The 71307-nt window shown below is 40.1% G+C and overlaps 5 protein-coding genes across 8 annotated transcripts; 3 read left to right on the top strand and 2 right to left on the bottom strand.

Moving 5' to 3' along the window:
- Positions 1 to 20804: 20804 nt before the first annotated feature.
- On the top strand, positions 20805 to 23682 carry LOC127779473 (uncharacterized). 2 transcript variants are annotated; one of them, XM_052306257.1, is made up of 6 exons: positions 20805 to 21092; positions 22243 to 22358; positions 22569 to 22804; positions 22905 to 22992; positions 23321 to 23387; positions 23468 to 23682. In XM_052306257.1, exons 2-6 carry the CDS (start codon positions 22354 to 22356, stop codon positions 23519 to 23521), a joined length of 450 nt encoding a protein of 149 aa, XP_052162217.1. In that variant the 5' UTR covers positions 20805 to 21092; positions 22243 to 22353; the 3' UTR covers positions 23522 to 23682. The 2 variants fall into 2 exon arrangements, with proteins under 2 accessions (XP_052162217.1, XP_052162216.1); XM_052306256.1 differs by having other exon boundaries at positions 20806 to 21092; positions 22564 to 22804.
- Positions 23683 to 24774: 1092 nt separating this feature from the next.
- LOC127779471 (vacuolar protein sorting-associated protein 24 homolog 1-like) lies at positions 24775 to 28954 on the top strand. Of its 2 annotated transcripts, none has more exons than XM_052306254.1 (6): positions 24775 to 25088; positions 25399 to 25475; positions 27181 to 27283; positions 27896 to 28017; positions 28199 to 28390; positions 28676 to 28954. In XM_052306254.1, the coding sequence occupies exons 1-6, from the start codon at positions 24908 to 24910 to the stop codon at positions 28757 to 28759; spliced, it is 759 nt and encodes a 252-aa protein (XP_052162214.1). In that variant the 5' UTR covers positions 24775 to 24907; the 3' UTR covers positions 28760 to 28954. The 2 variants fall into 2 exon arrangements, with proteins under 2 accessions (XP_052162214.1, XP_052162215.1); XM_052306255.1 differs by having other exon boundaries at positions 24777 to 25019.
- A 7510-nt stretch (positions 28955 to 36464) lies between these two features.
- LOC127779173 (serine carboxypeptidase-like) lies at positions 36465 to 40309 on the top strand. The gene is made up of 9 exons (XM_052305891.1): positions 36465 to 36888; positions 36961 to 37135; positions 37292 to 37411; positions 37737 to 37880; positions 37975 to 38125; positions 38359 to 38447; positions 38522 to 38780; positions 39491 to 39624; positions 39835 to 40309. Exons 1-9 carry the CDS (start codon positions 36515 to 36517, stop codon positions 39961 to 39963), a joined length of 1575 nt encoding a protein of 524 aa, XP_052161851.1. The 5' UTR covers positions 36465 to 36514; the 3' UTR covers positions 39964 to 40309.
- A 257-nt stretch (positions 40310 to 40566) lies between these two features.
- LOC127779174 (mannose-P-dolichol utilization defect 1 protein homolog 2) lies at positions 40567 to 45730 on the bottom strand. The gene is made up of 8 exons (XM_052305892.1): positions 45430 to 45730; positions 42851 to 43004; positions 42678 to 42750; positions 42459 to 42525; positions 42312 to 42371; positions 41973 to 42033; positions 41658 to 41699; positions 40567 to 41021 (listed from the first exon to the last, which is right to left on the bottom strand). The coding sequence occupies exons 1-8, from the start codon at positions 45601 to 45603 to the stop codon at positions 40918 to 40920; spliced, it is 735 nt and encodes a 244-aa protein (XP_052161852.1). The 5' UTR covers positions 45604 to 45730; the 3' UTR covers positions 40567 to 40917.
- A 1587-nt stretch (positions 45731 to 47317) lies between these two features.
- On the bottom strand, positions 47318 to 50572 carry LOC127778438 (NEP1-interacting protein 2-like). Of its 2 annotated transcripts, none has more exons than XM_052305039.1 (5): positions 50103 to 50572; positions 49274 to 49452; positions 48855 to 48938; positions 47779 to 47943; positions 47318 to 47688 (listed from the first exon to the last, which is right to left on the bottom strand). In XM_052305039.1, the coding sequence occupies exons 1-5, from the start codon at positions 50278 to 50280 to the stop codon at positions 47545 to 47547; spliced, it is 750 nt and encodes a 249-aa protein (XP_052160999.1). In that variant the 5' UTR covers positions 50281 to 50572; the 3' UTR covers positions 47318 to 47544. The 2 variants fall into 2 exon arrangements, with proteins under 2 accessions (XP_052160999.1, XP_052161000.1); XM_052305040.1 differs by lacking the exon at positions 50103 to 50572 and adding an exon at positions 49601 to 49640.
- Between the last annotated feature and the right edge of the window lie 20735 nt (positions 50573 to 71307).

Here is a 71307-nt window from a genome sequence, read left to right as displayed (position 1 = left end):
CTTTTTTTCACTGTGCGTGCTGACGTGTGCGATGTTGTGTTTTTTTGCACAACGATATTAGCCTTTGTATGTGTTAAAAATACATCTAATTTGTCGAAAGAAATTTGAAAATATACTTTATTTTTTCATATTTTGTGTTTATATACCTGGCTGTGATTAATTTGTAAAAATATACCCAATCCGCGAAACGGTTGCGCGGGAGCGAGGATAAACCAGCCGGTCCCGCTGGCCGGGGACGCGGTACCGCGACGGTCCTGCGGGCTGGGTGAGCGCGGCAACTCTCCCGCATGCCGGACGTGTGGGACCGGCGCTCCTACATGCCGCCCACCATCTCGGTACCCGAATTGGATCCGATCTCATATGCACGGAAAACGGAGCAGGCCATTAGCACATAATTAATTAAGTATTAGGTAAATTTTTTTTAAAAAATGGATTAATATGATTTTTTTAAACAACTTTCGTATAGAACTTTTTACAAAAAAATACACCGTTTAGAAGTTTGAAAAGCGTGCGCGCGGATGAGTTGGGAAAATTAAGGGAAGAACCCAACTCCAACAACACGCGGCCTGCTTGGTTCCGCGCGTTGGAACCTCGGGACAGCCTTGGTCCCGCGCCGTTGTTCTGCGGCACCGACTCGCTATCCCGGCTCCATCGCTCCCGCGCAATGGCGCCGCGTACCGACTCGGTCCCGCAGTCCAGTCGTGCGGGACCGGCTTGGTCGCGCATCCCGGTTCTGCGTGACCGGCTCGGGTTCCGCTCATGCATCCCCAGTCTACGATTCGTCCTCGCACCCGTGCATCCGTTCCGTGGATTGGGTATATTTTTGTAAATTAATCACAGCCAGGTATATAAACGCAAAATATGAAAAAATAAAGTATATTTTCAATTTTCTTCCTTAATTTGTCCATGCGATTTTTTGTTTCATAAACAGTGAAAGTGATATTATGGAGGTAACCTCACCCTACACCATCAAGAGAAGGTAACTATATTCAAAGTCCATACAACCAACCAAACAAAATCCCTTCCAAACCGTATATCTCATCCAACCAACCAAACAAAATCTCATACTAGCCAGGATGAACTAATGCAACCAACCAAACACTTACATGTGTATCATCCTAGCCAGGCTAAACTCAGCCTGGATATGAGAGATGGACTAGGCTAAGGCAATGCGAGCAACCAAACACACCCTTAAGGAATCGTACGTGAAAATACCATCCCTCATTTTCCCTCTCAATACTTCAAAAATTTCATCCTTATCCGCTCTCCAACTATCTCACCTCCTCATCCTTATCCTCACCCTCATATGTCTCTCACTTTCTCTCCTCTCCTCTCACGCACTCATGCGTCACGGCAGCAGGCAGGTCGGTAGTAGGCAACGGTGGGCGGCTCGGCAGCAGGCGACGGCGGGAGGAGTAGGGCCCTGAGCGGACTCAGCCGGAACTACGTCACCCCTACCGCTGACGATGACAACGAGATGGCCGGGAGTGGCACCGTTGGCCCCGCAAATCCACGCCGCCCCCGTTGACGAGGAGGAGGAGGAGGTGGTAGCTAGGAGCGGAGGCGGACACTAACTTAATCCGCTCCCCTGGCGGCCGTCCCCATGCTCCCTCCATGGTGGCGCCCCTCCGCCGCCCGGATCCGGCGGCGTCGCCTCTCTCCCGCCCTCCCCCGTGCGGATCTGGTGGCGATGACGAGCTGTGGCAACTGCGATGACGACGACGAGCTGCGGTGACGGGAACGGCGACAATGAGCTGCGGCGGCAACTAGGGTTTTGATTCTTTCCGTGATTTTAATTTTATTCTTTTTGGATTTTTGTTTTGGTGTGCGGTTGACATAAACACCCGCACGTGAAAATCCGATTTTCACGTACGGGTGCGCCACCCGCATAGAGAAACGAGATTTTTCACAGATCCTTCCGAACATATGGGCTAGAGCTCCGCACGGGAAAACCTGTTTTGGCCCGCACATATTTGTTTTTAAGTAGTGACATAGGCATGATATAAATACGTTTTGAATGTTTCCTTTTGGAGTAGTTGAACTAATGGAAAACATTTGATCAACGATAGCTAAGTTGCGTTCAACGGAAGTATTCTGTAGTCAAAGTTAGTGTGCACGGTGTGTCCGCCGTGCGGGCCATTATAGTACTCCATCCATCCCATAGTATAAGGAATTTTAGAGGGATGTGACACATCCGCTCTAGATTTGTAGTAATAGAATATATTACATCCTTATAAAATCTCTTATATTATAGGACGGAGGGAGTAATTATGAAAAATACAATGTCTCAAACATCATAGAGGGAAAAAAGGGGGAAGGTGCAGACTCACTACGCACATTCATTTTTCTGCCTCTTAATATGCATGTGAAGGACCTTCGAACAAAAGCCCAAAAATATATCCCCAATATTCTCTTTTCAGATTCCTAACCAGATTTTTTTTTTGCTGTAAATAGACAACGAGATACTACCACTGTCCCAAAATAATTATAATTATAAATTATTTAGCATATATTAAGATTTAAGACGAAAGAATATGGTGTTTCTCATTAAGTGATGCATAGGTAAGAGTGGAAGAATGGTTGAGGGTTGAATAGGGAGAAATTTGAACAGGAATTCATTAATAAGATAATTAGTACTCTATTGCGACAACTATTTTGGAACAAACTTGAATTCTAGAAACACAATTATTATGGGATAGAGGTAGTAATAAAAAAAACCAAATAGCCCTAGTAGGATTGGTGTGGATAACAGGTAGCCCAAAGAGCAAATCTAGAATCGGATGTGAAATATCCTAATACAGTGAATCTGGATAAAAGGTTATTCAGATTCACTCAGGGGCAGAGCTAGTATATATTAGGGGGGTGCCCAGGAATCCGGTTAAGAAAATTTTTTAGCTATACCTCATCTATTTTCACTATGTATGCACCCCCTCAATGTAAACTTAGGCACCCGCATGAGCTTAAACTTGATCTAAAGTAGAGTAAATTAAGCAAGTGGCACCACCCTTTATTTCGCTCTAGCTCCGCCCCTGGATTCACTGTATTAGGATATGTCATATTTTATTCTAAGTTTGTTTTTTTTTTCATGGAGGGAGTACACCATTGTCAGATTGAGCCAAGTTTGGGTAAAAGGAAAAAGAACTTCATGCCTTACTTTGACCCAGCCAGTCCTAAAGCTTACTACAGAAAATTGCAGGAAAAGTCTAACTGCTTTCTAAACTTAACCTGAGAGTTCTTGCAGCACCTAAACATAGGCTTGATGATTTTTTGGAAGTGGTCTCTGGTCCAAAACTGAAGGGTAGTCTTTGGCACACCTGGACTACCCTCTCGCTACACAGGGGTATGTGCCGATCAGAATTAATTGAAGGGCATACGATCTCTGAATTAGTAAATTTCCAACTCCAAGTGCTCTTCAAATTTTCAATTGTTGCTTCGTATCTAACTGTTAGCAACCAACCACTCACTGAATTCGACTGCAACAATATCTAGTAGTACAAACTGAAATAACACTACTAGAGAAAAATATTTTATGCGCGGACCCCCTGTCCGCCCACGAAAATCATTTTCAAGGTGGACACCTAAAGCAGACCACCTACGAAGATATTTTTGGGCAAAAAAATACATTTGAAAAATATCCCCATTCAGCTGCCATTTGCACAGATTAAGCACGATGCAAATCAAATCAAATCTCACCATGCAAATGAGAAGAACAAGATTCACATATTCCACAGAAATAAAGAGAAAAAAATTATGGATCTAGATCTAGAGGAAGAAGAACAACTGAGGAGGTCTAGAGACTGTCGACATCACTCTTCCCACGCGGTCGCCGTCGCTGTACGTTGCCCTTGCTGGCGCAGTGGTCGTCACTATCTCCACCAAGCCGCCGCCCTTCCTCCTCATCGTAGAGCCACTGCCGCCGGCGGGATTGGAGGGGAGGGGAGGAGCCGATCTGCCGCTAGCCTCCAACTCGTTGGCGTTCCTCCTCGGTGAGCTGTCGCCGCCGCCGCCGGCCCTCCTTCTCTTTACCGCTCCTCCTCACCGAGACGAGCCACCCCGCCACCGGACCTTTTCCTCCTCGTCGCTGCTCCTCCTTGCATCGTGAGTCGCTCCCGTCCCATACCCTCCTCCTCCTCCTCCTCCTCCTCCTCCTCGCCGCTCCTCCTTGCCTCGCCAAGCCATCCCCGTTGTCGGCCCTCCTCCTCGCTGAGCCGCCACCGGCCCTTCTCCTTGCACGCTCTGAGAAGAGGGAGAGGTAGAAGGTCCACTGGGGATTGAGATCCTTTGACGTTACTGTTCACCATGGCGTTACTGTTCACAGTGACTGACATGTGGGCCCACCACTCTCGGGCCCACATGTCAGGCAACCAAGTCAGAGGGAAGTTACGTCAAAGGATTTTAATCCGTCAGTTGGTTTGTGTGTGAGAGAGAGAGGGGGGGGGGCTCTGGGGGAGATGATATGGAGTGGTTGTGGATTCTGTAACCTATTATGAATTAGATGTATATGAATGAATACTTCATTTTTTTTGATTAATTATGGGCATTTCGCTTTTTCCTGTATCAAAAAGTATTTGATTATTTCAAATACTCATCCCAAATATTCCTGCCCTTTGAAATGGTAGCAACAGAGTCTAAGGCAAGGTCATGCACTTTGTTTCTAACGCATGCTGTTGTAAATAAATGCATGAATCTTAAAAAAGAAGAGTCTAATACAAGATGTCTTATTTCTTTTCCTTTTGCGACATAACATAAGAACATATATCTAACAACCCACAGGAAAAGGGAGCATAAAGCAACTGTGTAAATAATTTATTTCCCATCATTTCTTACGAAATTATTGCCTCAAAAGGTCAAAGTCTATAAAATTCGACAATGAAACAAAGCTAACCAACCATTTTACAAGACAATTTAAAAACATAAACGGAAAATTGCAAATGTGAATGACTGCAACATCCCAAGCAATGGTTCATAAGGAAACATCTATTGGTTTAGGGCTCATCAATCTCTTCTGGTGTTTCATTGAGGTCATACCCACAAACCCCAGTGCCAAAGCTCCTAGGAGGGCTAACTGGAGGAGTAGGATACTCCTTGTCGGCTTTGATCAGCATCTTCTCTTCTCCTGATATCTTCACAGCTTCAGCAGCTAGCTTCTCTTCCACTGGTGGCTGGTCATTGAGATCAATGTGACAGCCACTGTTGCCAAACCTCATAGGTGGGCTCACTGGAGCAGGAGTCCCCCATGCTTAAGTTGAGCTTGGGGAGTATTTCCAATGGTCCTGATGGCTTATCATTCTTATTACCCAGCATATCTGAACTGGCCATCTCGATGTTTTCAAAATGATCTTGTGACGAAACATGATCTTTCACTCCCATGTTGAAATTCCTTGGAGGATCGTAAAGGGCATTTCTCACCCCAAAAGCTAGCCATTAAGGTGAGGGGCTCCCCCACTTATATCTTAGGTCTTTTGTCCTTCCACAACAAATGTGGGACTATTCAACAATCTCTCCCTTCACACATTGGTGTCCCTCAGCCCTTCACCGCCCCTTCACCGTATACGGGCCCCACCGGCCCACAGTCCATCAGGTATATGGGCCCCGCAGGCACCCACGGTCCATTAGGCCTTCATACACTGTGTCCATCGGGCCAGAGATGTTAACCTAGCCAGGCTCTGATACCAATTGTAGGATCGTAAATGGCCATTCCCACCCCAAAAGCTAGCCATTGAGGTGAGGGGCTCCCCCACTTATATCTTAGGTCCTTTACCCTTCCACAACCAATGTTGGACTATTCAACAGTCCTAAGTTGTTTTTGTTTACCTGGATAAAAAAATAAAGGAAAAGCAAAGTGAAATTAATCAAGATCTAAAGAGGCTAGACATAAATCATTTTTCAAAAGTACATAAATTAGCAAATCATATTTAGGTTGAACTAAAAGTAAAGTAATATATTAACACTTTGGTGGTATAAACGTAAAAACATAACATGCCTTGTTGTTCCTGCCTCATACAGAAACTATACAGTGGGCAAAAGTATGTAAGATGCATAATATAGAGGTCTCATATATGCAGATCACTTCATGTTAGAACACAATCCAAACAAACAAAAATAATCAAATCAAGTTTATGTAAAAAGAACATATATGCAGTCAAATCAAGAGATACAAAATCATCCTCTTGATATCAATTGCAAGAACAGTAAACAAAATCAATAATATGCATTGATAAAAGGATAAAAAAAGCATGAGAGATATCATTGCATACCAACTGTTTGTGAAATGTTTACTCTGTCTGCAAGGGATAGATGTTCGAAGTGTCTATCAAAGGAGAACGACCACCAATATATAATTGGGTAAATGTGTTTATAAGTATGAAATAATAATGAGTACTAATGAACACATTAATTATAACAATATCTTTTCTATTTTGTCTTTGGAAAAACTTTAATTTCCCAGATAAAAACTGTCTTGTTCATTATAAACAAATTAATTACTACCATTCAAAAGAAAAGAGACATAATTGGCAGCTATATCCATACTATATCACCTATGGAAATGGTAAATGGCATGATTCATCATCATCCTAATAAGTTCTTGTACATTCAAAACTAAATGAAAGTCAACTAAATAATAGACCTGAAAAAATATGTTCCTGCAGGAGTCAATTTAATAATTCCTGCACATTTGTACGTGTGTGCATACTAACCGTTTTATACCATAAAGTTCGGTATAAAACAAAAATTGAATGAGGTTTATTGTTCTCGGTTTTATTTTCTAATGAGGATATTCAGGTAGAAATTTTGAGAAACTGAACTTATAGAACACCAAATAAACCGAGTGCCCACCTCTAATTGGGTGCGACAATGAAACGGAGTCACCGAGCATAGCAGAAGCTGAGTCGTGTATCCACTTGGCATGCGGCAATGGTAAGGGAACAAGATGATAACACGATTAGAGTTTCTCCAAATGTATGTGAACTCCTCTAATAGGGTTATCGGGCCAACATAGATGCATGGTATGATTCCAAATCATGTCGCCATCCCCACCCCATATTACCTCGGGGCCCTGTCCCAATCCACCCATGGGACCAAATTTCCCGTCCTCGACTCTGGTGGAAATTGCCACTCCTACCTGTGTCAGGGTGCTAGGCCTCATGTCAAGGCATCATGAGATCCCATGGCCTGCAAGGCTGCTACCTGCGGCGTGCGTTGGCGGCGCTGCTATCTCCAACTACGTACGCCTCCACCACCAGTCAAGGCGCTTTGCCTTTGCGAGGTCCAGTCCGACTCCTCCGCTGTGGTCCGCAACGACAAATAATTCCCTAGCCTCCCTGTGCTAAAAGGCATAATGCTACTGTCCTCCCCGTGATGACAGGTGTCTCCCCAGCCACTCTGGCATCCCTACAACAAAACACAGAACATCATAGATCTTTTTTTTCGCTCTAATTCATTTATATGTGGTAGTCGATTTGTGGTTTTTTTTCGTTCAATTTGTTTGTCTGATTTTGTTGAAGTTTCTTCACTTCGGTCTACTCGGTCAAGACCAAAGACCAAACTGAGAAAACCAAAGACCGGACTCGAGTTCCATCAAATGTTCATGCTAACTTTTGTCATTACTTTGCAAAGACTGAACTTTTTATAGACCGACCAAGAAAACCGGATCGAGAACAGCCACCCTAGTTCCAGCTGCTGACAATGTTGTTTTCAGTTTTATCTAGGAGTTCGGTTCAAGAGGATGCAAACCAACAATTGAAGAAAGTCCATATGAAAACCGAAGCTTCTCGCTAAAACCGAAGAAACCTGTTCAACTCGGTATAGAATTAACTTCTAGCCACCCTTTGGTAGTTGACACAAATGCCCTACGCTGCTACAAGAGAGCGACCAAGGAGATCAGATGGGCCTTTTAATGCTTCGTCCTCTATTCGGCCTAGCAGATCAGATGGTTATCCTTTGGCACATTCTCACTCGATCGACAAGACCTCTAGCTGCCTCCGTTTGGCAACCATTGGACCTACCCTGCTCAGGGGGCAGCTGCGCCACGTGGTGTGCTCTGCCTATTCTTGGACTGTCTTTTGTGCCTTTGAGTTCAGGGGCTAACCCCCTGCCCACATGGAATTAGTCTAGGTGTGATGGGAACCCCTTGCTTATAACGCAGACAAGAGTTCCGGTCAAAATAAATCTCTCCTTTTCAATCCCCTTTATCTTATCATGTCAAATTTTGGCACTCCATCGTAATAAAAAACCTAGTTCTCTATCCAAAACTCTACCTATTCCCATCACTTACAAAACAAGAAATTAAAACTTAAAAAATCAAGCTTCCATGACATGTCATGGTGGCCCACGACCACCAAATAAAGAGGCGTGGAAGTCATCTAGCTTTGACCGGTCTTGACGTGGTCAGAGGTATTACTCACCGTGCACACGCAATAGGGAGTGTGCACACTACATCCTGTCATTCCTTATTTATGATGCATGTCGCATTGCCAAGCTTCATTAGGCATATTTCCGCCCCCTCTCACAACTTCCATGTACCATCAGGAGCAGGAAAAGTAGGCATCCCATCTCAGACATCTTAAGAGGTCACTGTAGAGCATGTCCAAAGGTGTCAGGCTAGCAAGATGGTAGAGCACGTTGCGAGAAATAATAGAGCCATGATTTATGTAATAGTAGATTTGTCGGTGCCCCCAAGGGAGCATCTCAATGTATATAAGCCATATATAGCCTCTAAGAAAGGCATGCACATTGACGAGAAACAACAGGACTTGAACCAATCTAGCAGAGAGAAGAGCTTGGGTTCCCCCGAGCACTCCTAGGGACTACCCTCTAGCTGCACAAGGAACGTGTTGTTGGAATTGATTGATAGGCATACAATCATAGAGAAGAATTAGTAAATTCCCATTTCCTAGTGTTCTTCAAATAATTTTCAATTGCTGGTTTGTATCTAAATGTCAGCAACCAACCACTCATTGAATTCAAATAACAACAGCAGTATCTAGTACAAATTGAAAAAACAAGGTTTGGTTTATGGATTTATGGAATTGAAATCTTTTTGGTTGAAGAGCTAATGGTTATTATTTCTTCTTCTAGTAGGAGCCGCTAGTGTCCATAGGATTTTTTCAATCAATCATTTGATCTATCAAACATAGAATAAATATGTAAAGAATAAGCAAAGGAATATCATGTGGAACAATATTTGAATGATCACAAAGTTAAATAGGCTTTTTGTAACCTATAAAGTAAAATGATTGAATTGGATGTATCTGAAAGAATACTTCAATTTTTTAAAGAGTGCAGCTATTCCAATTGCAGCCTGATGTGGGGGACTGCCTTCTTTGACGATGGACAAGCGATGCCGAGTTCTTTGTTTCTTCTACTGCAAGCATCCTTCGTGGGCAGCAGTTCTTCACATGTGCCAATCTTCTATGGCATGCACAAGGACCGCGGAAGTGCAGGTTCTTCCTTTGGCTGGCGCTACAAAGATGGTGTTTGACCACTTATCTCTGATGCTGTGTGGGGTATGGACAGCCACTGCGCAAGTCCATTCTGTGCCTAGGATCAGTAAACAGTCAACCACACCTCTTGTAGTTTGTCTTTGCTCACTGGTTGTAGTTTAGGGTGTTTTCCTTACTTGGCTAGGCCGCCATTGCTCTCGGTCGCTCGTCAAGGGCTCAAGACAGCATGATGCGTGGTAGCAGCTGCCACCCAACCTCCGACGTGCCTTCAACTCATTTGTGCTCCTTGTTTCTTGGCAACTGTGGAGGGAGTGTAATGCTCGCGTCTTAATGGGACCCTATTCTCAATGCTTGCCGTCATCGATTTAATCCTGCAAGAGGGGCGGGAATGGTCATGTCCGACGCATCTAAGTTAGGAGCCTAGTTGGGAGCATATGAACCTTTCTTCCTTACCCCATGGACTGTATTTTTTTCCTTTGTAGCGCTCCTTGCTGTAATACTCGTAGCTCCTTTTAGCTAAGATAAGATTTCTCTCCCTGCTACGTGCATGATGAATATCCTACGCTGGGAGCATTCCGGGGTATATATAATTCTAACAACTCCGGCCTATGGATTGTGTGTAACCTAAATGTTTTCTCCTAATCAAATAACATGCAATCCTTTTGCGCATTCAAAAAAAACTTCAGTTTTTAATTTGATTTAAGAGCATCTTGCTTTTTTCTGGACTAAAAGCATTTGTTTACTTCAAATACTCATCCCGAAATCCTTGCCCTTTCAAATGGTAGCAACAGAGTCTAATGCAAGATGTGTCTTTTTTTTTCTTTGCACATAAGAACATATATCAAGCAAAAACAACCCATAGGAAAAGCCGAAAAGGGAACATAAAAGCAACTGTAAATAATTTATTTGCAATCAATTCTTACTAAATTCCAGCCTCGAAAGATCAAAGGCTATGAAATTCGACAATGAAGAAAAGGTAACCAACCAGTTCACCAGACAATTTCGAAACCTAAGAGAAAAACCACACATATGAATGATTGGAGCACCCCAAGCAATGGTTCCTAAGGAAATAATACCACCTTTTAGGACTCATCATTATCTTCTGGCATCTCATTGAGATCACATCCACAACCCCCAGTGCCAAAGCTCCTTGGAGGGCTAACTGGAGCAGGCAGCTCCATGTTGGCTTTGATCTCTTCTCCTGATATCTTCAGAGTTTCATCAACTAACTTCTCTACCTCTGGTGGTTGATCATTCAGATCAATGTGACAACCTCCATTACCAAACCTCATAGGTGGACTCATTGGAGCAGGAGGAGTCTCCACGCTTAATTTGACCTTGGGTAGCATCTCCAATGGCGCTAACGGTTTATCAGTCATATTACCCAGCATCTCCAGGCTGGCCACCATCTCAGTGTTTTCTAACTTATCATGCGATGATATGGGATCTTCCACTGTGGCAATTGGCGCCTCTGGCTCGTACTTTCCCATGTGAAAGACCCTCAGTTGGTTTTGTTTGCCTGGATAGAAAATGGAAGGAAAAACAAAGTCAGTGATACATCAGTCAAGATCTATTGAGGTTAGATGTACAACATTTTCTCTAATACATAAATTGACAAATCATACTTAGGATGAACTAGAAGTGAAGTAAATATGGCACATACCATATTTACACTTCAGCGGTATATACCTAAAAATCTTACCGGCTCTTTGTTCCTCCCTCATACAGAAACTATACTACGTATAATAACATGTTATGCAAAGTACGTGGCAAAGTATTACAAAAGATGGATAACATGCAGGTCTAGCTTATATATGCAGATCACTTTATATTAGAACACGATCCAAAAAACCAACAAATACAAATCATGCTTATAGCAGAAGAACATATATGCGGTCAAATCAAGAGGATACAAGATAGTCTAGATACCAGTTGCAAGCACAGTAAAGAAAACCAATAACAAAAATTAACAAAAGCTTGGAAGATCTCAGCACACACAAACCTTTCTTCAAATGTTCACTCTGTTTTACAAGGGAGAGATCTGTTAGATCTGACATACTATCAAAGGAGAATAGTGACCAATATATAGGGGGAATTTTTTTTATACTTAGGAAACAATAATGAGTATTAATGGGCACTTTACAGAAATATCTTTCTTATTTTATCTTTGGCAAAACTTTAACTTTCCCAGTCATTTTGTAGATAAAAACCAGCTCATTATTATGAATAGATAATTTCCTGCCATTCAAAGCAAAATAGAAATAAGTGACATCTATACTCATTTCTATATCCCGATGGAAATGGTAAATGATGTCATTATTCACACTCCCTTATAAGTTCTTATACATTAAAACTAAATGAAGGTACTTAAAGTGTAGAGTTGAAAAATAAAATCTCACAAGAGTTCATTTAATAATTCATGCGCGTTTGTTGTGTGCGTACAAGGTTTTATCATAAAAATGCCTTTAAAAACTTTGCGACAACACTAAAATTCGTATATGCTTTATAACTTTTCCAACCATGACACCTCATTTGCTTTAAGTTAGCAACTAGCTTAGCTTTCTCTTCAGACAATATTTTGTATTCGTTCACATTTGACGATAAATTGGTACTATTCATGTTTGTATTTTGAAATTGTGAAGCATGGTCTCTTCTTGTCATTTGCTCAATTGTGAATGGTGAGGTAGAGTAAGAGAGTGCTGGATATCTTAACTCGATTCTATCTCAGGTTTAATGTGTTCATTCTTATAAAAAGGAATAATCCGGCTTGTACGCCTAGACCAGATGTACACAACCAAGTTTGAATAGGTTTGACTATTGTAGGTTTGATGATGAGAATTTCTGAACAAAAATTGGTTACTAGTTGGGTATGTCGATGTGCATGTGAGTTAACCTTACTTAGTGGTGAAAAGAACCAGAATGTGCTCATGGGGTGGTATGATTTAGCGTGATACCAATGGCAAGATAAACCATGCAGGAAGAATTGATACAACATGAATGTCACATTAAGTGATCCAAATCCAAAGTGAGGTTGTCTAAAATGAACCCGAAGTGAGAGAAACTTGTTAACCTGGAGAATGATTGATGGACCTCACAACTGAAAAGAATATACACATTTTGTTGTATAGGTTATATTTCATTGGAACAAACAACACCATGTAGAGGGGGCAAAGGGGAAGCAGATGGCCTGGACATAGGTAGCTGTTACTGCAAAACACGGCGGCCTGGAAAATTTGCTTAACTCGAGTACAGGTCCAAGTATCACCTCAAGTGTCAAGAGCGTGCTAGCTAGTTTAATCCTGCAACTAGCAAAGGAACAATAAATATAGTTAGATGAACGATAGCCGATCGGCCGATAAGCCGATGTTGTATTGTTAGAGCCTAGCCGATGCAATTAAACCAAATCAGCTCTGTCTTTATGATGAACTGAACAAAGCAAAACCCTATATATGTCACATCGGCTATAATACTAACTATCTAGGTTTTATCAATCATGTTTTAAACAGTATTATAAAATAGCCGATGATCCAATACTTAGAGTATAATAGATAATGCACTAGCTATTTCTCCAGTACAATCATATATAGACAAATCAATGTGAATAAATATACCAAATAATCATCAATCTCACATACAACGGTTTGATCAAGATTGATTAAGGCTTGATATATTTAGATAGAGTAATCTGTCTAAATAAGTGGCAAATGTATATAAAACAAACTAGAAAGCATGCATGTACTATATACTAGGTAAGATCGGCTGAAACTCCGATACTATCCTTAGTTATGATTAATTCTAGGTTAGTTTTTAGGGTTCTAGACAAGACTAGGGTTGATGCAACTCAAAATATGTAAAGAAACCTAAAGTCTAAACAATCAAGTAACTAATAAATTTTCAGGATGGTAAATACCTTAGCTAATTTAATCTAGCAAGGCGATCTAGCCGATACTAGCATAAACCCTAAGGCGAATCTTAGCCGATACGACTAAATCAAGATACTAAACTAGATTAACTAAGATATATGATAAATGATAGTTACAAGAATGAGATTAATACATCTAAAGCGACGTAATAGCCCCGATAATACAAACTATCAAGACAAGTTACCTCTTGTCGAGAGACCATAACTGATGCCCCGACTTGAAGCAAGAACTCGTCAAAAACTTAAAAGAAAAAGGTGGCGATGCGCCAAAAGTGGTACTAATTGGATGTTCGTCTCTTTTTTACATGGTCTTGGGTTTATATTTATACCCAAAATACAAAACATGTCCTTTATGGACATGACTCAAACTTTCCTATTATGGACATGACTCAAAGATAAAAGGAAAAACAAACAAGTCCACATGGCGGACTCTTACCAATTCTCTAATTCAAACTGTCGACGTTTGATGTCGCGATTCCGGTATTTGCATAGTATGGGGATCGTTGGTACCAGGGTATATGCGAGATTGAGGTAAAAGAGATGGAGACGAGGATTTTTATACAGGTTCGGGCCCCTGAATTGTCAGGTAATAACCCTACATCCTGTTGGCCAAAGCCGGTATTGCTCTTATTCACCATAATCACACCAGTACAATGTTTGGGGTAGCCTATCTAACTGTTGTCGACATGGCGGTCTGAAGGTCTGACTCGTAGTCGACAACAGGGTAGTCTTCCTCCTCGAATCCGTGCCCGACGAGATCAGAGATAGCGCTTTCGTCTCTCCTGACAGTATCCGGAGACACTGTTGGGGACTAGCCGTGCTTATCCCTGAAGTCGATATCCGGCGTCTTGTCTTGGTGTATGTTGGCTTGTACGTTGATCTTCTGTCTTGATCTATTGTCCTGTGTATGTTGATTGTGGGTGTTTGGATTGTCCCCTCTCTTCCTAAGGGGTCTTGTATTTATACCCATAGATGTCCCCTTGTCCAAGTAGAATTAGGGAAGCCAATATGGATACAATCCGAGTAATCCTTGTCGTTTCCATGTAGAACTCTGGTTGTCCTTCCTTATCCGGAACTCCTCCTATATCCGCAGGTTGTTTCCGTATAGGACATGGCATATGGTGGGTCCTGCCGAGATTTAGTCAACTACTATTAGGTATGTGGTATCTATAACCCTGACACAAACCGACATCAATATCTTAATTAATAGATATAGTTGCCTTAAATGGGCTCTATCCCTATACGACAATACTCAGCCATCTCAATCTAGGCCTAAATCGAGCCCAAGTCAAACCATATCGGCTCAACTGAATCCTATTCTGTTTCCAGCTGATGCGACATCCATCCGATGCGCAGTCCATCTTCAACCCGACTCGATCTCGCACAAAATCCGCTTCGATTTGTTTCTCCTTCTCCGAGTCTGATGCCAGATTCTGTTGTTAACAGTAGCTAAAATCCTCTCGAGCCACCCACGTGCTAGGCGCTCCGTCCTCGTCCACCGTGTGCTTCACTCCATAGATTTGGTGTAGAGTGTGGGAGACAAAGATGGGGACTGCAGCGACCTCTAGGATCTATGAAGCACTGAAGATGTTGCAACCACCACCTTGGGTCCATGCTCGTCCTCATCTCTGCCTCTACCACGTAACCCTCGTGGTACTCACCACCAACTTATCAAGTCCCCTTTTCTGCCCACCCTTTCCACTCGCTTTGCATTTCGCCGGTTCCAATAGCGTCACCATTGCCAGGGCATTCATCCCTGACACCATCAACAAGGCCATTGGCACCGACAAGAAGGCCACCGAGTATGCCGATTTGTGTGATTTTCTGATCTCCTAAAATTGGCAGCTATTTTAGTCATGAATAAAAGACGAACCAAACTAACCAAAAATGATTTGCTCCGTTTTACTATTGTACAATGCATTTCAGCCTTCTGTTTTAGTTGACTGAAATTTCCTAAACAACAACATACCAACTCGAATTTTTTGGTGGGACCAAATACCTACCCTTAATTAGGGGTGGTTTATTCGGTTAAAGTGGTTCGGTTTCTTCGGTTATATAGAATATCGGTTTCTTAAAAATACCAGCTGAAGTATTCGCTAAAAAAAATGGAAACCACAGAAAAATAAATCGATGTATTTTGGTTCCATTTCATGTTTAACAGGGAAAACTGACCTGCTCATGCGACACATATTCCAAGAGGCGTTGGGGTGGCAAGAGATGAGTGCCCATGTGTCATTCATGGAGTAAACAACCTCCACATGATACTTTAATATTATCACTAGAAAATAGATGCGGCCTTGCCGCACAATGCACCAGCCAGTATGAAATATTCCATCCGTTATATATTGATCATCAATCGACTAAAATCAAAAATTTCAAATTGATTATTATGTAATGTTGGTGTAGTATTACTACATCTAAGCATGAAAATTGGGTTTGCATGCATGCATATAGGCATTTGAGGTAGTAAAGCTCTCTTTTCTTGTTGGGGGGGGGGGGGCGAGTTAAAAGTGTGCATGCTTCCTTATTCTTCACCACCACTTACTTAAGTTTTTTTTTTGTGAAAAAACTAATCAATATGAAATGGGAGGAATAAATAATATGGTCTTATAAGTACGTCTATTTTCTCTATCTATTTAATGCTTGAAATTATGGAAATTTACCCTTTTATTCATATATTAATTGAAAGCAGCAAGACATTGAGATGATGGACATAAGTTGGAAGACGAATACGTGCGTACAAATTCTGAATTCCAACCAACCAAAGTAATGAAACTACTTATTTTCCCTCCACATGTGTATAAGAATCGAGGAAATCCTTTTTTTAAAAAAAATAATTTTATCTTCTTATTCCTTAAATATAACGTTCTAAGTGCATAACATTAAAAAGTTCAAGTTACACAGTAAAGGAAACTAATGAATTGATTATTTGTTTGAAAATTTGGTACTCAAGGAGCATAACGTTTGCATCAAGCGGGAGCAAAAGATGTCGGTAGCATTCTTTTTCCAAAATTTTACCTCAATTTTCGTTAGCACACTTTTCAAGCATCGGTGTGTTTCATGTAATAAAAAATCTATGTGAAAGTTGCTTTAAAATATCAAATATATCAATTTTTTAAGTTTGTAATAATTAAAACTTAATTAATTATGCGCTAATAGTTATCTCGTTTTGCATGTACGCATTTAATCTAAATCTTCCTCAGATTCGAGGACAGTATTCTCATTTACTACTTCATTCTATCCTGGATAAAAGATTGCAAAGAGGCCTGGCTTTTTTTTATTATTGTCCTTCCCAGTCCGCAGTCCCCACTCTCGAGTCTCGACTCCTCCGCTGCTCTCCACTCATCAATCTGCTCCTCGCTCGACCTCGGTGTCTCCGTCTTCACCGCGGTGCCGCCGTGTCGCTGTTACAACGGCCTTCAGCCTATGGCCTTCTTCGCATGAAGCTCGAAGGCGCCTGCGTCTGCAAGATTGAAGTTGCGCCGGCAACACCAGCAAAGAGAAATCTGTGATGCGCTCCCTGTCCCCCACCTCCTGCAATCCCTCCTGCTTCTCGGGCCAGCGGCCGGATCTGCAGCCCACGATACCTTCGGCCGCCGCATCCGGAAGACAACTCCCATATTCCCAAGCCGATGTGATTATCGGCGCAAAAATCTGGTAGTGAGCTTTGGTACTGGACAAAGCACCAGTGAGTGTGAGTTGTGCGATACAGCTAGCGTTGCTTGCGTCCATTCACTTGCTCTCTGCCTCTTTTGCTCATTTGCATCACCATCCAGTATCCCTTAGTATAGGCTCGGTGATTTTGGTACTCGCCTGCAGGCAGGCATGCATGCATCCTACTTGGGTATTTTCCTCTCTAGAAGTTCAACGAAAGATCTAAAGAGAACCAATGATCCTAGGGAAGACTGCTTGATTTTCTTTGCTGAAAACATCTCAACACGTGCCTTAATTTAGCACCAATTGCAGGTAATTTTAACCAGTTCTTTGGTGTTCTAAATGGAAGGAGTATAAATAAAGGACACGAGCAGGTGGTTCGCCGCGGCGTCATCGGCCGTGACGCGCAGGTGGCGGAGGATCCGGCACGGCGCCACCGCTCACTCGCACACGCCGCCTCCTCTCCTCCTCCACTAGCTAGCGCCCCTCCCTTCTCCTGATCCGGGCCGATGGCCAGTGCCGTCCCTCTTCTTTCTCCCCGGGTTCAATGGATTTGGCAAGTCTGTATTGGGATGGGCGTTCTCGAGGGTGACTCCTGCGGGTGAGATAGAAGCGTTTAGGAAGGGCAGCAGCATGGCGGCGGGAGGCACAGGGGAGGGCGAGGTGTCCGGGCGAATGTGAAGAAGACGAGCCCAACACCGTTGAGGGAGAACATGAAGCGGGTGGTCGGCCACAACGCGCGAGTGGCGGAGGAGCCGGTGGATTAGGGTCGAGCAATTCTGCAAATAAAAAATACAGTAACTCCGTAGCTTTACGATGAGATCCACCGCAACGAACTTTAGCCGTCGATACTTAATCAAACGGTGCAAGAGGAGTGCCAAGGAGACACGTGGCAGATTTCTAGAGAGGTGAAGCTTGATTTCCAGAGTGCCACGTGGCCCAATCAAGCGCCAGGTTTCGGGCCCTGCAATCGGTATATAAGATTGGGTTAATGGGCTTTGGGCTACTCAAATTAAGTGGGCCTTGAGAGTTTCACGTTGAAAAAGATCACGGAAGGGCTTGGAATAAGTTCACCGAAGGTCCCTCAACTTAACAACGAGATTTTTGAGGTCCCCTAACCATAGAACCAGAAATGTGTACCCCTAAACTTACACAAACTATGCACACAAGATCCTATGGCAGTATATATGGGTGGTTTCGCTAACGTGGCATCCTAGTCAGCAAAAAAAATATTACGTAGGGCCCACATGTCAGCTGCACATCTTTTTTCTTCTCTTTTCTTCTCCTTCTCTTCTCTTTTCTCTCTTCTCTCTTCTCTTCTTTAGGCCGGCGGCGAGCAGAGCAGCGATGGGAAAGCGCGGATGCGGGCGGCAGGCGAGCGCGGCAGCGGAGGGAAACACTAGTGTGTACTCTCGTTCTGGCTCGGCCAGTCGCCCCACCGCCGCTCGCTTCCTGGCTCAGGTAGGGTAGCAATTTCGTGCTCCATATAACGCCGCTATGGACGTACAGCAGAGGCCACGCGCAAACCCTGCCTGCGCCGTGTGTTGTCATACGGGCGTGTGGCGGTGGGCTGGCGGCCATGTCCCCGTATGAGGCTATGGGCGTAGCGGCGGCTGGGACGCAGCTAAAGGCGGAGGAGGTGGCATCTTGGATTCAGTGTCCATCTTGGAGGCGGTACGTGGTGCCCCCCGAGTAGGGGTGTAAGTGGCTAACCCGCGAAACCCACTTATAGGCTAAAATAAGCCGCGAGCCCGCTTATTTTGACCTATAAGTGGGTTCGCGGCTGACCCACTTACACCCCTACCCCCGAGTGTGGCGTGCCACGCGCTTCAGCGTTGATAGCGAGTGACATCGCATTCCCTCCGGCGCTGCATCGACCCTCTACCTCCAACGCTGTCGGCAAGCACATCCACTGCAACGTGCGACCACAACTCCTTCTCTGCATCCTCGTCGTCATGGACGAAGATCACCAGCGAGTACAAGTAGCTCAAGGGACAAAAAAGGACAACCACAACCAACAAATCAAATCAAATCACCATACCAGCGCCGCACTCGAGGAGCGTCACACCGGTCGAGCTTTTCACCACGGGTTGTGAATTACTTGTGGAGCAAGAGCGGAGAGGTGCATGGCGATGGCCGGCCAGGTTGTCACCGTCATCGTGTGGTGCGATTGCAATGTGGATAGCAGCGCCCTGGCTAGGGACGACGTCTATGGCATGAACGATAAGCATCCTGCCGGGTCGATGAGTTCCTAGACTCAAGCTTGCCTGACGGAGCGAACGACGGGACACGCTCCTAATCCTAGTCTATGCCGCTACGCTCCGCCGCCACGCTCGCCTGCCATCCGCTCCGCCCACAGCCTGCCACCGCTCAGCTACCTCCGCTCCGCCGCTGCGCTCGCCCGCCATCCGCTTCGCCCACTGCCTGCTGCCGCTCCACTACCTCCGCTCTGCCACCGCGCTCACCCGCCGTCCGCTCCGTCCGCAGCCTGCCCCCGTTCTGCTACCGTGCTCGCCCACCGCTGCACTTGCCCCGCCGCTGGCCCAAAGAAGGGAAGAGAGAAGAGAAGAAAAAAGACGTGCGGCTGACATGTGTGCCCCACATACTTTTTTTATTTTTTTTCTGACTAGGATGCCACGTCAACAAAACCACCCATATATATTGCCATAGAACCTTGTGTGCACGGTTTGTGCAATTCTAGAGGTACACATTTTTTGTTTTGTGGTTAAGGGATTAAAGAAACTCGCTATTAAGTTGAGGGACCTCCGGTGAACTTATTCCGAAGGGCTTTGAATTAGCAACGCTCCTACATAGTTTGGTTGTTTGGCTGCGTTGGTTTTAAGAATAGCAAACCAAACAAAAACCAACCATGGAACAAACGGAGAAATTAAAACCGAAGAAAAAACCAAACATAGAAAAAACTGCTACTTCGGCTCGGTTCGGTTTGGTGTCCGGTTTTCTGTATTTTTTTTCCCACTCCTACCCCCACCCTTAATCCAAGTTACTACCTATTCTCAGTCAACCCAACACAAACACTAAAATAAAGATAAATTCAATTTCCATTTGGATTTAAATTGAAGGTCCAACTCAATTCAATCTAAACACAATATAGATATATTCAAACGTTGGTCTAGAAGCGATCGATCTCATATAGTTGTGATGAGTTTGGTGCTAAAACTTCCCCCTCAGTGGCTTGTGTTTGTATGGTCGGTGCATCATTCTCAACTATGCGCTCCGATGCACGGCCAAGCTTGATGGTCTTTTGTGTCTCCCCCCCTCCTCTTAATACTATTAGAATGTTATTCTGGAAAAGAAAAAAAATAGTACTGCTACACGTAAATACTCATGTAGAACTAAATATATGTAACCGTAGATCAATTAAAGAACAACATCTTTATATGCGTACGTGAGTTGTTCAGTTAGATCGTATGCATAGCCATTTCAAAAAAAAAAAAATTCGTTGAAGGCCAAGTCCATTGTGCAACGTGTGTCAAAAGGTCAAAACGTTTGTCTGCGCCTGCTAGTGCACTTGCACTTGCACTTGCATTGCAGCAGGTAGGCAAAACGAAGACCACCCAAATCTTCCGTTCCCATTTTTCGTGTCCCTTCCATCATCCTTTCCCCCTCTATATTTTCGAGGCGGGGGCTCCACCGACCAAACGCTGCGCTCGGTCCACCACACACCTCCGCCCGCACGGATCACGACCGCGCGGTGCACGGCGTCCACGCCCCGTGGACCATGTCCACGGAGGGGAAGAAGAAGCCGACCTAACCTAACCCAACCCAACACATTCTTCCTCCTCCTCCTCCGCGTTTGCTCCAATCTCTTTCTCTCTCCTCCTCCTCCACCTGAATCTCCCTCTCTCTCCTCCAAGAACAGGGGCGGCGAAGCAGCTAAGCCGGATTTCGTGGTTGGTGGCCTCTCCCCTTCCACCACCAGGCTCGCCCCGCCGCTGCCGCGAGGTGCCCGGCCGCCTGTTTCTTCTCTCCGGTGCATTTCGATCTGATTCCCCCGTCCGATTTCGTGTCCGTCCTGCTTCACACCCGGATGGTTCGAATCGATTCTTGAGGAGGTGAGGCGTTTAATTTGTTGTTGAGCTACGTGTAAATCCCCCCCTTTACATATGCGTGGAGAGATTGGAGCGGGCGTATGGAGCTTCGCTGAGCTCACGGCTTCTTCGGGATAGGCGGGGGAGGAGGGGGTGATGGTGCCATGGTTGGCATGAAGCTTCGTTTCTCATTTTCCATGGTGTTGGAATGCAGCTTCTCAGCTTGAGCAATTTGAGGAAAATATTGTCAAACCCAGGGAGCGTTTTGTCAGAGCAGTGATTATAATTTTTCGGTTTATTAGCATTCTTTTTTTAAGTATACAACTTCCGATTTTCATGTAACTATATATTTTCAAGGATTGTTACTGTTTAATTTGACATCACGGCTGCATGGATCCATTTCCTCCTAGATAGTTGCAGCTTCAACTCAATCTGCTTACACGCCTTTCTTGTTAGTGCTATAGGTTTATCGAGAACCTCATAAATCAGCTGTATTTTGTTCAGGTAATGACCTTCCCCCTTATCAAATGTCTCACCTGGAATACCTACCAGAACGTTATGGAGCTGGATAACTATGATTTCTCAACAATTGGATTATTCTAAAGCGTTAGTGGCGCCTGTTTTCTTGTAACGGTGTGACCTGTTGCAGATTGGTTGCTTTAGATTAACTTTGTCTGTGGTGATGCACCATGCATCTGATTAGTCAAAACTAGCATCCAGTAAGCGATGCCAAAGTGATTGAATTGGACATAGCATGGAAGCTTTAGAGTGAATGTGTTAATTGATAAGTGTAGTCCCTCCTTTCGTTTGTTAAAAGTCTCATCTGTTTATTTGGACAAAAAAAAAATCTTTGGTTGTTATAAAATGGAATACTTATGTGTTGAAAGATGAAAGCCATTAAGCATATGTCATGTCAAGTTGATCTATATGTCAACAAACAATTTTTAATGTCAAGTTGAGAGGCTCTGTTTTTAACTTCATCTTAAGGTGAGTTGTTTAGCTACTTGCTGAAAATATATTTAGTCGTGCATTGTCTGCCCATACCATATATAGCTGCAACAAGGTTATCTTACTGTGCAACTGCACAAATTACAATGACTAGTAGTTGTTCATTCCTCAGTATTAGTAACTTTATTTAAGTGAAAGTTTTATAATATTCTATCTTTTATTTCAGAAACAAATGAATCGTGGCGAATGAAGAGTTTAGCGATGTGCCTTAGTTGAATGGTTCCATTGCCACCCTGTTTGGCTGATTTTGTTCAGACGAACTCATCTTCAAGCTTATATGGGGTAGGTTCTCCTCGTGTTTACCTGGAATAAACTTAGTATCATGTTTTTTTAAGGGAAACTTTAGTATCATGTTCATATCTCCTTCCATTTTCAATTCAAATTAGGCCACATTATATCCTTTGCTTATTCATGAAGGACTACTATTTTCAATGCTATCATTGGGGCAATTCACACCTCAAGCATTTCTGATGTTTACTTCATGCAGTACAGTTGCTGCATAGGTAATTTGAGCAAGTCCCAGCCACTTCCAGATTATAAACCAAAAACATCTGTAAGAAAGAAGCCTCGCCATTCATCTATTGGAAAAAGAAGGCAATGCTCATCAGGCCTAGAAGCAATGGAGAACAATGTTAGTGTATCCGTGTCCCTTGAGGGGAATATATCATCACTTCCCAACTCTATCATCAATGATTCTAATGGGAAAGATACCTCATTCATCAACCATGGTATGCATGATTTTAACTTCTTAGTTTCTTGAGTTGCTCAGTCCAATAGCTTCTATTTGTAGTTATGTGTATGTGTTCTATAAAAATCTTCTTTCTGCAGCGGCTATAGCATGGGCCGAGATGAGAAGGCAATGGACTGGAGACCAGGAGAAAGTTCCTAAAGAGGCATCACAAGAGCCAATAATAAGGTTCGGTTTCATCTTCCATCTGTTTGCAGTTTGCTCACACGTGACTTGCATTAGTGGATATGGAAAGTTTTTTCATAAACTGGGTTGTTCATTCCCAGTTGTGAGTTCTAGTTATTCAGGGATGGTTTGTAACTACTCCTGCAAACAAGCGCGTGATTTCATCACAATATTCTTTGCCAAGGCTGTAAATAAAGATTGTAGCTGCCTTACCAAATATTCATTGCCAAGGCTGTAATAAGTTCTTGATTTCTTATTCCATGCCACCAACTTCTTTTCTCACACCAGCCATTAGTACAATGATTAACACCTTTATTTATGTTTATCACAGCTGGTGCACAACATATGATGATCTGTTGTCGACAAGTGAGCGTTTTCCGCAGCCAATCCCGTTATCTGTAAGATCCATAACCAAAATGTTTCTTATATTCCATAGATTATTTACACGGTGATCTCCTGACCTACAAAATTCTTGCAGGAGATGGTTGATTTTTTGGTTGACATATGGCATGAAGAAGGGCTCTATGATTAGTTGGGTTTGACTGTTTCTAATAGTTATCCTGAAAAAAAAAAAGAAAAGAAACTACAAATTAGTAAGCAGGATTAATCTCAAATTGGGTATTGGAAAAGAAAACTGTAATTGTAAAAGCTACAAAATGGTGTTGATATGATTTTGTGCTAGTTGGACCTCAAGCTCTCAGATGTGTTGCTATCTGCTGAATGACCCTATGACATGTAACTGTCATAGGTAAAAACTGAAAGGCACATTAACATTGTTTGTAAACACGGCAACTTCACAACAAACATCCATTTTCTTGAGGTTGAGGTCTTGAGGAGCATTGGAAATTTCCCAAATGCCAGAAAAAGTTTTTCTATGACCGATGTTGGCCTCTCACATGTCCGTAAACAGCAACAGGGGTAAAAACGCCACTACCTGCACCTGGCGTGGTTTGACCTTGTTCTATTAATCCCTCCTCTCCCACAAGGGGAATGAGCCTATTCTTGTTCGATTAATTCCTCCCACAAGGATATTGAGCACCTATTCAAGATAATCGGTAGGATCGTTTTTTGATTTGTAGTATCATAGTATCCCGATTTAGAAAATACACATTTTTATATTAATATATAATATGTTGTATAAATTAAAACATATAATATCGATTTTGATAAATTTAATTGGTTTTTAATGTAAACTTGAGCATGTTTATTCACATTATTTTCAATCCATCTTTTTTTAAATAATGTTCTTTAGGATCGTAGATAATAGGTAACGTAGTGTCGGGATACCATCTAAGATTGCGTAAGATCATGTGGAAATGAATAGTAAAATCAGGTTACTATGATTATTAAGATACAAGGTGAGATCGGTATTGTTATGATTTCGTAGGATTGGGATAGCAACAACCTTGCACCTATTATAGTGTGGAACTATTCCCTCGAAACCCTATTTTTGAGATCTTGTTTTTGTTTGGTTAATCCCTCTCACAATCCCCTCCAATCCTCGTTTTAAATTTCCCAAAATTACATATAATTTGATAAAATTATCAAAAAACTACAGATTTAGAACCAATTTTATCAAACAACTACAAATTTAAGATGGACAGCCACCAAACCACAATTTAGTTTTTAAATTATCACAAAACTACATGTTTTATACCATGTTAAGTGCAATATTATAACATTTATAACTCTTAACATAATATTAGTGGTGAGGATTTAAACTGTAAAATCTATAATTTTACTTAAGTTTTTTTTTTCGGGTCAAAAACAAATGGAAGTCTCTCACGCACACAGACGGTTTTTGCCTTTCCCTTTTCCCTTTCCTCGCTCCTCGTCCTGTCTGGCTGTCTCTCCTCCTCCCCGCGTGGCGGCGTCGGTAGATACCGCGTGATTCATCCGGCGGCGGCGAGCTCCGCCGATGGAGAAGGTGAAGGGTCTGCTGAAGCCGCGGCCGACGCCGCAGCAGCAGCTGCGGGAGTGGCAGCGCAAGCTCCGCAACGAGTGCCGCGTCCTCGACCGCCAGATCCGAGGTTCGCTCCCCCATCTCCTCCTCCTCCCCCCGACGCGCGACCCGACCTTCACGCGAGGTCTTTGTCTAGGTGTGTTCTCTTCCATATGATCGCGGGGGAGGGGGGGGGGGGGCTTATACTTCTGAATCGGGCAAGATTGTTTTCCTTGTTGGTGCCTCTGATTAAGCCGGCCGCGGTAAACATTTGCGTTGCCTCAGCGAGCAAATCGCGGGCTTGATTAGCGTTAGCAGCGCCCGTTTCTGCGATCGCTGGGACAAATTCCTAACCATCCCTCTCATTCGTGCCACATATGTTGTTTATTAATACTAGTCTTGTGTTCGTAGATGTTCTCGTGCCACATATGTTGGTAATTAGTAGTGTTTGTCTCTTGTGTTCGCAGATGTGCAGAGGGAGGAGAAGAACGTGGAGAAGTCTATCAGGGAGGCTGCAAAGCGCAATGACATTGGATCCGCAAAGGTGTGCTGTACTAATCATGCTGCTTTTGCTTAAGCACTCCGGTTTGTAAATTGTGATGCAGTACACACGAACATCATTTTTTTTACCCCCTTCTGTATATGCCTATATGGCTGGTTGGATCCCATTCGTCAGTTAATGTAAGTTTAAAGTTGATTTAATTTTATTACGTTGAGCAAAATGCTGCTCATTTGGCTTTGCAAACATCGAACCTGGTAGGGGAATGTGGACACTGCTTAGATTGTAATTGTTCGCTAAAACTTTTGGACCTACCATGTGCTATACCTCAGGTGCTCAGAACCATGTCGCTTTGATCTCATTGACATGTGGAATACACATACTATTTTTTTCTTTCTGCTGTTTAGTTGCTATCCAACTATGAACAACGTACCCTTTTGGTCTTGTATCCCACAATGGTAAGTTAGAGAGTAACTGTGAGCGTTATCCTGACTCCTCCGACCTTTGTTCCATGTCATTTGATGTTAGCTGCAGGATGCATTATTGACATACTCATGTGAAGCTTGCTAAGAAAACCAAAGTCTGGATTGATAAAATAAAACTCCATTTAGAAGTTCAACAATTCAGTAAAATGATTTTAGAATGAACAGCACATGAGTATATGACTTGATGAGTAAAATCATAAATATTCTTATTCCCAGTAAAACATGCCTTGTCATGCCTTGTGCCAGAGCACAAACTGTAGCAGTGGTTGACTGGAGGCTTTGGTCTGTAGCCGCCAACCAAGGCCACGGTGAATAGTAGCTGTTGTCATGGGATAAGCATGCACATGGTACACGAGAAGAACAGAAACAGAGGAAGGGGGAGATTAGCTATTTGCTTGTTTGAGTAACTTAAATTCTTCAGGCCACTTGTAAAGAGGTGTGCTGATCCTAACAAAGCGAAACTAAATCTGATAGCTTACCATTGGACTAGTAAACTGAATCAAATGGATAATGGTTGGAGCCAAGATGGAGCTGACATCATTGGGCCTTGGCGCTATGCCTGGTGCAGGAACAGTCCCACATGGCATACCATAAATGCATACTATGACTGTATGATATCATTCTTTTAACTTCCATGTTTTTTTACAGTAGGAATTGACATAGTAATTTAGTTGCACTAGAGTGGGTCCATGTGTATGTTGGTTGATTGAGACAAAACATCAGTGTACATGCATCCAAAACCATAATGGTATAATCACAAATTTACTAAATCCTAGATAAATGGTTGGTTCCACTTCTCTATTGTTTTGGTTTCTATTTTTCATGCACTTCACAATATAAAAGGCTAATTTCTTAAAATTTTTATTCTATTTATGTTGTCACTTTCTCTTTATGTTGTCTTGTGGTATATGTGTCTCCATTTATCTTGCAATTACTACTCTGATGTTAATACACATGTAGAGTTCTCTTGGGTTATGATGTTTCTTGAACACTCAAGTACTCAACTCATTCTGTATACACAGATCTGTCCATACACTTTTCAATTGTTACAATGTTACATAGGATAAATTATTAGTTCCTGAAAGCTCTCCCATTAATTTTCATGATGAGCATGCACTAGTTCTTATACATCAATATATGTTTTTGTCCCACATATGATGTTGAGAGTTTCAGCACACATTATCCAGTGCCAAGTTTTTACAGTTGGCAGAGTAAGGTGAAGACCTTTGTACTGTTGATGTGAATATTTCATTTTTATATGTCAGGCTCTTGCTAAGGAACTAGTGAGGTCAAGACGTGCTGTTAATCGTCTCTATGAAAACAAGGCTCAACTAAATTCAGTATCAATGCATCTTGGAGAAATTGTTGGTATGTTCTTTTTCTTTTTATGAGCTGATAGAGAGGATTTATTAGCAATTCAGCCTAACCTTCATCGTATCAGCCCACAAGTTCCTTGCAGGCAATTACATTACAATCTGTTAGAGCTAACTGAATTTCTTCACTACTTATCTGTTCGCGCTGATACTGGACTGGAATACTGAAAGGATTCAGTCACAGTTTAAATTGAAATTTGCATATGCCACTGAAAAGTTTTATCCCTTTGTAATTAAAATTTGGTGCCTCACTGGTATGTAGGATCTCACCCACCTCATAAGCACCTGATTGTAACATTTTCTACAGAATTGGAACATAAAATTGTTAATTTTGGACTTGTTTTAGTAACTGTGTAGCAGCTGACAAAATCAGTTTCTGTGCTCATGTCATTTGATATGTAATGCAGTATATTTTATAAAGGTTTGCTTGTTAGTTGTTAGCATGTGAGTGAACTTAGGTCGAAGCCAGGAATGAGAGAACCATTCTTGTTACCTTAATACATTTCACTTCCGTTCTGTTGAGATCTCCAAACATGACTAAGGAGTAGTACTTCATTTATTTGTTTTGTTTATTACAAACTATTAACTTCTGTTCATGCAATTTCAGCAACGGCAAGAACTGTCGGTCATCTGTCAAAAAGTGCTGAAGTTATGAAAATCGTTAACAATCTAATGAAAGCTCCAGAATTGGCTGCCACCATGCAAGAATTTAGTAAAGAAATGACAAAGGTAATCCGCTATTTCTGTTTTCTTAGTTCAATATGTACCATATCAACCATCTCTTCCATTTCTTGTGCATAGTTTAAAGACGTCAGGTCTGTTACTCTGCACTGATATTGATCTTTGTGTTAAACTGGCAAACTGATCATTGAGCCATGTGCTTGAACTCACTGACCTTTTTGCACTCTAGGCTGGTGTGATGGAAGAGATGGTCAACGATGCAGTTGATTCAGCTTTGGACTCTGAGGACATGGAGGAGGAAATTGAAGAGGAGGTTGACAAGGTTCTTGCTTCAGTAGCTGGGGAGACTGCCTCACAGCTACCCGATGCTGTGAGGAAACAGAGGATAAACCAAGCTTCAACAAGCAGGGTCCCAGAAGAGGTAGATGCTTCACACTTTTGTTTGTGCGTTTTATTGTTAGGATGGCATGAAAAATCAACTGTGCAAAATAGTAGTCCTCCAGAAGCTATTTACTGGAAGGTTGCTTTTGAGTAGTTTAGCTGTCCTATATAGACAGCAACATCCTTATTGTAGTCACTTAATAATACTAAAATGAATAGATTCGTAAACTCCAGCAATTTTATCTGACAAAAATACCCTTTTGTTATGGACCATTTTATTATTTAAATTATTAAGAGCAATTATGTTTCTTTTTCTATTTTGTAGCGACAAGCTGTTGCTGAGGGCGCTGATGATGATGAGGAAGATCTGGAAGAGATCAGAGCACGGCTTGCTAAAGTGAGGTCATAACATTCTAACTTTGAGAGTTCACTAGATAACATCCAGACCAATCTATGATAGATTGGCCTCGGTTGACCAAGTTTGAACTAGCAATGTACTGTTGTATACTTGTATAGTAAACATCCTGTATCTTGATCTGTCTAGAGACAAAAAAAAATGAATAATGTAATCTCCTGGTGGCTCTATCGAGTATCGACTTTTGTAGGACTCCCTTGTTTCAAATTACTTGTCACTTTTAGCTTCGTTTTTAAGTCAAATAATTTTTTTAATTATAACCATCCATTTTTAGAAATTCATATAATTTAACAAGTGAAATAAATATTAGCTCGTAGTTTTATTTTCTAAAATCGAGTTATGTATTTAATTCCTTCCTTTTAAAAAATACTTTCCTAAAAAAAGAAAGAAAAAGCACATTTCTCTAAAAACTTCAAGTGTTGTTGTAGCTCTATCTTGAAGGCACTCCTTTGGTTTTCGATTTGAAGGTATGAACATAAAAGGACTATGCTAAACGACCTTTAGACAACGCGAAATCTATTTCGAGAGCGCTCTCGGTTTAACTCTACAGCGCGACGCATCTCAGAGCTGTCTAACTGTGCACGTCGTCATGATGTCCATCCACATGAGTGTCTTTTTCCTTTCAAATAAAGTTCACGTGGGTGTCTTTTTCCTATTCAAATAAAGTTTCCTCTCAAATTACTTATCCGATCTACAATCCGATTACACCATTGTATTCATTACAATTAAATCTTCACAACAAGATCTTACATGATTATGTTACGATGAAAAAATATTTATATTTGTAAATTACTTTTATTATATACATAAGTTATTTTTATCATAAATATAAGTTACTTTTAGATTTGAATAAATTACTTCTTAGACATATAAAAGTAAATTCAATAAAATATAAAAGTAATTTACATATATTCTAAAAGTAACTTAAAACAAAACGGAAGTGACTTTGTCACGACATTAGAAGTAAATTCGTTTTAGGGATAAAATATGACTTTTTAGTTAATTCCATAATTTGTGCTTATTAATTTAATTTCTAGATAGAGTCATGTTTTTATCTCTACAACGGATTTACTTCAAATGACATGCCAAAGTTACCTTCGTTTTGTTCTAAGTTACTTCTATAACATATATAAATTACTTGTAGACTTACTGAATTTACTTTTATAGTTTAAGAAGTAACTTAGTGAAATCTAAAAGTAATTTAAACATATCATAAAAGTAATTTGTGATTTTTCATCAAAATATAATCATGTGAGATCTTGATGTAAATATTTAATTGCAACGAACACAACGGCGTAATCGGATTATAAATCGGATAAGTAATTTAAGAGAAACTTCTCTAAGAAGGAAAAAAATACATAGATAATGAGTGTACAAGTAGCTTTTTTTTTAAAGAAGGGTGTCTCTCTTTAGCACTATCCAGCTAGCACTCTCGGTGTAGTCGCGTTCTTTAGATAACCCTAACTTTTCTTAAAACAAAATGGATGTTTACTAACTGGATAAAAAACATACGAAGGATCTGGATTCTACTTTTTTTTTGCCAAAATTTGGATATTAACAATCTTATATTTATAATATGATATTTTTGGAATTTTTATCCAAATTTTAGAAGTTTTTGTCCCAAAGGTATTTTGGTCATTTGGACAATATTGTACGGTGCTAATGGAGGCTAACCGGACGGTGATGGTAAATCGTAAAAGTTAAGCAAAAGTCGATGGCATGTTGTAGAACGTAACAAAGTTAGTGGCAAATCGTACACCTGTGACAAAGTCAGTGGCATATAATGGATTCTCTCCAGATAGATATCAAGCGATAGACTCGAAAATTCGAAATGATAGCTTTTCGCATGGTTTAGGAGGGTGAAACCCTCTGTTTTAATGACATACTAATTGACTTGTGAACCCAACCAACAACATAACCTTACTCGACTGATTGACTAGCTTAAAGCCACAAGAAACTACTACTTTTGTCCCATAATATAACAACTTTTAGCGATGTAACTGATTATACCCTTGTCCAGATATAGAGCTAGAAATTGTTATATTTTGGGATGGATAAGGTATTCGAAATTGTCCCCGGAGGATAATGGCTTTATCCATCCTCGATACTTATGATATTAAATTATATAAATCTATAGTAGTTGATCCAAGTTAGAAATTTTTAACTTATCACCAAGCTAAAACAACGAGTAATTTAAAACAGAGTGAGTATGTTAGACCTCAAGGCCTCAATTAGTTATGAGGACCTTGTGTACCATTCTTGAATGAAGAAGTTTGGCGAGTAATCGGGGACTTGCCTTTTGTCAAGGCGCTGGCGTTGGATGGCTTCATGGGCCGATTCCATAAGAGCTGCTGGCCGACTATCAAGAATGAAGTTATGGCTGCCCTCCGAGAGCTCTATCTGGCCAACGGTAGAGGTTTTCATCTTCTAAATGATGCTCTCATCTTCCCCCCGTCAAAGAACGGCGAGGCCATGGATGTTCGGGATTTTTGGCAGATCAATCTCGTTCAAAGCTTTAGTAAACTCTTCTCAAACCAATGGTGGGAGGGGGATTAACCCAATTCCCCCATAGACTATTTTCCATGTGTGAAACGTTCCCCACTTGCCGAACAAGGACTTAGGGTATTGCATGAGAGACCTACGAACCGTGGTGATCTAACTGTAGCGACCACCTTATCTCGATGGCTTTTTTAATCGATGTTATATGGTTTGATGTTATGTGAATAAAACAACAAACTGGTTTTGTGATGCATAAGGCTCTATATCTAATAATAGGTGAATGCTTTGCATCGTGCGTCCAATGGAATCGGACGCTACATTGGAAACCCACCCACATGTGAGCAAATTTCTAGCGCAGGGAGAAAAAAAAAGAAAGAAAAACAAAGGGAGGGAGTAATATTTAGATTAGAGATTTAAAATAAATTATTTAAACTACTTATCCAATCATATTTTGATGAAAATAATATAACTTTTTTAACTGTGCGAATTCAATGTTTCATGTGTAACATGCGAATGCTTCAACTAGACTTCATCGTTTTTGCACATTTTAAGTTGTTTTGTTGCAATGGATCTTTTTAATGGTGCACACCATGCTATCATTGTTTCAATTAGTATTGTTTTTATGTTTTAGTAGTTCATTTACAAATGTTGCATATGATGTTATTAAGACGTTTCAATAAGCATTTTGTGACGTTTCACTAATTATTTCACAAGTGTTGCATGTAGTGTTTTTTAATATTTCAGACAGTATTTTGTGGTGTTTCAACTGTTATAACTCAATGTTTTATATATAATATAAAATGTTTTAATTTAAAAAATGATCATATATTGTTTTAAATTACAAGTGAGATATTGTTATAAAGTTTTAATTGAGGTGAATATAATGGTGCAATCAGAATGCAAATAGAATAAATAATTTAAACTTTTACTAAATGAAGTTGCTATAAAAATGAGAGTTGAAGAGAAGAGCGACATTCAGATTCTGTGCATGCGGTGAAACAAGGATATAGATCGATGCATGCATGCAGCACAGAGAGACGACGTGCATGCATGAAGACAAGGGAGGTGAAGTACGTGCATACTGATGCATGAAGATAATGAAGTATGTTTTGTGTAGAAGCTTGAAAAAATGGAGGGGAGGGGGAAAGGGAGGGGATGCCCCATTTTTTTTAAAAAAAAGTTCAGACGCACAATTTGTAGTAGCATCCCTAATAGTAATGAGTAAATTTAATAAAACCCTACCTATTATTGTGCAAGTTGTACAAAACCACATGGAATTTGGTACGTGTCGACGGGGGATACCCGTAAACCGGATGAATAGGGTATTGGGGGTACGTTGGTACGAGGATCTATACGATACGACATCAAGCGAATAAGTAGACAAGGATTATACTGGTTCAGGCCCCTCGCAAGGTAATATCCCTAATCCAGTTTATATGAGATTGATATGGAAAAACCACATATTACAATAGAAGACCGACGATCACGTGATTACCGGTGAGATCCTTGTCGAGATGGTTTCAACGAGATCTCCCGGTGAGTAGGCTTCGCATCCTCTGGTTCGTAGACTATGGTATGTGGTGTTGGTGTTAAGATTCGATGATCTCGACTCCTCAGGGGGTGCGCCTTTTATACCGTGAATCACCTTAGTCTCTAAGTAGAACTCGGAGACTATGGACCCTGCACGATATAGCATAAACCCAATCCTCTCTGAGTAGGACTCAGCTATTTACTTGCCCGTGAGGATAATTACCATAATTTCTTGTTAATTTCCTTATTGTATACGGAAGTATATCATACATATGAAGGTATGCCGTATCCGTATATCCCATAAGTCGTCGGATAGGAGGTATGCCTTACCCGTAACTATGGCAGTACATGACACATAACTCTTGGTACTATGATCCTAAAGTTTCACGAAACAACGCCATTAGCCAAATTGATACTCTTGTGTCGAAATTTTGAAAAGGTATACTTACATGGATGTAACATTTATATGATAGATAAAGAACTCATAAATTTACATAATTTAAGATATGATTGTAGAACTCAAAGGTGTAGTAAATCAAAATCAAAATGACAAATAGTGTGATTTTTTGAAACTTTATGGTTGATACATAGGGTTATTTGCCACATGCCAAAACCACTGTGTTTTTTTGTAACTTATACGCCATAATACTTGTGGTTAGGTAAAATTTACTCAGTAATAATAAGCAGCGCTGCCTATGTGGCTAGCTAAATTATTATTATTTTTTTGAATTTATTGGTAACATTTTATGAAGAATGTATTTGCAATCACCACGACATCAATCTTCCTATACAACTTCTTTTTCCTAAGAAACCTAAGAAAAAAATATACTCCCTTCGTCCCAAAATATAAGCATTTTTGGACTTCGATACAATCTTCAAGACGCTACTTTGACCAATAATATCTATAAAAATAAAATGTTTTAAATAAAAAAAGGTGCATATTATGATAACTTGTTTAAAATAAATCTAGTAACAACAATTATACATGATTAATCTTTTTTTATTAATAGTCAAAGTTAAAAATGGTTGACTTGACACAATGCTAGAAATGCTTATATTTTGGGACAGAGGAAGTACATGACATGTTTACAGCTAGGTGTCTTATGTGAGCTAACAAATATTTTCTCCATTAATGCAAATATAAAATAAAGTCATTACTTCGCCATGGGTAAACAACACATCAACATGTACGCTTCCCAAACCGCCAAAGAAGTCGATTTGCACCAGTTTTCAAGGATGGGGAATTGAGGGGGCAATTTAATCAAGGGTAAGAGATGAGGGAGTCAAAACATATTTATTTTGCTAGGCTTTGGTTTTCATAGAAATGGAACAGCGGCTCACGGTGTATCGCACGGTCACGAAAACTCAAGCTCTCTCTATATCCACCGGAGTGACACAAGCCATGGGTGCCATTCCTACCGAACTTCAGCTCCCCCTCTCTTGCATTCTCTGACACAAACCTAGATTGGACTAGGAGGCGACTGATTTCCATCTCCCCTTCGCCTCTTGTTGTTGTTGCCGCTGATGAATCCGGAATCCCCAATAGAAACTTTAGAGACCAGTTTGGGTTGTCATGCAGGAGTTTTTTTCTTTCTTTTTATTTTTTTTTTGAATACACGACTTCATGCGATCCTTCGGCATGTGGTTGTTTTTGGGAGGTGAGATGTGGTAGACTCATCCTGTTTTTTAAGATGGATGATCCCATTCATTCTTTTGGTATGACCATACGAGGGATGGGATGGTAATATTTTTTAAGGGATGGATCATATATAAGCGAGAGAAGAGTGGGTTAGTTCGGTCCATTAGTTTTTAAGGGCTTATTTCATTAGGCCAACTTATGATTTTGGACAACATTATATATAAGCCAAGCCAATATAATACACAAAATTTCATACAATTTAGAAACCAATTGCATATGCATTCTCTCCACCTTAAAAAAAACAAATTCTAGAGTTTATTCTATGGCGGCTATTAATGGCCTCACTGTTTCGCCTATAACTAATTATAAGTTGTAATGCATATTAGTGACAAAACTAATTTATGGGCAAAATTTTTAGCGATGCTGAAAAATAAACTACAAGAAAAAGCATGAGAAATCAACTCTATAGTTATAAAATTAAAATTTTATAGCCCCATCGGATGGCCTAATAAGCCAAAGCAAAAAGTTAAATTTTGATTTTTCGAAATATTTTCAGCTTTATTTCTTTTTAGCGTTAGCTTTTAAATCGTTACAAACAAATATATAAAAGTTTTAATTATAAATTAATTTTTATTCCCTAATAAGCCATTTTTGCTTATGAGGGAATATGGGTAACCGATGAGACTATTAATAAGTGGAAGGGCAGAAGATCAGAACGTGAGTCTTGAAATCTACTGGAAGAATCTAAATTATTTTGAGGAGTGCAAAAATTTTGAAGTGGTTGCAGTTACCAAACTTAACATATATACTCATTATGTTGGGTAAAGTCTTTAGACTGCTTTTCTTCCAGAAATTCAAACAACTTTCTTTCATTAGTACGTTTTACAAAATATTAAATGGTACGTTTTGTGAAAAAAATTCTATATAAAAGATTTTTAAAAAATTAAATAAATTTATTTATCAAATTTATAATAATTAATCTTATAGCTTATCTGGTCTCTTATGCTACTGAAAATCCCCATGCAACTTCTAAAACGAACGCACAGTATTCGTAGTACAGTAGGCAGGAATAGTGAATAGTCCTACAAACAAAGTCTCAAGTCTTTTTATATAGAGAAAATCCTCTGTTTATCCTGAAAGTTCACCTAATCCTTCTGTATCCCTGAATTTTACTCAATCTCTTGGATACCCCTGAATTTTAGTTTGGATCCCTTCCATACCCTTTCCGCTAATTGACCGTTAAATTCTTATGAAAAAGTCTATTTTGCCCTTTGGTATAAAGAAGCATATAAATTAATAGAGTATATTGTTGAAGCATAGAAATGTGTTATATGAGAATATTATGTTTATGAGATAGTTATGCACCATATTATTTGCGATAAATATATTTTTAGATATGACATAAAAAATTAATACTTATTTATTTTTTTAGCATATGTGTTCTGATAGTAATAAACAAATATGTTATATTACTATGAAAACACATATGCTACATAAAAGAACTTTTAATAACTAATAAATAAGTATTAAATTTTTATATCATATGTAAAAGTAAATTTGTCACAAATAATATGATGCATCACAGACTCATAAATATAATAGTCTCATCCAATAAATTTTTACATTCCAACAATGTACTTCATTAATTTATTATGTTTCTTCATAGGATTCATAGGAAAAGGTAAAATGGACTTTTTCAAAAGAATTTAACGGTCAACTAACGGACAACTAGCGGAAAGGGCATGGAAAAGATCCAAACTAAAATTTAGGGATATGTAAGAGATTGAGCAAAATTCAAAGGTATAGAAGGGATTAGGTAAACTTTCATGGATACGTAGGGGATTTTCTCTTTTATATATAGCGGTTGTAGTAGTTGCTCTCCATTTATAGCTCAGATCTTTGTCAACTCTCTCGCACGTGACGTAGCACGTGACAGCGCGCCCACTTTCACTGACAGGGTGGTCCCACCGCCCACCCTTCTTTTTCCCCACGCGATAAATATCCGTCGCCTCCAAAAGCTTCTCTCATCAGTTTCTCTCACTCCCCTCGGTTGGTTCGCTCGCTCCCCGGGATTATCAGCCATGGGGCCCACCCGTCAGTCTCACTCCCTCCTCCTCACCTTCCTCCTCGTCGGCGCCGCCGCCGCCGCCGCCGCGGCCTCGCCGGAGGACGGGAGCCCCTTCCTCCGCCTCCCCACCGCCTCGGACCTCCCCGTCCCCGCCGGGCAGCTCCCCCGCTCCGCCGCCGTCGGCCTCATCCGCGCCCTCAACCTCCACCCGCGCGACGCCTCCCCCTCCCCCTCCAGCCGCGGCGATGGCGACGTCCCCGCCGGAACCCTAGTCGAGAGGCCCATCCACCTCGCCTCCATGGCCACCGGGAAGAGCGGCGGCTCGTCGGCTGAAGACCTCGGCCACCACGCCGGGTACTACCGCCTCCCCAACACCCACGACGCAAGGTGACCTCATCTCATCTCATCCCTCCTCCGACGAGCTCGGTTTCCTCAACTGCGGCTGACTCGCGCTCGCAGGCTGTTCTACTTCTTCTTCGAGTCGAGGGGGAGCAAGGGGGAGGACGACCCCGTGGTGATCTGGCTGACGGGGGGCCCCGGCTGCAGCAGCGAGCTCGCGCTCTTCTACGAGAACGGGCCGTTCCACATCGCCGACAACATGTCTCTCGTCTGGAACGACTTTGGCTGGGATCAGGTACACCAAACCTTCTGATAATCAATCATAAGCTAGTGGTAATTTTGCTATATTGTTAAATCAATCATAAGCTAGTGGTAATTTTGCTATATTGTTACAATATGCCATTTGTTTTGTTGATTGTTGAGATCTTTGTGTAAATTTTTTCAATTGCAGGAGTCGAATCTGATATATGTTGATCAGCCCACGGGTACTGGGTTCAGCTACAGCTCCAATCCGCGCGACACCCGTCACGATGAAGCTGGTGTTAGCAACGACCTGTATGCCTTTCTTCAGGTAGGAACTCTTATTACTATAACATGATGCATTCCTAGGTGGAATGTTCACTGTACACATGCATCATTATATATCATCTTCGTGCATTGAATTACTAAATTTGTTTTGTTATATATAGCAAAGTTGTAGCTTGTAGGACATCGACAAGACACTACTCACCTGTTTGAACCAGAAATAGCAGTATCCGTTTATTTGTGTTGTGAGGATATAAATAGGCAAGAAAATGAGGCAAACTACATAGCAATGAACTATATGGAAAACTGCCTTTTTAATTTCTCTTTCATAAAGTAAGCTCCTTAAGCTTTTCTTTCCATCATGTTGACAGGCCTTCTTCACTGAGCACCCGAATTTTGCTAAAAATGATTTCTATATTACTGGGGAATCGTATGCTGGACACTATATTCCTGCCTTTGCAAGTCGAGTGTACAAGGGGAACAAGAACAGCGAGGGCATTCACATCAATTTGAAGGTTTTGTTTTTCTCTCTTTCTGGAAGTATCTTAATGGTTCTGCCCTATATGTGATTACAGTCATGGTGAAAACCTCTCTTTCGTGATTTTCCAGGGTTTTGCTATTGGCAATGGGTTAACGGATCCAGCAATACAATACAAGGCATACACTGATTACTCATTGGATATGGGGTTAATTACAAAATCACAGTTTAACAGGATTAACAAAATTGTTCCAACTTGTGAACTTGCTATCAAGCTCTGTGGTAAGTCATGGTTTCCTTGTTAAAAATCTCCCCCATTTTTACTAACATAGCCTCTTGGCCTTGCACAGTAAAACATAACCTGAAGCGTTGTTCAGAAATGTAGTTAGTATTTTTGCCTGTATGTTTTGTTATGACAATGTTATTTTTTTTCCCATTTTATTCAAAAAGCTCCAAGGCTACTTCTGATTCCTTATAACATGTATATCAATCTCGCTTTCTGTTTTATGATGTAGGTACCTCTGGCACTATATCTTGCCTTGGCGCATATGTTGTCTGCAATCTAATATTCTCTTCCATTGAGACAATAATTGGGAAGAAAAATGTAGGGTTAGCTACATAACTAATTCTTTGTTTCCATGTTAAACAACCTAATCTGTGTTCATCGCTTCCTGGCAGTATTATGACATCAGGAAGCCATGTGTGGGGAGCCTATGCTATGACTTCTCTAATATGGAGAAGTTTCTCCAATTGAAATCAGTCAGAGAGAGCCTAGGTGTTGGAGACATACAGTTTGTATCATGCAGCCCAACTGTATATCAGGCCATGCTGCTAGATTGGATGAGGAACCTTGAAGTTGGAATCCCTGAACTCCTTGAGAATGACATCAAAGTGTTGATTTATGCTGGAGAGTATGATCTCATATGCAACTGGTTAGGTGAGTATCTTGCTACTTCCTTCATACATCCATAATATCAATGTTTTTTTGACTTGTAGTCTGCAATATGCAAGCCTTTTGTATATGAGTTGTTTTCCTGTAATATAACAGCAAAAGTAGTAAAGTTTACTTTGTTAAGAAGCATTTTGCTGGGTGGCCCAATGGCAATATTTCCATCTAGTCATTATATGCTTTTACATATATTAAATTAATTTTCAACGTTCTGAAAGATTGACTGCATGGATCCCATGGGGACCTATATTTAGAGACAGAGAGTAGAGATGGCAAGTATGGAGAACCCTGTGCTGTAGTTTATCTGTTGTGTCACAGGTTGTGACATCAAATCCCACTGTACAATGTCACTTGCGCTCCTCTGTGAATGGGTTCTGTGAAACAGATACATTAAGAAATTTCACGATCTTCATTCTCCGCATTTATTATTTTTTTATGGAAGTACAATGTGGAAAACATGTTGTAACAACACATTTGGCCCATTGTAGGCTGTCTATTAGTCTAATAAGAAACGATGATAAACCTTTTATTGTTTAGAATTGCAAGGTATATTAACAATGTACTCCTTCCGTCTCAAAACATAACAACCTAGTACCAGATTAGACTGTACTTTCCTAAATTTTGTCTGTATTTGGTTCTCCTAATTCTAGCTGTTCTCTGCCAATGTGTATGCATAATCAATTTCTTGATTTGAGCAGGAAACTCAAGATGGGTGAATTCTATGGAATGGTCTGGAAAGGAGGCTTTTGTGACCTCATCTGAGGAACCTTTCACAGTTGATGGAAAAGAAGCCGGTATTCTGAAAAGCTATGGACCTTTGAGTTTCTTGAAGGTCAGTTCTACAATCCGTACTGAAAATCCCTTTATAATACTGGACAAAAACACATGCAGGCATACATGATTACATTGCTTATAGAAATGCATTAAAACATAGCAACAAAATTATAAACCAGAGACTTGTAGCGATTTGCACTCATTATCTTTTTCAAAAGAAAGAAATTTGGACGCACTGCCAAACTTAGTAGAGAGATTTTGTGAACAGGTCCACGATGCTGGCCACATGGTACCAATGGATCAACCGAAGGCCGCTCTGGAGATGCTGAAGAGGTGGACCTCAGGAAACCTTTCCAACGCATCCTCGAGCTTCCAGAGGCTCGATTTTACCATGTGATATACACACTCTGTCCTCTTGTGACACGATCAGAGGAACATGGTTTCCCCATAAATTAGTATAAAGTGCTTAGTAGGCACGTCAGAATGATTTTAGGTGATGACAAGCTCACTGCTACCGTACAGATGTTATTTCCCTTGTACGGTGCTTGAGTCACTGAAGTATCGGTGACGCCACTCGATTGTTAGCATGTAATAAAGCTTAGAATTGTTATGGACAGAAGCCAATCTCTTTGTTATGAGGGCTGTTTATGTCCAAGTCTTGTATGCTATTATAATACTTATGGCTTGTGCTATGGATGGTATAATCTGTGCTCCAAACTATACAGTAAATATTTTTGCGGGAATTGGGCGTTCCAAACAGCTTGGATGAAGTGTTTATACATATAGATTTTTGCTATATGTGATAAGAAAAGCCCATTCAATTTTCTTACCCATTAAAATATGAATGGCAAGATCCATCAGAATCAGTGCCCTTACTCTCACCTTTCTTTTAATGAAAAATCTCCATGAGTGGAAATTCATGCTAACAGCCAGTTGCAAACTGAAGAATTAGGAGACTTTATTTGGCACATTAAAAAAAGAAGATAAATGGATGCGGTGATTGAGAAACAACTTTCTGGATTTTGTATGTAGCCCCGTGCTTACAATATTTATGCCTGAAAAATAAACAGACGATAAAAAAATAGTCTCAAACATAGAGTTAAGAGAACAGTTTTTCCACTGTCAGTAGCTTGCACAGTACAGCAATCTAACAATAATCTAACATCAGTCATGACACTTCTAAATGCTAAAACTAAGTACGCAAGATATCCATATCTAGTCTGTATATGGTGCCCATCGTTTTTCATCATCACACGACTCTGCAAGAAATTCATACACTGGAGCCTTTTGCTTGTCTGAAGATGGACACAGAGATGAACATTCTGCCTTTTCTTGTGTTGTGCAGTTGTGCTCAATCTCTCTTCTTCTCTTTCTTTGGAGCAGGCTTCTGGTACAACACTATCTGACCCAAGAGCGTACCATTCATCACAATGCCAATTGCAGATCCCAGTATCACTTTCAAGGAGTTAAGGGTACAAAATATTACTACCTCTGTTTTCTAATAGATGACGCCGTTGACTTTTTCTCACATGTTTGACCATTCGTCTTATTCAAAAAATTTACGTAATTATAATTTATTTTGTTATGAGTTGTTTTATCACTCATAGTACTTTAAGTGTGATTTATATCTTATACGATTGCATAAAATTTTTGAATAAGACGAATGGTCAAACATGTGAGAAAAAGTCAACGGCGTCATCTATTAAAAAACGGAGGGAGTAGCAAGTAGGCAAATATTTATGGAAAACTCTTTTGCTGATGTACAATACCAGCAAGGCAGCAAATTGACAAGTATCAATGTTACACTGACAGTACCGTATTCTTTGAGAAAAGCATGTTCAAGTTGAGCGGTTTTTTCAGATCAACTGAACTATGGAGGATTTTAATAGAATGAACTGACAAGTAGGATGATTCTATAGGCTCTTGTTTTCATTAAAGAAATTCTGAAACTATCATGTATTAGGGTAAAGAAAGAAATTTGTCGGCAATATGCAATGCACCTATATAATAATATGCACACTTGGAAGAAAGTAGAAAAATAGGATCCTTAAGAATGTATGTAATTAACTGTAATCAGAACTAAAAGGATACCACTTAAGGGAGTCTTCTCCTGGATGCTAGTGAACACTCTTACTGCAACAGAATATCAGATAAAGTTTAGCTAGCTTTAAACACATCATATAAAAGGAAAAAGTATAACACAGGACAGGTATACTGGCTGCACAGAAGGATCTACTCAGCCGAATAAGGATGTGATTATTTCAAGCCATGCTCCCTATTCAGTATTCAGAACATTTGACTACTTGTGCTTATACTACTTAATTTCAAACAAAGAAGAGAATAAAATGGATTGTGAAGTAAAAAAGTAATGCCTTGGTAACTAATCTGGCATGTACTTAAGCTTACCTATGGAACCAGCAAAGTTCATGAAACAGGTCAGAAAGCTCAGCTCGCCAGTGCCCTTGTTCTGCGTATCGTAGCAACAGGTCAGAAAGTTTGTACATGCAAATTGTCAAACGACTTGTTAGAAGCCTCCACTCACAAAATTGGTACAAAATGCTGACTGATAGATGAAAAGTTCATTGTCATACTAGTCAATCCCAAATTATTTATTCTAAGGTCCAGACCATAAGATTCATTTAAATTTAAGGTTACCATTTTACTATTTAGTACACCTAGTTACAGCAACTTTCCATGAAAAGATAAACCTAATATAGCTAGATGTACAGAAATCTAACAACGAACCATAAAATTCTTCCATATCTGTGGAAGCCTAGCAAAGAAGAAGATAGCATGCTGAGAAGCCTGCAAAATATATTACACACAATCAAAAGACAAGCATATACGAATATATCAAGTGCTACACAAAATAATCTTTCATTTATAACTTACATAGAGGACTTCAAAAAGAGCAGGGTCAATTTTCCCACCCAATACTGTTGGAGCCAGTCCGCAATATCTAGACAAGCACTGTTCAGGAAAAGCAGGTCAGAAGTAGAAAGATTCTCATAACATTCTGTGGATCTTTTCGATGTTTCCATGAGGATTAGGGCATCGTTGTTGTCAGCACCCAAAGAATAATTAAAAATAAACAGATAAACTGAAGGATACAGTAAAGCTTTCATCCATGTCTTGGTTCCCATTGGTGGGGAGTAATAGTAAATGATTGCAACCAAAATAATTGCTGCATACCAGACAGACGTTAAATAAATCAGCTTTCGTCACGTAAAAGGAAGTTCAGATATCAATATGCAGTCCATTTGGACATTAGGTGAAACACAAACCTTGGATTAACAGAAAAGCTAGTTCCCCATACGCAGAAAATGGCAGTCCTTTATGAATACAATATGCTAGAGCAATTGTGTAGCCGACAACCTCAAGCTCAAAGGATGCTACACTAAGTCCTCTTACACTTCCGTGCTTCAAAATCTTTAATATCTGCAACAAGAAATTTGTAGTTATGTCAAAAACATAAAAAATGAAAGGTTATCCTATAATGCAAGAAGGATTTTGCTTAAGAGGGGAAAAAAAATCTTAAAATCATTTATTTTTCCTACTGTTTGGTTAAGGCAAGGAACCAAACCAACCCTTAACCACTCACTATGGTATATGTTGTGTCGTGGTGCTTCCCTACACAAGGCAAACATATTTCAGGTATTCATATGATACATTCATGGCATACTCCATATATCTATTATATTGAACTGTTTCTCGTAGCTTTGAGCGGTGGCGCAGCTGTGGGGGGTGCCAGAGGGGGCCAACACCACCCTATCCGAACACCAACACCACCACACCCCCAGTTTTTACTCTATATAAGATAGGTAATTATCTAGTTTATTTGTGTAGCTTGGAATTATTATCAGTTTAGTTAGTTAGCAAGTCTAAAAAACACTAGCAAGAAACATGATCTACAAAATTAGTTTGTGATTTCTCATCTTTTTCAAAGATACTTATTTGCGAGATTATTCAATAGTTTACATTAAAGGGATTTAGCAACAAAGATTAGTTCCAAACTATCAATGGTATTATTAAAGAGCTAAAATTCAAGATTTTTTTAAAGGACTAGTTTACGCATTGATTGTTATTGACAGTGACTATTTGACCTCCTTTGCTATTGATATTGGTTGTTCAGTCTTATGGCTCATCACCCCCCCCCCCCCCCCCAAATCTCAAATCCGCCCCTGGCTTTGAGACATGTGAACGGTATGATTCTATCCAACATCTTCATGGGTGGCTGAAGATTGTATAAATTTATTATGTATAAAGTTTCAACGTTTCTTTATATCATAAATGATTTCATCAGACTTCTTTATATTGGAAGCCTTATTTTCAATATACGTTGATCGAGTGAGTCCATAGTTTTGCGTACATAACTGGGCTTGTTGCACCTGAGACATCTCTGTTCTACCTTATTCTCTGTAAAAGGAACACTTTGCCACTAGGCCCACTACAGATACCACTACATGCTATTTAAAGAATGATCATAGCATATTCCTATAATGCACCATTCTCTAACTTCACTGATTGATCAATACATGTTACAGATTTTGTTAGGCTACTATCAGTCAGCACACATTCTCAAGTAGTCAGATCACGCACTACCCTTCCCTAGTTCCCCTCATTGACACTAACAATCCAAGCCAATAAGTAAATTCTGCAAGTTCTTCCACTTAACAATTTGAGCAAAATAGCAACCCAATTTCCCCTAAGCATAATTGCATCCAGTGACATTTCAACTGTCCATGTATTACACAAAACAAAGCAAGAATCATGTGAACCGTAGCAATTTAACAAACAGAAATAACATGTTTTTATTTGTTAATTCCTTTCCAAAAATTGGCACAAAAATACAGCTACGATCATAAGCTGCTGGACCTAATTATACATGCATAATTGCACCACAATGAGAAGAGGCAAACTCATGCACACATAGCAAACTAGTTTGTTAGTGATGACCCTAGATACAGGCACCTGAGGGAGCTTGCCAATAGCGGATGCAGCAACGACATGGTAGCCGAGGATCTTAGACATCAAACGAAGCAGGCATTCCTTGGATGGAATTTTGGAATCCAAAGGAACCGAAAGTATGCGCCCTGAGCTCCTGCACATGATTCCCACATATGTCCCAGTGGCTGGCCTCATCCTATTGCTCATCTGCAAGGCCCCCAAACGTTGTCGCATTGGTGGTGACTGGGTTCTTGCATCAGGCATTCGCGAGAAACAGACTATCAAGGACAAAGGTTTCCTCGATAGTTTTACCACTGTAGGCGAGGGCTTTCTGCGACATGCTGTTCGATTGATTGGCCAAGATTGCGATGTGCTAACGCCAGTGCCAGAGCAGAGCACGGAGAGCCCGAAAGCCATGCTCACCAATCAGACTGTAGATTGAAAGGAGGGGTTGAGAAGTGAGAATTGCAGGCCATTATTGAGCAAGGAGGGCTTAATATTTCTCATGGGGAAGAAAACATTGCTAGAATTCATGCCCTGCACTGCACACGAGCACCACGAGGATCACCACCACCCCCACCCCCCACAGCTATCCAACAAACAAACAAAGAACTCCACTGGCGACTGGTCGATTCCTCCGTTCTTTTTGCCACGCCGCGCCAAGATCACAGCCCAAGCTACTAGAAACCGCAGCGTTTTTTTGTGCAAAATCTCACACGCCACGCTAATTCTCCTCTCACCCAGCACAAAATCCACCTATCGCTAATTCTCCTCCAACCCAGCACGAAATTCACCTGTCGAGCACACAGATCAGTACGCCACAAGCAAGCGCACGCATCTCATCTCATCACATCTCATCGCTGGGCGCATATGGCGAATTGTGTGTGTGTGGTGGGGGAGAGGATGGGAGAAAAACCTGAGGGAGCTTGACGGTGGTGGAGGCGGCGACGATGGCGTAGCCGAGCAGCTTGGAGGCGAGCGGGAGCAGGCAGTCCTTCTCCGGGATCTTGGCGTCCGCGAGCGCCGCGAGGACGCACCCGAAGTTGATCCCCAGGATCTCCAGCTCCATCGTCCCCGCCGCTGCCACCATGGCACACGCGTCTCGCCGGCGGCGAACTAGCTAGCTCCGGCCCCGCCCCGATTCCCTCGACGTCGCCGCGGCGGAGGGAGGAGATGGCGTGTGGTGTGGTGGGGAGATGCGTCCGTGACGTCAGCTGCCTGTGGCTGGGAGGAGGAGGAAGGAAAGCCCAGATGCGTGACGTGTTGGGCCGAACCCACCAACGCGCGGTTGCGTGGGCCTCGTGTTGTCATGTAGGCTTTGGGCTGTGTGGCCTTTGGGCCTCTTTGGGCACAAGAGAGGGATTAGGGAAAGGGAGAGTAAGTTTAAACCGAGAAATTGCGTGAGGAACATAAATTTGGAAAGATGTTTTTTTTTCTTTTTTGGGTGTGGAATGGAGAACGTTGCTCCATGTTTTTGAACTCAAAGTTTGTTCCGATTTGTGTTCTTCATTTTTTGTTGTTATTCCAACCGCAAGTCGAATTTGAATGGAGATTTTAAATGGATAAATATTGAATTAAGAACAACGTTAAAATTCAAAACCATGTGTTCCAAAGGGAAAAGAAATAGAGGAATTCTAATTCATAGGAATAATCCCACCATGCCTCATTTGATTTGCATGATTCCTTAAGAATTTCATAGTATAGGGGAATTCTTTTTCACATTTTGGCAGAATTCAAACAAAAAAAATGTCTACCCCCATGTTTCCAATGTCCTTTGAAAATCCTAATACACCTTTATTTTTCTCTCCCTTCTCTAACAAATGAACATATTACCCTAATTTTATTGCATTTTTCCTATAATAACATCTGTGTCTTTTTTCTATTCCTAAATTTTTGTTCCAAGGCACGTCTTTGATTCTACATAGACACCCTGTGGCAAAACCACAATCACAACAAGCAATGGGAATGGATCCGGCACGGTACCAAGTTAAGGAATGAATATTTTTCTATATTTTTTGTAAAACATAGTACAAACGTAAGTGCTCACAACATACGTACACTCTACCATGTATGAGAAATACTAGACTTTCCTATTCTAGTAGAACTATATGATTTTCTTTGATCATCCACAGGAGGCAGAACCGCACAAGTGGTTAGCTAGCTGATTATACACACAGTTTGTAGGTGTGTGGCCATAAACTTCTCCATAAAAAAAAAAATGAAAATGTTGCCACATCCATGCTTATTAAAAACTTGATTAATGGTTGTAGCTAGCATCTTGTGTCAATCAGTTTTATGTCATGCTTTGCATCTTTCGATTTCGTTTTTTTCTGTATGTAAGAAGGCACGTCACTTTCTCTTATAAACATGACAGTGAAAGGGTGGCACACAAAGCTTCAGTTTCAGCCCCCAGCAAAGGTGTTCCATTTCTTTCATGTGTCATCCAACGTGACAGGACTGTGCTGTCAGCCTCAGATTTTTCCATCTCCTTTCTCGGCTTCTTCATGGTGAAGCTTTTGACCATCTAAATCTCAAGATTAATTTAATGATGCGGTAGTAGCTGATTTGAAACGTAATGCTCTATTAGGAAACAGACAATAGCTAGAGTTTCGGCCATGAACACCAACCTTCTGCAATTGCACTGCAATTGACTCTTTGCCCGTCCTTGCAGCAGTTGCAAAGTAGCAAACAATTACCTAAAGCCAGTCATTGTCAGCAGCTAACAGCAAAGAAAAACAGATCAAATTCAGAGAGATTGTTAGTTCATTCTCAGAATGCACACACCAGAGTTCTTGAGGCTCCAGTACACAGCCATAATTCAGAGACTGTTAGTTTAGTTCTTTTTTTCAGAATGTACATTAGTACATAACTTGTTATTGCTGTAACAAAAAAACGTGCGGCTGGAACATAGCTCCACACAAAGACTGGGAAGAAAAAAAGGCCTCCTATGTGTACAAGACTATACTTATGATACGGACCGCGGGCACGGGTATTCGACTGAAAATACACCAGGTGCGCTGCGAGTTCTATTTTACATATGTATATGGTCTATATGCACACCAGCCCTGCATAGCGGGCATGATGCGTGCCTGAAAAGCCAGTTGTCGATGCATCGTGCGTGGAATGTGTGCTGGCAATGAGGCAGGACCCGAACAAATTGCGATGCTCCAAAATCCTGGCAATCAGAAGTTATGGTGCGTCAGTACAAGAAACTAATCTGTTTAGCATCTGTGGTTAGAATGCAGCATTCTAGGTTCACACTAACCTGAAGGCAAACTGCACAACAGTTATCAGTTTCCTGATCAGGATTGGTTGCAGCGCTGAATGTGGTCTTTGGGATTCTGTTAATTAGATCTCTTGACATGCCTCCTGTATTTCCGGTTTCAAAAAGGTCATTGTTGTCAATGAATGGTGTACTCAGTAGACTCATCTGCATTAGAGAGAATAATGAATCAGACTTAGAATTATACATAGACCCTGTTGCAATCGCATAGAACCTTGCAAAGTTAAATCAACGAAATGCAATTATATGCTTATCATGCCTAAAAAGTTGTTGCTTCCGGCAATTGAGTTTTGCATATAATGGATAAATATCCTGCCCTATAAAATCTGACAAGGGTATGTGGACAGAAGGAAACACCACCTGGTCCAATAAAAAAAAATCTTATGTGTAGGTCTTGGATGTTGGGAGGTTGTATTCATTCATAAATCCAGGTTCATAGCAAAAAATACGCTCTTTTATGGACGGAAATAGTATATGTATTAAGTTTTTTGTTTTCATTTTTTTAAAAAAAAATTACACCATACTTACTTACAGCATTAAAATTCATGCATAACACCTTTTAATATATGTTTTAAGTTATGGTTCCTTGTCTTGTTACCTTTATTGGATAGTTCAGTTTCAAAATTCCGAACGCTTTTAACAAGGTTCCTACCAGGCCAGGTTACACAACCCTATATTAGTTGTACTCTCAGTGTTCCCAAGTACTACTTGACCATCCATACATTATATATGGGATGGAGTAATGCTTTCTGTCACATGTCCACAGGAAGCCATTAGATGTCTCTAGGGGTTGATGTCTTTAGCATTAAAATGCTATTCTTGATATTCCAGTTGCTATAGAGGTCTTCCTGTTGCAGTATGGGGCATCATTCTCCCCTAAAATCATTTCCATACTTATTAATTGTAGTGTTTAAAAATATTTTCTTTTCATACATTAAAACCATCTAACCCCCTAAAAACTGAATAGCTAGCAGTGCAAACTATTATTTGAGCCATAAGAGAGTAATGGTTTCTTACTCGATCGAACATTATGAAAGCTCAAAGGAAGAGCTGCATACCTGACTCTGCACCGCGCGCTGCAGTGCTGGGCTGACCTTCTCCCACACAATCCTTCCACTGAAGAGGCTAGAGATGATGTCAAGCTGAAACAACCGACAGAGTACATCAGAGCAAATAAAAATCAACTACACTCATCACCTGCTGCTATTGTATTTGCGCACACAAGAAATTGTGACATACTATAGATAATAAAGTCCAAAACATTTGCTTTACGACTTACGAGTAAAATTTCCTTGCTTTCTTCATTTCTCAGCAATTATTAGTAGTAAAGCACATATTTTTCTCACATGCAAATGTCAAGCTTACATCAAAGTGATGTATGCACACGCTAGAGTAGTTGTGTGAAAATGATCTCTCACCTTTCTCAACACACAAAAGTAAAAAGGGAAGGTTGGGTCTTGGATTCTTGCACACTCACCACGAAGATAATGCTGTATTTTCCTGATTCACTTGATCTCCAGATTTCGATGCACGATTCGACGGCCTCGATGGAGAAGACCGCGCCGGAGACCGCCCCGACGCCTGCGCCTCGTAGCATGCCGCTTTCCGTGGACATCCCCATGAACGCGCCGATGAAGACTCCAACTAATGAGCCCACTGCATTCAACAGAAGAGATGAAAACACCAATGAGAGCTTTCATAAAAAAATTGCTGACTAATATGCACCTACTCTTCATTGGAAAACCCAAAAATTCTGTGAACTAAAACTTGCAAGAAGGAAAGATACAAAAACAATGGAACATACAAAATAGAAGAAACTGATGAACCATGAAGCCCATAAAACCTAGAAGAAAGGGGGGAATAAAGGAAAAAGGTAGTAGCGTCTGAGTGAAGTATATACTAAATCCTGAGACGGAAGTGGCAAAGAACCTCCAAAATTTTTGCTTGCGGGATTGAATTGTTCCCAATTTGAGCAAGCAGCAGCCTACCACACCACAACGTGTAAAAGTCGTAAAGCAAGGAGAGCCAAAGAACACACTATCAACTACAGAGTCTCCGAGGGCGGCAAGAGTGAACAGAACCTATGGTGATTCGATTAATTCCCACCATGAATCACAACATATTCCAGGAACACACCACCCACCGAATCAATCCAAGAACTTAGTAGGACCAATAGACTCCCATGAAGCAAGAATCCGAGGAGGCAAACATCTAAAAAATCAAATAAAAATCACCCCACCCCAAGATTGCACTCGCGCGACAAGCAATGGGAAGGAGGAGGCCGCGGGCGAGAGAGGGGGACGTACCGACGGCGAAGACGCAGGTGAGCAGCGCGCAGACCGTCCACCCGGCGGCGGAGGCCGCGGCGGCGCCGCAGCCCCCGCACGCCCTCCACAGCCTGTCGAGGCAGCACCCCGACGCCGCCGCCGCCGCCGCAGCGGCAGAAGAAGAAGGAGAAGGAGAAGGCATGGCGGAGTAATCCATGGGGGAGAGGGAGGTGAGGTCAGGGCGCAGCGGCAACCATCCAAGAAAACAACCACCGTGGGTGCGCAAGTGCAAGGACGCAGGGATGGGCGCGTATATATAGGCGGCGGTGGTGGCGGGGTAAGAGGACAAAGTGGTGAGGAAATCTCGGCGGCTAAGCGGGAGGAGGAGGAGTCGACGCGAGGTAGAAGAAGAAGAAGGCGATGAGGAGGAGGAGGGGATAGGGGAAGGGGAGCAATTAATGCAGCAGAGGGAGCAACACAACCCAACCCAAGGGAACGGAAGGAGAGGGGAGGGAGAATCGGAGAAGCTGTGTGTATCCTTCTCGTAAACCGGGTGGTCCTTTCGTTAAGCCTCAAGCAGCGGCACCCGTTTTTTTTTTTTTTGGGGGCCCTAATGTACCATTACAAAATTCTATCATATTAGAAACATATCATTATTATTATTAGAGTAAAATTCACTTTGAACCACATATTTATTATAATAAATTTTACGTTAGATCATCTTTTATTACCGAGGTTTCGTTTTGGACCGTCCTTTTAACCAACTTTTTATTAGGACCGGGTATTTTTTATCATTGTGACACTTTGAACCATCCTCAACTCTTTTTATACATTTGCATCCAACTTGTTATATGCCGAAGAGATGGTCTTACATATAGCTGTGGGTGTTTATTGATAAGTAGGAGTTGACGTAATCAAGAGTGTTCATATGCTTTAGAAGGGAATCATGTGGTCTGAAGTTAAACAAGGTAAGTTTACTCCGTCCAAAGTGAAAACACTAGGTAAATGGTGGCTTTTAAAGTGATATTTATTTTTATTATCTTATTGGTTAGTTGTCATTGAAATTTTATAAAATTAAAATTAAAATTAAAATTATGCTATGGCCGTCACTTTTTTCAAAATTTACTTCGAAGAATTAAATCGTGGACAGAATAACCGAGCAATTCTACTTGCTGACGCTCCGATTTTGATTTCAAATATAGGTCGTTTTAAATTTACTTAGTAGTGCTTGAGGTCGCGGGCTCCGGTGGTGGCTCTCCCCCACCCTCCCCGTGCGGATCTGGTGACGGGCACAAGCGGGAGGCCGGCAGCGGCTCTCTCCCGTCCTCTCCGCGCGGATCCGGCGGCAGGCGACACAGTGGCGGTAAGCGTGGACTCCGGTGACGACGGGAGGTGCAGCGGCACCAGCGGAGATGGGAGAGGCGGATCCGTTGGCGACGATGGTGGCGGCAACGACAGTGGCTGGCTAGGGTTAGGGTTAGGTTTTTTATTTTTGGAATTTTTACTTTTTTGCAGTTTTTTATTTTCACGTGTGGGCGCGCCACCCGCATGAAAAGTTCATTATTTTTGCAAACCCTTCCAGATGGGCGGTTGGTCTACCGCACACGAAAAACAAACGATTTGGATCGTTTGGGAAAAAAATCCTTTTGTAGTAGTGATAAGAAATAGTAAATCAATAAAAAAAATCTCTGTAATTGTTCATTGTGGGATTTTGCATCACGATTTGCTCCTGACAACGGGTAGGTCTTATTCTCGAGCATCGGTGGCCCGTTTGATTAAAAAAAAAGAATAGGTCTAATATGGTAGGCGATGTGTAGATGTCATTAAGTTGTGTGAAATTTCAATTTATTTATTACTCGAAATGTGTCAAATCGACTAATCTGAAGTTTGGAACTTGAACTTACTATATTAGTTATTAACATATCATGTCCAAAATTTTGAAGCTTACAAATCCGAATTTAAAATTTCCAAACTTATAGTTACATGATCATAATTTATAACTTATTTTCATAATTTCTTTATTAAATTCTAAAATAGAAAACAAACAAACTTTAGAAAACAATTGATTATTCCAAACAGATATGCTTGCTCCTAGTTTTGGATAATGGAAGCCCTTATTGCATTTAGCTAATTACATTAAGGTGATAAAATTAAATTGAGCACACTCTCAACCATTCTTTGCTCCTACTTGTGGTCATCTTATGGCGATTTTTGTCAGCTGGGCATGGTTGCTCATCATTATCGAACTTAGGGATGATCCAGAACAAGATTAGAGAGAGCACTCATCTCCTTCTTCCTCCTTCAAACCCCCATCTCTTCCTCTTATTTCTCCTTCCTTCTCTCTTTCTATCCATGATGATCTAGCAGGGTAGGGGGCACTCAAGTCCCTCTATCACTCACGCTGGATCTGTCCTTGGTCGAACCCGCCAAGGGCCGCCACCCATATATCCCCCATATGGCCCTGCTTATTTGGTCAAGAATCAAGATTGTAGAGATTTTTTTTTCATCTTGTACAGAATTGACTTACTCTTTTCGAGAACGAGAGCTGGAAGTCAAATAATGACCAACCATGGTGACCATTCAGGCATTCAGCAGGGATTGTTTGAATTGAACAACATCAAAGCAGTCTATGGTACAGAAAAAAAAAAAGCACGGGTGTATACTATAATAACGGAACTTTGCAAGGAGTTCGTTTTTCACATCGAGAATTTTAAGCAAGTACGGATGGCCGGCCCTGTCGTTCGATGCAGCATCGTGGTACATTAATTGACCAGTCAAAAAGAACAAAAGAGATACACTTTATAGTTTATACATGCATTGTACTATGTAATTGACATTATAAAACATTGACACAAACGGAGAGTACGGTGTGGATGTACCATTTCAACAAAATGTACATACAAACTTTTGGACGTACATGCATGCTATCATGATAATTACAAAATTTACAACTATATATATGGTTTGAAACTTTGTACATTGCGTGTGCTATATATGTGTTACACAACCGAGACTTTTTGAACAATACTTCTCATGCACATTTTGAATGCCCTTTTGTGCAACGGAGCACGGGAGCATTCAACTAGAGCAGTACAGCTGTTGCAGTTCCAATATGCATGGTTGTTCTATGTATAAAAATACCAGTATCTGTCCTAAAATATAAAAAAACACAAGGTTTATATTTTTTAACGTGATCTTGGATATTGCATTTTGACCATTATTTTTTCATATAATATATTATCAACCGTTATAATTTTAACACAATATAAAAGTTTATTTTCAATAAAATATAATGGTATAGTACTAGCTACCTGCAAGTCCCTGAACATAAATACATATTACAAGTCTAATTATTAGCTTGTTAAAAGATTTGACTTTACTAACATATTGGGCGTCTTATATATATACTCCCTCCGTCTCTAAATATTTTATACATAAAAGTATATTTAACAATTAATAAAATCTTTTATATTTAACAATTAATCAAATGATAGGAAAAAAATTAATAATTACTTAAATTTTTTAATAAAACGAATGGTCAAACATGTTTAAAAAAGTCGGCAGCGTCAAATATTTAGGGACAGGGGAATATATACTAGTCCAAAGTTACAATCTATAGCTACTCTATGTCGTTGGGTGGGCAACGTACAGACGTAGTACGTACGTACAGAAAGAGGCATTCATCCAGATATATATTGCCGTAGTGGCCTAACCTGGAGTGCAGTGTACCCAACGGTATACGACGACGATGGTGAGATATCGCAATACTTCGTCGTCCCAAATATCCGGTGTGCTTATGCCAGCCGTTGGAGCATCCCCATCGATCAGATCGATCAGGCTCTCCTATATATTGTTAAGAAACTGCGGGTGATATCATCCATCCAAGAAAATAGGAACAATGGTTCCTATCTAACCGGTAGAGAAGAGGAGATTGCTCCTCTCTCTCCCTTTGGCGTCCCTCTCGACAACCGATGCGATGTTCCCAAACATCGCGTCCCCTGCGGTTGACACCGCTTCACATTGTATAAATGTACTGTTGATCAATGAGAAATCGATCGATTCGCTCTATTTGTGTTCAATTCTCTCTCTCGCTCAATCTCTTTCGCTCAATCAATTCTATCCACATTCAATATGTTATTAGCACTTTCGCTCTCGCGAAGGAGATCGTGAAGTGAAAGAAGTAAGAAACATCTCTTTTGATCTAACAGAAAAGCGAACAGAAAATTCAACAAAGAAGTACCGATGCCTACCTTTCATTGGATTATGGATGCCGTTCTCGGCCTCCCTCGCAATCAGCGCGCCCGTCGCCTTCGCCATCTTCTCCGTCGATCGGAGAGGGGTCGCCACCACCACCACGGTCGCCACCAACACCATGAACGTCGGGCTAGGGCTGGTGGCCGTCGCCACCACCCTCGCCGACGCATCATGGTGACTACTCCGGTTGCTCCTCCTCCGCCTCTGTCTCCGGTTGCCGTCGTGCCTCACCGTATCTGTGTGTAAGGGGTGCAGTACTGCGCCTACCACGGATGGACGGCAGTGGTGACACTGCCCGGCGAGCCATGTGACCTTTCCCCGGAGATAGAGTCGCTGCCGCCACCACCAACCGTCCCTTCACCACCTCCACCGACACCAAGCCGACGCCAACGCCGTTCCCCCACTCCCGCGCCACCGGGGTCCGGCAGGACCGGTACCCTGGCTGCGCGCACGGGGGAGCCGCCCTTCTTCAATCCGTCCACGTCTCGTTGTCATGCCGGTGAAGCCGCCGCTCGCCGTCCCGGCCTCCGCCACACCTTCATCGCCGTTCCCCATGGCTCTCCTAGCTGTACACTCCCTAACGGGGTGCCGGGGAATGGCGTCCGGGCTCGGCCGGCCTCCGATTCCGATGAGGATCGGGAGCTGTCGGCCTAATCCGGCCGGCAAACCGCCGGCGGATGGAGGGGCGGCCATGGCGGCAGTGGATGGTGGATGGCGACAACGGTGGGCATCCCCATCGATCAGATCGATCAGGCTCTCCTATATATGACGTCCCTTTTTATATGTAGATCAGGCTGGATCAACAGCGTTATTACCAACTATTTTTTTTAAAAAAATAGTGCTGTTACACCGGCAACCTTTGACAAAAACACGCAGCGAAATTGCTTGTACTAGAAGATAAAACTAGTGCGTAAGCATTATTTATACTCTCCTCTCGATATTATAAGGTATATTAGTCAAACTTATCATATTTATAGAAAAATATACACCAACACACATATAGGACATAAAATTAGGTTTAAATTCACCATAATAATATATATTGATAGTGTATTTATTTGGAATTATAAATGTTTTTATAAATCTGGTCAAAGTTTAAGAAGACTATGGCTTGTTTGGTAGAGCTCCAACTCCTAAATATAGTTTTAGGAGTTGGGTCTGGAATAGAGCTATGGAGCAACCTAAACCTAACTCCACCTCTTTAGTTCATTTTGTGAGAGTGCTCCACTCAGCTCCACTCATACTTTAGGTAGAGCTGAAACTGTTTGGCTGAGGAGCTGAAGCTATGTCAAACAGGCCCCTGGCTGAGGAGCTGGAGCTATGTCAAACAGGCCCCTGGTGACAGAGCTTGATCAAAAGTCTTGTAGGGGCCAGCTATTGAAACATGTCACTAACTTAAAACACAATAAGCCCCATCGTTTCACTTATTTGGGGAATAAGCCAAACAATATATTTGCAAACAAAAAATAATTTGTGAAAAAAATTATATACATGTTCTTAACGATCTAAAAGCAAAGACTGAAAAATAAACTTCGATAAAATAATCCCAAAATCAACTTCAAATTTAATGTTGAAAATTCAAATTTTGGCTGATAAGCATAAGCATAAGAAAAAGATAAGGCTGAATATGTTTGAAGAATCATTAGGTTTAAAAGAGCTATTTTCATAAAATATACTCCCTCTATAAGTCGTTTTGATTTTTTTAAGTCAAAACCTTTTTAAGTAAAGAAAACTATAGCAACATTTCTAACACAAAATAAACATATTATCAAAATATATTTAACTTTATATTTAATAAAACTAATTTTTATATTGTAGATATTAATAATTTTTTCTGCAAAATTAGTCAAACCAAATATGTTTGATTAGAAAAAAAATTAAAGTGACTTATAGGATTAAACAGGGGAGTAGTACATGTTAAATAACATGTCAGTAACTAAAGACAAAGTTTGAAGAAGTATTGGGTTCAAAAGAGCTATTTTTCTTAAAAATAATATAACATATATGTTAAATAATACTAACTCTAATGAATACTAGAAGAGAGAGAGCGCAAGCCGAGAAAACAATTCTTGAATAGAACAGGAAACAATTCTTAAATACTAAGTTTCAAGTTTAACTAAGTTTATAAACAAATATACTAATATTTATAATACTAAATTAGTTTCATCAAATCAATAATTGAATATATTTTCATAATAAATTTATCTTACTATTTTTTTTACAAACTTGGTCAAACTTAAAGCAGTTTGACTTTTATCAAAGTTAAAATGTCTTATAACCTGAAACAGAGGGAGTAGAATAGAGATGGCAGCTGAGGGAGGGAAAATAATGGTTTCTCACAAAAAGAGAAGAAGGCAAAAGTTTTTGAATAGACCAGAGAGGTGCTGAGGGATGGAAAAGAATGATTTCTCAAAAAAGGAAAGAGAAGAAAAGAGGGAATCACAAGGAATCAAACTTTGGACGTATTAGTGGGCTACACGTCACAACCACCTTAGTGTATAACATAGATGTGTTACTGGTAATTATTATCTATGGAAAATTGCTGATTGGACCCTATTTTATAGCCGAATTATCAATCTGATCTTACTTCTTATGTTTGCTCATTTAACCTTTATTGTTTCACTACACCGTCAGCTTCCATTTAGGAAAAATAACAAATAAATTTGCTAGAGCGAACTAACCAAAATACTCCTAATTATACATAGTCCTATCTCAAACGAACAATCCAGTCTTGACCAACTCCTCGGCGGTGTGGCTGGCTGGAGCTAGGGTCTTCCTCGCCGGTGCAGAGGAAGGGGCAGCGCTAGCGTGCAAAGACACAGGATAATTTGCTCTTTAGTTAACAATGTTACCTTGTCTTAACGGAATAGGGTCAGTCAGCTTAATCTTCAGTTTTGAAAAACATAATCAAATGAGCAACTTAAAAAAAATTAAGGCCTGGTTAATTTTTAGGCTTCAGAGTAGGGTCAAACGAGGAATTACCGATAATATCTAACACCTTATGTTATAAAATGATGGGACTATGGTGTAGCAATATGGTGTATCAAGTTTCTAGATCAGCTAGTATACTCCATAGATACTAGCCAGTAGTTCTTCCGGGATCCCCGAGTTAGCTTCTTGATTTGGAAGCCAGGAATTGTTGCGAGTTGCCCGGAACTAGTGTCCGTCCATCGGTCGATCTTCTCAGCGGGGCTGATTAGTTAACGGCCTGTTACTAGATTCTGAAGAGAATGATGGCGACACACCAACAAAAATGCTTCAGTCTGCAGAACGCGGTGCACTGGTGCTTTTGGTTCTCTGATGATTTTTCTTTTCCTTTGCTTCGAGGGAACCCCACCTCTGCATATAGTACATAGAATGATTCAATTCGACGTACAAATGTACCATCAAATCCGGCGATTTGTGCATATATTGTTGTACACATAATTATGGCATGTATTTAGGATGCGTTTAGTTCCCTTTAAATTTCCAACTTTTCCGTCAAATTAAATGTTTGGACACATGCATGTAGCATTAAGTATGGACAAAAAAACCAATTGTAGTTTGCATGTAAATTGCGAGATGAATCTTTTGAGCCTAATTACGCTATAATTTGAGAACGTGGTGCGACAATAAATATTTGTTAATGACGGATTAATTAGTCTTAATAGATTCATCTCGCAGTTTACAGGTAGAATCTGTAATTTGTTTTGTTATTAGTCTACGTTTAATACTTCAAATGCGTGTCCATATACGTCAATTTTTTTTACCAAAACAACTAAACACGGCCTTACTTGCTTTGTTCCAAAATAAGTGCAGCCGTTTAGTTTAAATTTAAAGTAAATGGCTACACTTATTTTGAGACGGAGAAAGCATTTACATAGTACATAGACATTAGAAATTTTTTTGCATATTAATTGTCTATGAGCATGTATGTATGTACATGATCTGGCGTAAAATAGAACATGATGTATTCCCTCCGTACTAAAATATATATGAGTAACTATTTTATTTTATAACCCATAATAAAAACGTATACATGCAATTAAACATGTTGTACTCTCAAGATGTCTAATACATACTATTGAATGCATGCATTATATTTATTAGAAAAAAAAGTATATTTTACTCTCCCAAACTAATTTAATGGATCACATAACCTACTAAACTATTTTTTGGCTTATTTTATCTCCTAAACTATTAAAAATAAACGTTTTTGTTCATTTTTGTTACTATTTATACAAGTTGTATTTTAAGCTGAAATTTGCCAGAGCCATAGATGACGCCATTACCAAGGTTCAAAATATTTTGAAATTTTTCATGGCGTTTGCTTGAACTTTAAAATTTTGATGCTTAAATAAGTTTGAAGTGCTTTCAACTTATGTAAACAGTAAGGAAAAAATAAAAAAATGTTGAGATGTATGTTTTGGAAGCATCTATATTCTACCAAAATTTCAGTGACTTGTACAGTGAGAACTAAAAAAGAGAAATAGCGTTAGGGGAGTGATGTGAACCTTTTTCAATAGTTTTGGGGGGTTGTAAAATGAGCCAAAAATAGTTTAACGGATTATGTTCTCTAGTAAAATAGTTTGGGGAAGTAAAATGGACTTTTTTTTTCTATTTATTGTGGTAATCAAACAAAAAGATAATAATATTTTTTTTAGTGACGGTTGCCTTATATTTTAGTTGTATTAATTATGTCTGGTACTTTTGTTGCCGTGCTTCTATATGAATTTGACACTTTTTTTTCATGCTTATATAGGATGATACTGTTGATTTCAGGTTTAGCATTTTTTTTCTGCTGCCAATTAACCTCGTCTGCTTAGATAATCCAGCACCATGTGGAGGAGGGGTTTTATCTTATACAAGTTTTTTAGCTAGTACTGCTAGCTAAAAAAACTTTATTTCTAGCTATGCATACGAACGATATTAGTAAACAGTTAATTTATTTTTTTTCCATGGTAACTCCCCCTCGTCTCTGTTTCGGCGACAGCATGGATAGTGGAATTCTACTTAGGCATTAGTGCTTACTAGTTTAAGCTATTCATATTAATTGAGTTCGATTTGTTTATAAATGGTGATGCCGGAGAATAAGAAGGTGACAGCCGCATGATGCTTCGTCAACCTGATTGAAATGGTTCTTTGCTTGTCTCTTAATTACATTCAACAATGTTTAAGGGACCTTGTAAATTTTGGTACTATCTCGTTTCTTATTATAAGTCACTTAACTAATCAAACTTTTTAAGTTTAATTAAATATATAGAAAAATTTAGCAACAATTAAAATACTAAATTAATTTTATTTAATCTAACATTGAATATGTTTTATATTTTTTTTAAAAAATATTACTATATTATTTTATAAATTTAGTCAAACTTAAAGAAATTTGATTAGTAAACAACTTATAATATAAAATGGAGGAAGTATGTTTTTTTTTTGTTAACATGAAATTTCATCGTGACACACGAAGAGCTGGGAGATTTTCTAAATATTGGATTCGGGCGTATCAGTCAGTTTAATCCTGCAACTGACAAGATAGATAAATTGATGATCAAAGAGCCGATCGGCCAATAAGCCGATGTTGATAGGGTTTTGAACAATCGGCTATATACCCGATGTAGATTCTGATAGTTTGATAAAGACACTTAAAGAACTTCAACAAACAATCCATTTGGCCAATGCTACCATTATGAAGTAGATATCCAATGAACCAATCGACCGATATTGATACAAAATATTAAATGTAGAGTTGATGGTCAAAGCATATATCGACTGGAGGTCCGATGTAAAGAGTTGATGGTCAAAGCATATATCGACTGGAGGTCCGATGTAAAGATAACTTATCGGCTAGCACTCAGATAAAATGTAGCACAAATCTATAAACTTAGCAAAACTTAGATTATCAACAGTAATATAGATGATCGGACCCAACCTAGATAGTTCTAGATTACCTCTAATCAAATAAGTTAGATAAGCTGATAGATCTAAATGCTAACGTGATGGATATAACAAATATATTTAAAACAATATTATGATTCTAGAGATATATCAACTAAGAGATAAGATTGGACCTAACCAAGATAGTCCCAACTAAACTGATATGTTTTTAACCACAATGCAATTAAAGATAGAATTAAAATATTAGGTAGACAAAGATAGAGCAATCGAAGATATTGAAACGATGCTACCTTGAACAACGCCAACATAGCCGATATAACTGCCAGGGTCAGCGGAACTTAGGACCTACCCTTTCGCTGGAGATCGAAGCGGTGTAGCCCCGCGTCAGGTGCCAAGTTCCGCGGTGATAAAACCTCGAATAAAAAGGTGGCGATGTACCGAGAGAAGTATTGATCAAGAGATATTTTACAATGATCTTGGGTGTACATATTTATATCCATGGATGGCACAAACTTTCTTAGAGATAAAATAAGAGAAACAAATCTTGATCGGCCACTAAACAAACTTGCCTAAAGATAAAAAGGAATTTAGTTGTCTCTGCCTAATTAATAGATAAATTACCATGATAAAATTCTTTTAATTGATTAATTTCTTTAACCGAATCCACTAAAAAACCGACTGCTGGTGACTGATAATTTCCATGGACCAATTTTAAGACTCTGAGGCCGATACTGACTCTAAGCCGATAACGACTTAAGCGCTTACCAAATTTTGGCTTTAATAGTTTTATCATTTTTGTCAAACTCTTCTTCATTAGTATAAGAGTAAAATGCACTAGCTGTCCTTAAACTTGTCATGAGGTTTCACTTAGGTCCACGAACTTGCAAAGCGCACATCGAGGTTCCTAAACTTGGTTTATTGTATCATCCCGATTCAAAGCATCGTTTGACCGTGGTCTTATCTACGTGGCACGCCATGTGGACGATGATATGGCGTTTTTTTTCCTTTTCCCTTTTCTTTTTCCTCCTATTCTTTTATCTTCTTCCTCTACTAGTGCCACCTCGAGCTCTCCCGCGTCGAAGAGGCCGAAGAAGACAGAAATGAAAGAGGAAGAAGGGAGCAAAAAAGAAATAATAATAAAAATGTGCTATGTCGTTGTTTACATGTCATGCCACGTAGGCAAGACCACGGTTAAATGAGACTTTAGACTGGGATGATACAATAAACCAAGTTTAGGGACCTCGATACACACTTTGTAAGTTCGTGGACCTAGATGAAACCTGCTTACAAGTTTAAGGACCACCAGTGCAATTTACTCTTAGTATAATTTAGTAGTATGGAGAGAGGGAGCTGTGAGTTCCTATAGCATAGAAAAAAATATATTTGATTATATTTATTGTAATATTTTTCCTTTTCCCTATTCTGCATGTATTTATTCGTAATGTCAGGGGATTTGTAAGGTATATTTCAAAAACATGCACGAAAATATTTTACGTGCCCAACATCTACTGTATAATTAAAATGAGTAACGAGTTGTTAACTGAATAAAATGGCAAGTTGTGAAAAAAAAAACTATAGTTGATAGGCAAAAAGAACAATAGATAGATTTCACACGGTCTCTATCTCTAGAGGGGATCATGGGTATATTCAGCTGAGTAACCCAAGTTTTTAGAAACCCATGGGTTGGCCGGCTCAGTTACGGTCCATGTTACCCCACACCCCCAAAACTCATTTTTAGTACTGTTTGTAGCATATTTGTCATCAATTCACTATTAAATGATCATATAAATTAATTGTTTTAATTAATGATAAAAAATTTATGAAAATTTGTGACCGAATGAGTATTATTTCTATGTAACTAGTAGCATTTTGACTATTTCTGATTTTGGCTATACATAAAATTTAATTTTTTTTCTATTTCTTTAGCACATATTACAGTCTAAAGTAAATAGTTAAATCAGTAAATATATAAAAAAATCCACTTTACTCCCCTAGACTATTTTGGCAAAGCACTTAACTCCCTGCCCCAAATAATTTTTTATTTCTTTTTATACCCCCGAACTATTGAAAAACGGTTCCCTTACTGGTTAACAATATTTCTCTTTTGTTTTTAGGAAAAATTAGAACCATGCCATTATAATTTTACAAAATTTGAGATATGACATCCTGATCAATATGTCATTAACTCATGTGGGTCCTACATATCATTGAGATACCGATGGCATATCTCAAACTTTGCAAAATTAATGGCATGGTTCCAAATTACCCTTGTTTTTATACCTCTCTACGTATAAGTCATATATATGTCGTATTTGCAAAAAAAAAAAGTAGGATTCGTATATAGATCCACTATAATTGTATAATCTACCTCTTAACCATTTTGTTAATAATTTTTATCACTATTTACATATGTTTCGATGCAAGTATTTTGATACTTTGAGATTTTGCTTACAAAATATTTTCAAACTAGGCGCATTTAAGATCGCCGCTTCGGCTCACGATCGTTAGGCGGATATTCAGTCACTAGATTGGAACGGTTGTCCGCTAGTTAATCCTGCCGCCTTCTGTTGCTAACATCCATCGTCTCGATCGATCGATCGCCGGCCGCCGGAGAGAGCGGCGGCCGGCAGCGTCACGTGCACGCGGGCCCCACCTCCCACGTGACCGGCGCCGTGCCGCGACGACGCGCGCGCGATCCGATCGATCGACCACCGCAGCGTGCGCGCGCGTGTCACGGAACGGGGACGTATATACGGGCGCTCCATGCCTACGTGTCCGCGTATATACTGATACGTACGTGTATTATACGTAGGCGTATATAGCAGCAGCTAGTATGTGCAACGGAACATCATGGAGGCATCCATCGAGAGATCTCTGCGGCTTAATTGGGAAGGGAAACAACAAATTTAGGCTGCATGGCGCGTCCGGGTGGGTCAGGTGGCCTCCTATCTGGCCTATACGGCGGTTTGCCCCCTCTTAACCGGAGAAAATATATGGAAAAAACATTATATATACATTTTATAAAGTTTTACAATTCATTAAATCTGAAGCTCAACAAAAAGGGTATTTATTTTCACAGGCGGACATGACCCTCGGAACCAAATAGCCGCCTACAAAAATACAAACCAAGGTGAAACTCGCTGTCCGTCTGCAAAAATACGCTTCATTTTTACAGACGACCTGCAAATATAGACTTGGAATATAAATACCGCCTACATAGGGGCGATTTTTTTCTAAGTCCTCTTCTCCCTCACCACTCCTCTCCCGCGTCCCTCCTCTCTCCCCTCCCCTCCACATCTCTCCTCTCCCCTCCCCTCACCTCTCCTCCTCTCCCCGGCCACCGGCCGGAGGCGGCGGTGGATACCGGTGGTAGCGGTGTGTGCTCCCGGCGACGGGCAGCGTGGCCCCTCCCTCCCTCCCCCTCCTAGATCTGACCGGACGGGGGCTCCCCTCCCCTCCCTCCCAGATCCGCCCGAAGGGGGGGGGAGGCCGGTGGCCGGCGACGATGGAAGATTGCTTAGTAATTCCCGTAGCAAAACGCAGTGAATCATCTTGTGATTGTATATATTGAAAACCTGGAAACTATATTGGATTTAAAAATAGACGTTTAAAATTTGTCCACGTCATAAAAAATGTGAAAATTTACTCCCAGCAAAATTTTCATCCATACTTGAATTGGGGAGTAAAATTTTAGATTTTGGTGATGTGGAGAAATCTCAGTTATCCATTTTTCAAGATCCAATGGTATGACATTCATTTTTTAAGATCCAACGTTAGTTTGTAAGTTTTCATTTGCACTACATAATTTTCTCTTATCCATGTGTTATTTAATCAACTATAGTGCTATATATCTGTGCTTTGTGATGGGATTAAAACAAATATGGAAGAATGATACCATGAGGTTCAATTTTATTTATCCAGTTTTTCTAGTGTGTTGATTTCATATGGAAATTTTGTTTTTCAATGGGGCGATTTTTCTAGGCATGTGTTTTTTTATCTGGTAGGGAAAGTAAGTATGATAGTGGGGAAGGAGGAGGATGACTCCGCTAATTTACAGTGGAGATATGGGAATACACTCCCTGTAAAAAAAATTAACTTTTTTATACATGAATCTGGATATAGCCCATGTTCAAATTCGTTTATAAAAGTTTATTTATTATGGCAGTACATATTTGTGTTCTTCCAAAGGAAAAATAATTCTATCCAAACTAAGAATATACATAACTATTCCCCGCAAAAAAAAAGAATATACATAACTATATTTATAAATTTGAAGCTAGATATATAGAGTCATACACTCATAACTCTATCGCAAACACCAATAGTACTTCTCAATAATACAATATTAATATTATAATTTCTCTAAGAATGATTTTATTTAGGTGCTGGCATTTACATTACTCTATGGGCCCGTTCTAAACTACGTTTTGGCTTTGTTACTTCCTCAATTTCTGTTAGCGCACTTTTTAAACTATTAAACAATGTGTTTTGTATGAAAACTTTTTTATTACATAGAAGTTGCTTTAAAAGTCAAATAAGTCTATTTTTCATATTTTTAATAAGTAATAATCAATTAACCATATGCTAATCATGTTTCAACCATGTTTCTCATTTTGTGCGTGGCTAATCATCCGTTTCAAAAAAAAAAAAACTTTAGAACGGCCACTATGTCACCATAGTGTGTTGTGGAATAAATTGGTATTATTGATAACAAAAATTGATATAGCTAATAAAGATGAAGACATAAAGACAATGTCATATTCAAGACATAATGCGATGCGAGAGATGGGAGACAAAATTAAGAAGTTTGCGTGTCCTATAATAATCACATGAGAGTCTTAATTTACGATGCTCTCTACTGGCAATCTAGAACCTCTATACCATTTTTCATCCAAAAGTTTATATCTAATTTTACTGCCAACTCAAAGGATGGTAATTGGGTGTAACTATCCAATAATAAAAACTTGGGCTGAAAAAAGTCATGTAAAGTATTCGTAGGCCTTTAAGATAAATGTCCTCACTTTCCACGTATATGTGTTTCTCCTCAGGCGAACTCAATGAAGTGGCGGCCGGCAGCAATGGGGTCGTGTCCTATCAGACGAATCCCGTAGGCATGCCATCCTCGACATGGCATTGCTAATCATTCGCACGAAAAGCATCGAACCCTGGCATGAATGCTTATGTGTGCCAGCAACATTTAATCTTCATATGTACTATTCCCTCCATTTCATATTACAAGCCATTCTGATTTTTTTCCTAGCCAAACTTTTTTAGGTTTAACTAAATTTATATAAAAAATCATACCAACATTTTCAACACAAAATAAACATATTATCAAAATATATCCAATTTTATGTTTGATGAAACTGATTTGGTGTTGTAGATATCGCTAAATTTTTCAAGAAATTTGGTCAAACCTAAAGAAGTGGAATAAAATGAATTTTGTAGAAAACTACTCAAAAAATAACTTTTGTGGAAAACTACTGTAGTTTCTCACAAAACCGAGCCACGTATCAAGGCTAGAGACTAAATATAAAAAAATATTTTTCTGGGTGCTAAGAAAACCCTTCATGGTGGACATTAATGATCCAAACAAAATATTCAAGAAAGACATGCTAACAGTAAGTTAGTAACATACTAATAAAATTGGTTTTGCTAGTATTGTTGCTAAATATATACGTGTCATCAAAACTGGTTTCAATTTTTCGAGATCTAGTGTATCTGATGGTGTGTGACATGGAAATATGGACATACCCATGGAAAAACTATATGCACTAGAAATATGGACATAGACATGTCATGTATGCACATATAAAAAATAAGTTGAAGAATCATACAAAATCCTAATGGCATGGAAACATTCATATTGACAATTACTTGTTGATATTGATGGATTTAATTAGAAAGTGATTAGCATCATGTGTCCTGGGTTGCAACACACATTTCGAACAAATATATCACATGTTGTAGCTTTTAAAAATCATGCAAGTATAATTTTATCAGCGACTACCAACTATATGTATGCAGTATGCATATGTATTATACTTGGATAAAATATAACCCATGCTACCGGAATTAGGTGTGCATAGTGCACACCAACAACACACGCAGAGCATCCGTATACATGAACATGGCATATAATTAAGTGTTTGAGCAAGGAGATGTTTTATAGTGGTCTCTGCTAGTAATAGAAATCGATCTAATATGTTCATCTTTTCTAATTTAATGGAACATATTATTTTATACTATCACCACAACTATTAGTAATAGATTTTTTTTAAGTAAATTTCACGTTAGGCTACCTTTGTTTACCAAAGTTCCATAATAGACTAGGGACAAGTCCATCTTTTCATTTAACACCACATATGTTTACCATCTGTTGCACTTTGAATCGGGGTTAGAGAACTTTGAGCTACCATGGCTTTGGTCTAAGAATGAACTTAGATTGTGCTACAAAGTTTGTATTTTTGTTGGCATAAATCACAGTGGTCGACCTGTGGGACTCCACCACAACCAAAGCCCGTGTCACTGAATACCAAAATACCAAATTATTCTCTCTTTTTTTTTTTACCTCAGACTTTTCTGAAACACCCAACTGCAAGAACAATTCATTGCACTTTTGTGTTTTTGGTTGCTGCCCTACAATCTTTTTACCTGTGTAATGCTCAGTTTGAAAAGAAAAACTCAGCACAGTGCTCATCTGAAGCAGGGATGAAGGCCCAAATTTTGAACCCTAGTCCAAAGTGCAAAAATGGTAATGATAGATGGTGTTAAGTGAAAAGTTAGTCTTACCCCTAGCCCATTATGAAATTTTGGTTAATAAAGATAGCCCAAAGAGAAATTTACTCTTTTTGAGTAAATTTTCAATTAACAGTAGAACTTATAAATCAATAGTTGAGATCACTTTTATTGGTGATGGTACAGGTAGTAGAATATTACCGGTAGATATTACTGTAAAGGTACCGTTGAGTGATAGGGAGCATAGGCTTTTATATGTATTTGTTATATGATGAGTATTTTACTTAACTAACTAAATATATATTCCAATGCTTATTTGGTAATGTTGAATATTTGAAATTGTATGGAACTTCAAAACAGTCATGTCAGAGTTACAAAATTTAGGTTGCAATAAGTTCGTGTTCTACGCAATAAACTTCAGTGTCCATACATTCTCAAATAAAAAAGAAAAACTTCAGAGTCCATACTAGGTTGAAAACCCGACATGCATACTCATATATATGTAAACCACCATGCATGCACCTATGGTATGTATAGATCAACTAAGATTTGAGTTCTTTCCCCAACTTTCCCAACTCAACTCCATCGTTTTCCGTGTGTACGCTTTTTAAACTGCTAAACGGTACGTTTTTTCAAAAATTTTCCATACGAAAGTTGATTTAAAAATCATATTAATCTATTTTTCAAAAAAAAATATAATTAATCATGAGAAAATGCGCCGCTCCGTTTTTCGTGCGCGGAAGGTGAGTTCCCAGCCTTACCTCCCGAACACAGCCTAAATGGTCCGGAGAGAGTACTTCTAACTTCATGGCGGTCTGCCTTGTAGTTTTAAAACTTCTTCTTTTTTCCATTTAATATATTAACCATGGAGGCCTCCTCTGGAATGGTTTCAGTAAAAAGTTGTGCTCTCCCTTAACTTATGCCCAATGTGAGCTCTATATTTTTTTTTTCCTAGGAAGATATACCCAAAGTGTTCATAAATATGGGAACAAGGGGTTGAACCATGATTCTCTGAGTCATGATTAATTCCAACATTCCTCCATCACCGGAAAAAAGATGTTTATCAAGAATTCAAACTACTGAATTAAATAGGTAGAGAATTATTTTAGTTAAAGTTTGTCAATAATTGAGTAATATTTTCATGTTTCAAGTTCAAGTTCCGTGTGCGTACAAAAGTCCATTTTACCAAATATCAACACTCACCTGAGTCTAAAAAATCATCCGTCAACTATGACATTGAACATTTTCTGCTTCTCAGCAATCTGGTTTGAAAGGTGATTATCATGACTTTTATCAAAATAAATGTCTTCTAGATAATGGGAGGATTTTATTAAGAAATAAAAATATTACACCGTACCTAACCTCTATGTCGACCAAGGACCCTCACAACGAAAATGAAAAAAAAAAAGATAACTACAAATAGAGTCACTTACATGGTAAATAATATATGTTTTATTTTTTTTTGGTAGCTTCCCTTTACATCTCTTATTAATTAGGCACCATATCATGTACTTTCACCATTTTTGATAATAATAGAGGGGTGAAAACATTTGGGTTTGGCAGGTTCACTACAAGACCTGGGTGATAGCTAGGTTATATAATAGATCATGGTTTTCTCATAGATAATAATGAGTAATGGATCATGCATGGGTCGATGATATTTGACATGCATGAGAAATATACAAGTAGGCCAGAGAAGCAAATTAATTAAGGAGCCGGTTGCTTGACGGCACGACGTCCTCGATCGTCAGGAGGAAGAAATGATATACTCCTACATATACTGTATATGTGTAGCATGTTCTAACTTGATGATGATCAGCTGCGTACGTCGTTGGCTGTCGATTCGATTGATCCAACGGGTGCCGTGCTGGAAAAAATAACGGCGATTAATAATTAGGCATATGGAGCTTGAGAAAAGCATACGTCGCAGATTAGGCCCAAATTAAATGGTGACCAGTACATTTTAGCCGACTGGTGCCTCAAAGAAATGCCACGAAATTCATAGCTAATACGGAGTATATACTTACTCCCTCCGTCCCAAAATAAACTAACTTCTAGAGTTTAAAATTTATCCCAAAATAAACCAGCTCCTACCGTCTTACCTATCACTAATCCGCAAATTGAGAAATTTTATTACTTTAATACCCCTCACCATCCCATCAGCCAATATAACTTTCGTATTAATTAAGAGTGTCGTGGTATTTTGCTTCTATCCTTAAAGCTATCTTGGAATGCTATGGTTTGAATCTTCTGAGGACAGAGTTAGCAGAAAAAAAGAGAACTTCCAACTAAAAATCTAAACATAGCCTACACTATATTCCCTTGAAAAAAAATAGTCTACACTACATTATATTTAAATACGTAGTCCTCTGTTTTTTTTTTACGAACAGAGTAAGTAAGTGTGTGTGAGAGAGAAAACGCGCCACTAGAGATAGGGGTGGGCAAAATAAGACCGAACCGAAAAGATCGAGACTGAGACCGAAAAAACCGAGACCGAGAAATTCGGTTAGTACTTCGGTCTTGGCCATTGAAAGACCGAAATTTATTCAGGTTATTCGGTCATTGCCCTCGGTTAACCGAATTAACCGAGAAAACCGAATTTTGGCCCAATAAGCCTAGTAGGCCCAATAAGCCCAATAAACTACTAAACCCTATAGGCAACCACACATCCAATCCAGCCTCACGCAACGCCGCCTCTCCCCATCGCGTCGCACTCGGCTCGGTCACACCGCCTCTGCCTTCCGCCTCCATGGCGCCGCCTCCGCTTCCACGGCGCCTCCCCCGCCTCTGCCGCCTCCGCCTTCCGCCTTCCGCCTCCACCATGCCAACTCTGCCTTTCCGCCTCCACCGTGTCGCCTTCGCCTCCACCGCGGCGGCGCCGCCTCCACCTCCGCGGCTCCACCTTCCGCCTCCACCGCGTCGCCTCCGCTCTCCGCTCTCCGCCCGTCCGCCTCCATCGCGCCACCTCTGCCGGGCGCCAGCCCGTCCTCGACCTCTATCGCGCCGACGCCGCCTCCGCCGGTCCGTCCTCCGCGAGCCCGCCTCTGCCTCAACGCCGCCACCGCGTCGCCTCCGTCTCCAGCCAGACTGCGGTGGGGGATTCGATGCGTTTGCGTTTGAGCCGGTCCCCCTCTGTTAAAATTCGGTTAGACCGAGACCAAGACCGAAAAAACCGAGACCGAATTTATCGGTCCTGAGTTTTTTTGGAAGAAATTCGGTCCTCACTTTTTAAAGACCGAAATGACCGAAAACCGAGACCGAATTTTTGGGTCAGACCGAACACCCACCCTTAACTAGAGACATGTAGTTCATGGTGGCACGGATGCACGATCGTCGTGCTAAAGAAATTAGAGCAAATTAAGTTCAGAGGAACAAAAGTCAGAAAAGATCGAAATGGTATAATTCGTAATCGTTATCAGGATATTATCACCCCGTACGTGATCAGTACAATTGAAAGTAGAGCTCTTTATTGTCGTCATACTTGCTACTAGTGAACAGTGATATGATCGTGCATGTTGCGAGATTGGTGGAGCAACCGACAGGCATATGCATTCAAGTGCTCGATCGTGGTGAAGTGCTCCGTTTTCATTTTTTTTTTAATGTCGAGATAGGATTCTAGGTGTATGATTCCTTCTATAAGGTCTATATTCTGATGTCCCGCAGTTGTATACAGATATACGTTTATCTGCCGAACTATTTTATGGTAGAAGTATTTAAGAGGTACCGACAAGAGTTACTGATCTTTTAAATGATGTTTTTTTATGGACACAACTACACCGAGAGTGCTAGCTGGATAGTGCTAAAGAGAGACCATTCTTTCAAAAAAAAAAGCTACTAATACATTCAATATCTATGTATTTTTTTCTTCTTATAGAAGTTTCTCTTAAATTACTCATCCGATTTATAATCCGATTACACCGTTGTGTTCGTAACAATTAAATCTTTACAACAAGATCTCACATGATTATATTTTGATGAAAAATCACAAATTACTTTTATGATATGTCTAAATTACTTCTAGATTTCACTAAGTTACTTTTTAGACATATAAAAGTAAATTCAGTAAAGCTTAAAAGTAATTTACATATATTATAGAAGTAACTTATAACAAAAAGAAAAAGAAAGTAACTTTAATTTAGGACTATATCTAGATTTATTAACATCTATATAAATATGTGCAATACTAAAATGACTTACATTATGAAACGGGGGGAGTAACTCTCTGTAGTAGAAATAATTATATTGTGAGTGAGCTGAAATAAGAATATATGTAGAGTGAATTCGTAAGTAAAGTGTAGAGAAGAAATAATTATATTGTGAGTGAGCTGAAATAAGAATCTATGTAGAGTGAATTCATAAGTAAAGTGTAGAGAAG

Source organism: Oryza glaberrima, chromosome 7 (assembly GCF_000147395.1).
Source record: "Oryza glaberrima chromosome 7, OglaRS2, whole genome shotgun sequence".
Taxonomy (NCBI): Eukaryota; Viridiplantae; Streptophyta; class Magnoliopsida; order Poales; family Poaceae; genus Oryza; species Oryza glaberrima.
Note: the sequence above shows the minus strand (reverse complement) of the source record. Positions and strands in the feature narration are given on the sequence as shown.

Excerpts from the sequence above, each read along its gene's own strand:
- LOC127779473 (XM_052306256.1), top strand. The coding sequence starts at position 22,293 with ATGGTTCCATTGCCACCCTGTTTGGCTGATTTTGTTCAGACGAACTCA. Across the intron at positions 22,359-22,563 it reads CATCTTCAAGCTTATATGGG|TACAGTTGCTGCATAGGTAA; the intron begins GTAGGTTCTCCT and ends TACTTCATGCAG. Across the intron at positions 23,388-23,467 it reads CGCAGCCAATCCCGTTATCT|GAGATGGTTGATTTTTTGGT; the intron begins GTAAGATCCATA and ends AAATTCTTGCAG.
- LOC127779471 (XM_052306254.1), top strand. The coding sequence starts at position 24,908 with ATGGAGAAGGTGAAGGGTCTGCTGAAGCCGCGGCCGACGCCGCAGCAG. Across the intron at positions 25,476-27,180 it reads ATGACATTGGATCCGCAAAG|GCTCTTGCTAAGGAACTAGT; the intron begins GTGTGCTGTACT and ends TTTATATGTCAG. Across the intron at positions 28,018-28,198 it reads TTAGTAAAGAAATGACAAAG|GCTGGTGTGATGGAAGAGAT; the intron begins GTAATCCGCTAT and ends TTTGCACTCTAG.
- LOC127779173 (XM_052305891.1), top strand. The coding sequence starts at position 36,515 with ATGGGGCCCACCCGTCAGTCTCACTCCCTCCTCCTCACCTTCCTCCTC. Across the intron at positions 36,889-36,960 it reads CCCAACACCCACGACGCAAG|GCTGTTCTACTTCTTCTTCG; the intron begins GTGACCTCATCT and ends TCGCGCTCGCAG. Across the intron at positions 37,412-37,736 it reads ACCTGTATGCCTTTCTTCAG|GCCTTCTTCACTGAGCACCC; the intron begins GTAGGAACTCTT and ends TCATGTTGACAG.
- LOC127779174 (XM_052305892.1), bottom strand. The coding sequence starts at position 45,603 with ATGGTGGCAGCGGCGGGGACGATGGAGCTGGAGATCCTGGGGATCAAC. Across the intron at positions 42,526-42,677 it reads ACATGGATGAAAGCTTTACT|ATATTGCGGACTGGCTCCAA; the intron begins GTATCCTTCAGT and ends GTGCTTGTCTAG. Across the intron at positions 42,372-42,458 it reads CTCTTTTTGAAGTCCTCTAT|GCTTCTCAGCATGCTATCTT; the intron begins GTAAGTTATAAA and ends TATATTTTGCAG.
- LOC127778438 (XM_052305039.1), bottom strand. The coding sequence starts at position 50,280 with ATGGATTACTCCGCCATGCCTTCTCCTTCTCCTTCTTCTTCTGCCGCT. Across the intron at positions 49,453-50,102 it reads CACCTGCGTCTTCGCCGTCG|TGGGCTCATTAGTTGGAGTC; the intron begins GTACGTCCCCCT and ends TGTTGAATGCAG. Across the intron at positions 47,689-47,778 it reads GTTGTGCAGTTTGCCTTCAG|GATTTTGGAGCATCGCAATT; the intron begins GTTAGTGTGAAC and ends TCTGATTGCCAG.